The 60,948-nt window shown below is 38.1% G+C and overlaps 1 protein-coding gene and 1 pseudogene across 4 annotated transcripts; one reads left to right on the plus strand and one right to left on the minus strand.

The window, feature by feature from the left end:
* Window positions 1-2,593: 2,593 nt before the first annotated feature.
* KLRG1 (killer cell lectin like receptor G1) lies at window positions 2,594-50,872 on the minus strand. Of its 3 annotated transcripts, none has more exons than XR_014252431.1 (6): window positions 50,770-50,872; window positions 47,280-47,384; window positions 45,198-45,367; window positions 35,785-35,885; window positions 30,489-35,455; window positions 2,594-3,126 (listed from the first exon to the last, which is right to left on the minus strand). XR_014252431.1 is itself a non-coding variant. In XM_082420388.1 (5 exons), exons 1-5 carry the CDS (start codon window positions 50,855-50,857, stop codon window positions 35,344-35,346), a joined length of 576 nt encoding a protein of 191 aa, XP_082276514.1. In that variant the 5' UTR covers window positions 50,858-50,872; the 3' UTR covers window positions 20,111-35,343. The 3 variants fall into 3 exon arrangements, 1 of the variants encoding a protein (XP_082276514.1); XR_014252432.1 differs by lacking the exon at window positions 2,594-3,126 and having other exon boundaries at window positions 20,111-34,408; window positions 35,285-35,455; XM_082420388.1 differs by lacking the exon at window positions 2,594-3,126 and having other exon boundaries at window positions 20,111-35,455.
* On the plus strand, window positions 35,892-41,186 carry LOC309640926 (non-histone chromosomal protein HMG-14 pseudogene; annotated as a pseudogene). Its single transcript has one exon. The product of its transcript is annotated as a non-histone chromosomal protein HMG-14 pseudogene (transcript).
* Window positions 50,873-60,948: the final 10,076 nt, after the last annotated feature.

The following is a 60,948-nucleotide window of genomic DNA, read 5'->3' on the forward strand; positions in this document are numbered from 1 at the left end:
CAGAATGGCCATCATCAGAAAAATCTACAAACAATAAATGCTGGAGAGGGTGCGGAGTAAGGGAACCCTCTTGCACTGTTGGTGGGAATGTAAATTGATACAGCCACTATGGAGAACAGTATGGAGGTTCCTTGAAAAACTAAAAATAGAACTACCATACGACCCAGCAATCCCACTACTGGGCATATACCCTGAGAAAACCATAATTCAAAAATAGCAATGTATCACATTGTTCATTGCAGCTCTATTTACAATAGCCAGAACATGGAAGCAACCTAAGTGTCCATCAACAGATGAATGCATAAAGAAGATGTGGCATATATATACAATGGAATATCATTCAGCCATAAAGAGAAACGAAATTGAATTATTTGTAGTTAGGTGGATGGATTTAGAGTCTGTCCTACAGAGTGAAGTAAGTCAGAAAGAGAAAAACAAATACTGTATGCTAACACATGTATATGGAATCTAAAAAAAATAAAAATGGTTCTGAAGAACCTAGGGGCAGGACAGGAATAAAAACGCAGACGTAGAGAATGGACTTGAGGACACGGGGAGGGGGAAGGGTAAGCTGGGACGAAGTGAGAGAGTGGCATGGACATATATACACCACCAAATGTAAAATAGATAGCTAGTGGGAAGCAGCCGCATAGCACAGGGAGATCAGCTGGTGCTTTGTGACCACCTAGAGGGGTGGGATAGGGAGGGTGGGAAGGAGACACAAGAGGGAGGGGACATGGGGATAAATGTATACGTATAGCTGATTCACTTTGTGATACAGCAGAAACTAACTCACCATTGTAAAGCAATTATACTCCAATAAAGATGTTAAAAATCAATTAATTAATTAATTTTTAAAAAGTACATGTTTGGTAACGAGAGAGAGCAAGACTGTAGTTTTGTGGGAAGAGATGGTGGGTGTCAGAGGCAGAGAAAGAGGAATAGCAAATACCAGGCAATGAGCCTGATTCATATATAAATTTCCCACTTGCTGTGAGAGAATTTGCTTGCTCTAGTGCAAGCTGTATACAGAAATTATGTAAAATTTAGATCCTGAGATATATCAAAGATTGAAATCAGTCTTGGAATTAAGATCCCAGAATTCAAATAATGAGGGAGAAAATTTCATGACACCTTTGTAATAGTAAAAATGAACTTTGGGAAGAACCCAAGGCCCCAAAAGTTGACCCTATCCTGGATTTTCACACACATCTCTTCCAGGACACAGTTGTGGCTCTCCATGCTTTGTCCAGATACGGAGCAGCCATCTTTGCCAGAACTGGGAAGGCAGCACAGGTGACCATCCAGTCTTCAGGGACATATTCCACAAAATTCAAAGTGGACAACACCAACCGCCTGTTACTACAGCAGGTCTCGTTACCAGACATTCCTGGGGAGTACAGCATAAATGTGTCAGGGGAAGCATGTGTGTATATTCAGGTAAGGCTCTTGGGGAAAGCTGGAGAGATTCAACTGTAAACCCTCCTTCTGAAAATGGAAACTATTTATTCTTACTTGGGCTGTGAAAGCAAAAATCAGGAGAAATGAAATTGTGACAGACCGAAGGATCCTGTGGAGTGGAAACTATTTTATTCATAATGTTTCACAGACAGCTCTGAAATACAATGTCTTCTTGGAGAAGAAGGAATCTGCATTCAATCTACATGTACAGACAATACTCCAAACTTGTGACGGACTCAAAGCCCACACAAGCTTCCAAATCTCACTGGAGGTCAGGTAAGAATACCTGTCTCTGTTACCTACTTCTGAAAATATTAGCTGCCTAGTACTCTTGAGTACATAGATTCAAAACGACCTAAAGTTATCCTCTTCACTAACTTTTTGCCTTGTCAATGAAAAAAAAAACAAAAGAATGTCTTCACCAACATGGAAAATGAAGAATTTATAGTGTTATGAGCTCAATTTGTCTGCCTCCAGGATTATTTTATTACCCACAACTATTGTTAAAGAATAAATAATTCCTTTCAATAATACTTTAACATGGGATCTTTCTTCCTTATCTCTAAAGGAAAGGCTTTCTAGTCTTTTAAAATTTCATGTTTCTAGAGAGAAAGAATTCACAATTCAATAACACTCTTCCGAGCTTTACTTGGAATAGAACAAGTGACTGATTATAATGACAAATCTAATGAGTCTCAGATGAAAAGAAAAAATAATATTCTCAATTTGGTTAATCATCAATAGACAAATAACTTAAATGTACTTCATAAAAGCAAGATATGTTAATTAAGCAAAAATAAAAAATACACTCACGTAGCTACAGTGAATATAAATACAGACTGGGTCTCTTACCTAAAGGAATCTTACAGTCTAGTTGTGAAGATAATTTTCAAATAAAAAAATGATAATCATTTATCTAAAATGTATGAGTTGCAAAGATGTAGCATATACCAGAGATTCTAAAATCTGATTATTGTCCTTTGCAAAATTTGTTTAAAAATGCATATTGCCAGGTCCCACCCTCAGAGATTTAATTCAGTATTTCTGGAGCTGTGCTCAGGTATCCACTTTTTTTGGGGGGGGGAGGGGTTGTAATTTATTTTTGTAATTTATTTATTTTTTTTTTTTACACACACACACACACACACACACACACACACACTGTATTTTATTTTTACAAGAGATAAATAGACTGACACCAAGCATTGTACATGGATGACCACAACAAAAGCAACAATGATTGCAATTACCAAACATGAAACACACTCATACTATGTCATAATATTGACATTCAGTCCAGTAATCCTCCACTGTAGCAGCTCCTTTACTTTGCAGTGAAAATCGATTTGTATGTTCTTTGCCTCTGAGTCCTTGTGGGATTTTTTTTTTTTAATTCAGACAGAAAGTCACAAAAATTATACTCATCATCATCAGTTCACTCAGTCCCATGTAATTAATTTTTTTTTCATCTTGATCTTTTGTTAGCACTTTTATGAGTTCATCAGTTTTTCATTAGAGTTCTGAAAATGCTTATTCATTCAGTTCAGCAGTACAGTCAGTTACCAGAAACCTGTACTTGTCAGAGTCTTTTCCATGAATTTCTTGAAGATGAAACCCTTTTATAGGAACATATTTGCAAAAGCACCAGAGTACACCCAGAACTGTCTGTAAATGACAAAAGACTTAAAAATGACCACAGTTAAAGATTTGATGAAAGTTCATAATAATGCAGTTGACAAGAAAATTAGTTATTTCTGAGATATACATTTTTTTTTAATTTTTATTTACTTATTTATTTATTTATGGCTGTGTTGGGTCTTCGTTTCTGTGCGAGGGCTTTCTCCAGTTGCGGCAAGTGGGGGCCACTCTTCATCACGGTGCGCGGGCCTCTCATTATCGCCGCCTCTCTTGTTGTGGAGCACAGGCTCCAGACACGCAGGCTCAGTAATTGTGGCTCACGGGCCTAGTTGCCCCGCGGCATGTGGGATCCTCCCAGACCAGGGCTCGAACCCGTGTCCCCTGCACTGGCAGGCAGATTCTCAACCACTGCGCCACCAGGGAAGCCCCTGAGATATACATTTTAAAGTAATAACTAGGATTATGACTTATAACATTATACCAGAACATATAAGATTTTTAGAAATTTCATGTAATGTCTGAAACGTTTATATTAACATATTTCCATACAAATAACCCAATGAAAGTTTAGTATTAGTTGTTTTGTTTGTTTGCTTTTTTTATACTGCATGTTCTTATTAGGCATCAATTTTATACACATCAGTGTATACATGTCAATCCCAAAAGCCCAATTCAGCACACCACCATCCCCAGCTCACCGCAGTTTTCCCCCCTTGGTGTCGATATGTCCGTTCTCTACATCTGTGTCTCAACTTCTGCCCTGCAAACCAGCTCATCTGTACCATTTTTCTAGGTTCCACATACATGCGTTAATATACGATATTTGTTTTTCTCTTTCTGACTTACTTCACTCTGTATGACAGTCTCTAGATCCATCCACGTCTCAACAAATGACTCAATTTCGTTCCTTTTTATGGCTGAGTAATATTCCATTGTATATAGGTACCACAACTTCTTTATCCATTCATCTGTTGATGGGCATTTAGGTTGCTTCCATGACCTGGCTATTGTAAATAGTGCTGCAATGAAAATTCGGGTGCATGTGTCTTTTTGAATTATGGTTTTCTCTGGGTAAATGCCCAGTAGTGGGATTGCTGGGTCATATGGTAATTCTATTTTTAGTTTTTTAAGGAACCTCCATATTGTTCTCCATAGTGGCTGTATCAATTTACATTCCCACCAACAGTGTAAGAGGGTTCCCTTTTCTCCACACCCTCTCCAGCATTTGTTGTTTGTAGATTTTCTGATGATGCCCATTCTAACTGGTGTGAAGTGATACCTCATTGTAGTTTTGATTTGCATTTCTCTAATAATTAGTGATGTTGAGCAGCTTTTCATGTGCTTCGTGGCCGTCTGTAGGTCTTCTTTGGAGAAATGTCTATTTAGGTCTTCTGCCCATTTTTGGATTGGGGTGTTTGTTTCTTTAATATTGAGCTGCATGAGCTGTTTATATATTTTGGAGATTAATCCCTTGTCCATTGATTCGTTTGCAAATATTTTCTCCCATTCTGAGGGTTGTCTTTTCGTCTTGTTTATGGTTTCCTTTGCTGTGCAAAAGCTTTGAAGTTTCATTAGGTCCCATTTGTTTATTTTTGTTTTTATTTCCATTACTCTAGGAGGTGGATCAAAAAAGATCTTGCCGTGATTTATGTCAAAGAGTGTTCTTCCTATGTTTTCCTCTAAGAGTTTTATAGTGTCCAGTCTTACATTTAGGTCTCGAATCCATTTTGAGTTTATTTTCGTGTACGGTGTTAGGGAGTATTCTAATTTCATTCTTTTACATGTAGCTGTCCAGTTTTCCCAGCACTACTTATTGAAGAGACTGTCTTTTCTCCATTGTATATCTTTGCCTCCTTTGTCATAGATTAGTTGACCATAGGTGCGTGGGTTTATCTCTGGGCTTTCTATCTTGTTCCATTGATCGACGTTTCTGTTTTTGTGCCAGTACCATATTGTCTTGATTACTGTAGCTTTGTAGTATACTCTGAAGTCAGGGAGTCTGATTCCTCCAGCTCCGTTTTTTTCCCTCAAGACTGCTTTGGCTATTCGGGGTCTTTTGTGTCTCCATACAAATTTTAAGATGATTTGTTCTAGCTCCATAAAAAATGCCATTGGTAATTAGATAGGGATTGCATTGAATCTGTAGATTGCTTTGGGTAGTATAGTCATTTTCACAATGTTGATTCTTCCAATCCAAGAACATGGTATATCTCTCCATCTGTTGGTATCATCTTTAATTTCTTTCATCAGTGTCTTATAGTTTTCTGCATACAGGTCTTTTGTCTCCCTAGGTAGGTTTATTCCTAGGTATTTTATTCTTTTTGTTGCAATGGTAAATGGGAGTGTTTCCATAATTTCTCTTTCAGATTTTTCATCATTAGTGTATAGGAATGCAAGAGATTTCTGGGCATTAATTTTGTATCCTGCAACTTTACCATATTCATTAATTAGCTCTAGCAGTTTTCTGGTGGCAGTTTTAGGATTTTCTATGTATGGTATCATGTCATCTGCAAACAGTGACAGTTTTACTTCTTCTTTTCCAATTTGTATTCATTTTATTTCTTTTTCTTCTCTGATTGCCATGGCTAGGACTTCCAGAACTATGTTGAATAACAGTGGTGAGAGTGGACATCCTTGTCTCGTTCCTGATCTTAGAGGAAATGCTTTCAGTTTTTCACCATTGAGAATGATGTTTGCTGTGGGTTTGTCATATATGGCCTTTATTATGTTGAGGTAGGTTCCCTCTATGCCCACTTTCTGGAGAGTTTTTATCATAAATGGGTGTTGAATTTTGTCAAAAGCTTTTTCTGCATCTATTGAGATGATCATACGGTTTTTATTCTTCAATTTGTTAATATGGTGTATCACATTGATTGATTTGAGTATTTTGAAGAATCCTTGCATCCCTGGGATAAATCCCACTTGACCGTGGTGTATGATCCTTTTAATGTGTTGTTGGATTCTGTTTGCTAGTATTTTGTTGAGGATTTTTGCATCTATATTCATCAGTGATATTGGTCTGTAATTTTCTTTTTTTGTAGTGTCTTTGTCTGGTTTTGGTATCAGGGTGATGGTGGCCTCCTAGAATGAGTTTGGGAGTGTTCCTTCCTCTGCAATTTTTTGGAAGAGTTTGAGAAGGATAGGTGTTAGCTCTTCTCTAAATGTTTGATAGAATTCACCTGTGAAGCCATCTGGTCCTGGACTTTTTTTTGTTGGAAGATTTTTAATCACAGTTTCAATTTCATTACTTGTGATTGGTCTGTTCATATTTTCTGTTTCTTCCTGGTTCAGTCTTGGAAGGTTATACCTTTCTAAGAATTTGTCCATTTCTTCCAGGTTGTCCATTTTATTGGCATAAAGTTGCTTGTAGTAGTCTCTTAGGATGCCTTGTATTTCTGCGGTGTCTGTTGTAACTTCTCCTTTTTCATTTCTGATTTTATTGATTTGAGTCCTCTCCCTCTTTTTCTTGATGAGTCTGGCTAATGGCTTATCAATTTTGTTTATCTTCTCAAAGAACCAGCTTTTAGTTTTGTTGATCTTTGCTATTGTTTTCTTTGTTTCTATTTCATTTATTTCTGCTCTGATCTTTATGATTTCTTTCCTTCTGCTAACTTTGGGTTTTGTTTGTTCTTCTTTCTCTAGTTTCTTTAGGTGTAAGGTTAGATTGTTTACTTGAGATTTTTCTTGTTTCTTTAGGTAGGCTTGTATAGCTATAAACTTCCCTCTTAGAACTGCTTTTGCTGCATCCCATACGTTTTGGGTCGTCGTGTTTTCATTGTCATTTGTCTCTAGGTATTTTTTGATTTCCTCTTTGATTTCTTCAGTGATCTCTTGGTTATTTAGTAACGTATTGTTTAGCCTCCATGTGTTTGTCTTTTTTACGTTTTTTTCCCTGTAATTCATTTCTAATCTCATAGCGTTGTGGTCAGAAAAGATGCTTGATATGATTTCAATTTTCTTAAATTTACTGAGGCTTGATTTGTGACCCAAGATGTGATCTATCCTGCAGAATGTTCCGTGCGCACTTGAGAAGAACGTGTAATCTGCTGTTTTTGGATGGAATGTCCTATAAATATCAATTAAATCTATCTGGTCTATTGTGTCATTTAAAGCTTCTGTTTCCTTATTTATTTTCATTTTGGATGATCTGTCCATTGGTGTAAGTGAGGTGTTAAAGTCCCCCACTATTATTGTGTTACTGTCAATTTCCTCTTTTATAGCTGTTAGCAGTTGCCTTATGTATTGAGGTGCTCCTATGTTGGGTGCATATATATTTATAATTGTTATATCTTCTTCTTGGATTGATCCCTTGATCATTATGTAGTGTCCTTCCTTGTCTCTTGTAACATTCTTTATTTTAAAGTCTATTTTATCTGATATGAGTATAGCTACTCCAGCTTTCTTTTGATTTCCATTTGCATGGAATATCTTTTTCCATCCCCTCACTTTCAGTCTGTATGTGTCCCTAGGTCTAAAGTGGGTCTCTTGTAGACAGCATATATATGGGTCTTGTTTTCGTATCCATTCAGCAAGCCTGTGTCTTTTGGTTGGAGCATTTAATCCATTCACGTTTAAGGTAATTATCGATATGTATGTTCCTATGACCATTTTCTCAATTGTTTTGGGTTTGTTTTTGTAGGTCCTTTTCTTCTCTTGTGTTTCCCACTTAGAGAAGTTCCTTTAGCATTTGTTGTAGAGCTGGTTTGGTGGTGCTGAATTCTCTTAGCTTTTGCTTGTCTGTAAAGCTTTTGATTTCTCCATCAAATCTAAATGAGATCCTTGCTGGGTGGAGTAATCTTGGTTGTAGGTTCTTCCCTTTCATCACTTTAAGTATATCATGCCACTCCCTTCTGGCTTGTAGAGTTTCTGCTGAGAAATCAGCTGTTAACCTTATGGGAGTTCCCTTGTATGTTATTTGTCATTTTTCCCTTGCTGCTTTCAATAATTTTTCTTTGTCTTTAATTTTGCCACTTTGATTACTATGTGTCTCGGCGTGTTTCTCCTTGGGTTTATCCTGTATGGGACTCTCTGTGCTTCCTGGACTTGGGTGGCTATTTCCTTTCCCATGGTAGGGAAGTTTTCGACTATAATCTCTTCAAATATTTTCTCTGGTCCTTTCTCTCTCTCTTCTCCTTCTGGGACGCCTATAATGCGAATGTTGTTGCATTTAATGTTGTCCCAGAGGTCTCTTAGGCTGTCTTCATTTCTTTTCATTCTTTTTTCTTTAGTCTGTTCCGCAGCAGTGAATTCCACCATTCTGTCTTCCAGGTCACTTATCCATTCTTCTGCCTCAGTTATTCTGCTATTGATTCCTTCTAGTGTAGTTTTCATTTCAGTTATTGTATTGGTCATCTCTGTTTGTTTGTTCTTTAATTCTTCTAGGTCTTTGTTAATCATTTCTTGCATCTTCTCAATCTTTGCCTCCCTTCTTATTCCGAGGTCCTGGATCATCTTCACTATCATTATTCTGAATTCTTTTTCTGGAAGGTTGCCTATCTCCACTTCATTTAGTTGTTTTTCTGGGGTTTTTTCTTGTTCCTTCGTCTGGTATATAGCCCTCTGCCTTTTCATCTTGTCTATCTATCTGTAACTGTGGTTTTTGGTCCACAGGCTGCAGGATTGTAGTTTTTCTTGCTTCTGCTGTCTGCCCTCTGGTGGATGAGGCTATCTAAGAGGCTTGATAGGAGGCTCTGGTGGTGGGTAGAGCTGACTGTTGCTGTGGTGGTCAGAGCTCCGTAAAATTTTAATCCACTTGACTGTTGATGGGTGGGGCTGGGTTCCCTCCCTGTTGATTGTTTTGCCTGAGGCAACCCAACACTGGAGCCTGCCTGGGCTCTTTGGTGGGGTTAATGGCAGACTCTAGGAGGGCTCACGCCAAGGAGAACTTCCCAGAACCTCTGTTGCCAGTGTCCTTGTCCCCACGGTGAAACACAGCCACCCCTGCCTCTGCAGGAGACTCCCCAACACCAGCAGGTAGGTCTGGTTCAGTCTCCCCCAGGGTCACTACTCCTTCCCCTGGGTCCCGATGCGCACACTACTTTGTGTGTGCCCTCCAAGAGTGGGGTCTCTGTTTCCCCCAGTCCTGTCGAAGTCCTGCGATCAATTCCCACTAGGCTTCAAAGTCTGATTCTCTAGGAATTCCTCCTCCGGTTGCCGGACCCCCAGGTTGCAAAGCCTGACGTGGGGCTCAGAGCCTTCACTCCAGTGGGTGGACTTCTGTGGTATAAGTGTTCGCCAGTCTGTGAGTCACCCACCCAGCAGTTATGGGATTTGATTTTACTCTGATTGTGCCCCTCCTACCGTATCACTGTGGCTTCTCCTCTGTCCTTGGACGTGGGGTATCCTCCTTGGTGAAGTCCAGTGTCTTCCTGTCGATGATTGTCCAGCAGCCAGTTGTGATTCTGGTGCTCTTGCAAGAGGGAGTGAGAGCACGTCCTTCTACTCCGCCATCTTGGTTAATCCTCCGGTATCCACTTTTTTAATGAATTCTGCAGCTGATTCTGCCATACAGTCAGTTTTTAGAACCACTCATATTGACTACAAAGGTTATATATTTCTGGGTATGGAAAGATCACTGAGGACAAGGCAATCATTAGGAAAACTACTCGAAGACGCTAGGGCTTATGTTGGACCTTAAAGGAGGGCAAGATTCAAATATAGAGGGGCCTGTTTCTTCCCTTCCTTGTATCTGTAGATACACAGGGAACCATCCGGTCTCCAACATTGTGATTGTTGATGTAAAGATGATATCTGGTTTCATTCCCCTGAAACCAACAGTGAAAATGGTAAGTAGATCCTAGGTATTTGAATTTTCTGTATCCCCAGCGTAGGACCATACCAACAGCATCCTCATAAGGTCAACTTGTCAAAACAACATTGGTCCTAATTAAAGAAATTGAATTTATTTGGTACCCAGCATACGTTTAGCATTGTGCTAAGTACCAATACAAGAAAAAGAAGAAAGATGTCTGAATTAATTGAGCCTACATTCTAGTTAAGAATATTTAGAAATGGGTAACTGAAATCGTCAAATAACATTTTGGGACAAGATGTAATTAAGTACCAAAATTATCGGTATAGTCTTCAAATACTGTGGGAATTCAGAAAAAATTGAGATCAGTGTTAGTTAGAATAGATAAAGATATCTTCAGCTCCACACCCATGAGTAAGTTTTCCATGCAGAGAGTGGGGCAGCCTAGCAGCTAAGAACACAAGCTCTGGGGCCAGACTTCCTGGGTTCAAATCCTGGTTTGGCTATTTACTGTGTGACGTAGGGCAAGTCACTTCACTTTGCTATGCCTCAGTCCCCTCTTCTGTAAAATGGGCATAACAAGTGCCTGTCCCATAGGGTTGCGGGGAGGACTGAATGAGATAAAGACACAATGAATGCTCAGAGCTGTGTTTGAATTAATGTAAACTATTATTATTTGTTGTAACTTTAGAAAAAAAAAAGATACCTTCATAAATAATCTCAGATGAGTAGTTATCTTACTTAAGGCTACTTCTCCCTTACCTTCAAACTGAAGACAAGGACACCTGTTACTGAGTCATATGAATATTCAATCTTACATCTGATGTATTGGTATTCACAATTTTCTATATATGTTTCCATTCTACTGGATGAGTATCTGCAAACCTCATTTCAAGGAATTTAATCCCAGCTTCCTCTTTGTACATACTTCAGTCCCACAGTCCGCTTGTCTCTTAGTACCTCAAGGGCTTCATTTATTCAGTAACACTGGTGATTTCTTTCATTTCCCTCAGCTTGAACTATCACGCCACATGAGCAGGACAGAAGTGAGCAACAACAATGTCTTGATTTACCTGGAACAGGTAAGGGCCCTGCAGCGTTGCTAGACACATCCAGGTGGATAGTCCTTTTAGACGGGTCTCTTCACCTAGGAGGTGCATGGTATGAGAAGAGCAATCACGAGGAAAGCCTTTTTGAAAAGTACATCCTTTCTGTTCCATTAGATAATATTTTAAATTTTCTTTCCTCATTGCAGGCTTCCCTGGAGTTTGGAGTGTCAGAAGTATGGGGGTTGGGGGGACCAAAGGATATGGATTTGTTTGTACTAAAATAGGAATATGAGTATTTCTGCTTACTTCAGGTAGATGCTCTTTTCCGCAAACACGCCTGATCATCTAGAAGCCTACTTGAACAGTTGCTGATTAAGGGTAGGAAGTGTTCCCAGGAGTTGGCCAATGATTATGTCAACCTCACCTTAACATAAATGTATACAAAAAATTAGATGTAGATAGATAGGCAGATAGACAAGTAGATAGGTAGGTAGTTAGATAGATAGATATGTAGATACATAGATACATAGATAGATATAGACAGATGATATGTTATCAGTCTAGATGTATTCATCACAGTCAGTTTTATCATAATGTAATTGATTTCATTAGCAACACAAGAAACCACTGTGATTTTGTACATGTATGTTTATACTTTGAAAAATGTCTGTTTTCTAAATATTTGGAAACATTACTATGGATAGAGTCAGTCTGCCAGTGAAAAGAATTTTTCTCTCACTATGAGCAGAGCCATGTATGGACATTATGGAGGAATATGAATTGTTTTAATTGTTTAAAAATCTGGTAAATTTTCATTACTCTAAGGAGCTCTCCTCTAGCTCCTCAGGTTCCTACTCTAAAATCTTTATCGCCATCCTCCTAGGTGAGAAGTTAGGGCGCACAGCTGGTTTGAGATTGAACTCTGTCAGCCAACTAAGAACTGTTCCTCAAAGGACGAAGATTGAATGGCACCAAAGGAAAAGAGGTGAGGTCTCCCTGATTCTGGATTATTCTCCCTTTCTTTTTTCAGGTAACCAATCAGACACTGAGCTTTTCCTTCTCAGTTCTACAAGACATCCCTGTAAGAGATCTGCAACCTGCTATTGTGAAAGTCTATGACTACTATGAGACTGGTGAGTAACAGAGGACTAAGAACCGTAAGTAACCTCAATCCATAATAAAGGAATTAGAGTGTGACAGACATTTGTAAGTAAGCCCTGTTTTCAACATATTCTGTTACCTTATTTCTGCTACCTTGGCCTATAAAACTACTACAAAAACTACCTACAACATAAGTCTGCCAATCATGCAAAAATTTCCAAGGGACTAAGAGTTTTACAAAGAAATGTTTACAGATAAAGAGATATATAAATCTCCTTTAAAAGATGCTATAACAATGCAAAGTAATAAATAAGAGCCTGGAGAATTATACAGATAATTAGGGGAGGAAATTAGAGATAGGAAGAGAACAATCCCTTGAGTGGTCAACGAAGACCAAACAAAGAAAATAAAATCTGAGTTGTAAGATAAAACGTAGGTGTTATTCTGATTAGTGGAGAGGAACATGCTGAATGTTGCAGACTAGGAGAAAACGATAAGAAAATATCATGAACGGGGAAAGAAGCAAATATCAAAGCAGAACTGAAAGGACACACACCTACAGTTATCCCCCTTGTACTTTGCTTGAACGACTGCAGTGTGGTCAGCCCTTCATTTCTCTCACAGAGAAGGGGATTATGTCAATGGTACCAAGAGTGGAAATCCCAAGACCACTCTTGTCTACTTCCCCAGCAAACCGACATTTCTGCAATGATGCAGCTCCTGATTCAGTGAAGTGTGCAGTCCTGATATGTCAAAACCTCTCCATGAAACCCTGTCCCACTGAAGCTCCCATTCTCAAGGTTTTCCCCCATATTGTCTTTCAGATCAAGCAGCTTTGGCTGAGTACAGTGCTCCCTGCAACACAGATAAGCAGTCTGAGTTCCATGTGTCAAGCCTTTATTTTGCTCTTAAAGCCAGTCCTCCTAAATACAGAATCATCTACATCTTTTTTTAGTTGATCTCAGATTCCTCATACTGCATAATAACACAGAAATATACACCTTGGGAGAAGAGCACTAACTCTCTGAAAGATTTATTTCTAATTCCTTTATCAGAAGAGTCTGTATTGGGCTTCCCTGGTGGCGCAGTGGTTGGGAATCCGCCTGCCAATGCAGGGGACACGGGTTCGAGCCCTGGTCCGGGAAGATCCCACATGCCGTGGAGCAACTAAGCCTGTGCACCACAACTACTGAGCCTGCACACCACAACTACTGAGCCTGCACTCTAGAGCCCACGAGCCACAACTACCAAAGCCCACGCGCCTAGAGCCCGTGCTCCACAACAAGAGAAGCCACTGCAATGAGAAGCCCGCGCACTGCAGCGAAGAGCAGCCCCCGCTCGCCACAACTAGAGAAAGCCCGCACGCAGCAACGAAGACCCAACGCAGCCAAAAATAAATAAATAAATAAATAAAATTTATTAAAAAAAGAAGAGTCTGTATTGATTGTAGGGTGGATATTTGATGGATCCCAATCTCAACCACAGTCAGTTTGGTTTCCTTTAGTAAGCCCTGTCATTCATATCCAATTAGAATTATATTCACCCTTGTCAAGCCCTAAATCATCCTGTTTACTTTCTTCTCTCCACAGACACAGAGCAAGGAAATGTTTGAGGCCCATATCTATAGACAGGGCTTTGCTGGAATCCTCAAAACCAGGACTCTTTGAAAGGATTGTTTTCTGTCTGCAATACAGATGCTAAACAAGGATGGTAAATAAATATATACTTCCAGAGAGTATCTAGCATTGATTCCTTCTTCATTTAATGTAAATTTACTCCAAGGTCACTTAGTGCCGTGCATTGTACCCTGTATTTCTAATGAACAAATGATGACATTTTAGTTGAGGTGATAACGTGTAGTATAAAAACTGGAATAATTCAAAACAGCCTCAATCCTGCAGAACTTCAGAATATTCAAAATAAATGTAACGGCAATCTGAGAAATCTTTACCTCCAAAGAAGTTTTTTGGTGGTTAGATTAGTGACAAGAAGAGTACAAAGTATACCTGGGTGTATACTTTTTACAAAGTCATAAAGTGTACTTTTCACAAAGACATAGAGTGTACTTTATGCCAGGTAAAATGACTGGCCTGACTAGACAGGAGTTCCATGTTGTAGGATGCTAAAAATTACTTCATTAATAAGTTATGTTAAGGTAGGAGACAGAAAACTATTACGCTAATTTCTCTGAAGTAGGAATTCATTGGCCTGACTTCTAGTCCAAAATCTGCCACTGACCATGTGTCTGACTTTCAATCAACCAGCTAACCTCTAGATATCAATTTCATGTATAAGAGAGAGTCTGATGTTACTGAAAAAGTGACAAGTACGGGAACAAGGTTTCTGAGGAGATAAGAAAATGTAGAAGCATAAAAAGAGGTATACAGGTTGACAATTTTTTTAAACCAATACTGAGTGTCTACCATCTGCTAGGCACTGTTCTAAGCATTTTGTTTGTGTCATGGAATTCCATCCTCACAATCACTCTATGAGGTACATACTATGATTAATGCCATTTTAAATATGAGCAAACAGAGGTTTAGAGAAGTTAGAAAGTTCAGAAAGAAGTTTAGAAAGTTTCCCAAACTCCAAGTGTGAGGAAGACAAGATTTGAAGCTGGAAGCTGGGCTTTCTAGTGATGAGTCCATACCCTTACCCACATCCCTCTATCACTTAGTGTGGATGGAGAAGGTTATTTCTTCTTTTGAGATTTTCAGATGACGGTAGGAGGCTGAATTCAAAAAGAGAGATGTGTGCAAAGGAAGAGAAATGTATATGGGAGCAGGGAAAAGTAAGAAAAATGGGGCAGAGGAAGAAGGAAAATCAGATGTTAGGGTTTCTGGGAGACCTTCAGGTGAGTTCACATATGAGACCTGCTGGCATTGCCATGTCACAATTGTCCCTTTCTTGTGTGAAGCATATGGGATTGTAGACTGTGACCAGTGTGGCCCAAGATTTGAATATATGACTTTCCCAAAAGTCAAACTACACTGAGGGAGGAGAAGGGGTAACACCTACACATTTTTCTTAGAGCCTTTTTATTTAAAGATTATGTTGACTTGTTATCTTTCTTTCTAGAGTATAGAAAAATAGAGCCCTAACCCTTGTACAATGTTGGTGGGAATGTAAATTGGTACAGACACTGTGGAAAACAGCGTGAAGGTTTCTCAAAAAACTAAAAATAGAACTACCCAGCCATTCCACTCCTGGTTATATATCCAAAAGAAACAAAAACACTAATTCAAAAAGATGCATGCACCCCAATGTTCATAGCAGCGTTATCTACAATTGCCAAGATATGAAAGGAACCTAAGTGTCCATCAACAGATGAATGGATAAAGAAGATGTGGTTGGGCTTCCCTGGTGGTGCAGTGGTTGAGAATCCGCCTGCCAATGCAGGGGACACGGGTTCAAGCCCTGGTCTGGGAAGATACCACATGCCGCGGAGCAACTAGGCCCGTGAGCCACAACTACTGAGCCTGCGCGTCTGGAGCCTGTGCTCCGCAACAAGAGAGGCCGCGATAGTGAGACGCCCGCGCACCGCGATGAAGAGTGGCCCCCACTTGCCGCAACTGGAGAAAGCCTTCGCACAGAAACAAAGACCCAACACAGCCAAAAATAAATAAATAAATAAATAAATTTTTTAAAAATGAAGATGTGGTATATATATACAATGGAACACCACACAGCCATAAAAAAGAACAAAATTTTGCCATTTGCAGCAACATGGATGGACTTGGAGGGCATTATGCTAAGTGAAAAAAGTCAGAGAAAGACAAATACTGTATACTACAACAAACTAGGGAATATAACAAAAAAGAAGCAGAGACAGATTTAGAGAATAAACTAGTGGTTACCAGAGAGGAGAGGGAAGGGGGGGAGGGGCAATAAAGGGGTTTGGGGGTGGGAGGCACAAACTATTAGGTAGGTGTAAGATAGGCTCAAGGATGTATTGTACAACCCTGGGGAATATAGCCAATATTTGGTAATAACTATAAATGTAAAGTAACCTTTAAAAATTATTGGGTTGGCCAAAAAGCTCATTCGAGTTTTTCTGTACCATTTTACGGAAAAACCCCAACGAACATTTTGGCCAGCCCAACATATAATTTTTTAAAATTTTTTTAAAAAAGAAAAGAACCCTTCAGTATTCTGAAAGAACTAGTAAACTTATGATGGGATAATATCATGGGATCCAAGATTCCTCCTCTGAATGATCACAACAAAAGGGTCAGAGACCCTCCACCCTCATACTGGATCTGGCCATGCCCACAGGCACTGTTATCCCTCTGTTACATGCCCCAATCACAAGAGAGCTGCATCAGCTTGGAGCCCAGATTTGTGGGGTTTCCCCCCAAAAAAAGGACATAATGGGGAATCCTAGCTTCATGCAATGAGTTAGAAGCACTGCAAATAAATAACCAAAGACCATTAGCATTGCATGTGGAGGGGAAGAAAGGAATGGGGGAAATCCTGTTGACTGGTCTCTGATTCTTGATGCTCTAATATTTTTGCCCAGTTGCCATGAAAAAAATATAAGACCTAGGAGAGAAGGTGGAAGCAGGTTTCAATTTTATTCTGTGTTAAGAGAGTCAGACCAGGTTGAATGTTGAAAAGGCAGTGTTTATGGGAGCGATTAAAAATGAGGCTTGACAGATCAGTTGAGACTGATTTATCAAGGGTGTTCAAAGAAGTCTATGTTTTATCCTATTAGTAATAGGAAGCCAATGGAATCTTTTAAAAACAGGATAGTGGCATGATCATACTTGATTTAAGATGGTAACAAGCAGCAGAAAGGGGCTAGGGTGGTAGGGACAGGTGGTAAGGAGATAATTACAGTAGCCCTTATTTCTCAGGAAAAATGTGTGTGGAAAATGGGCTGGGAATATATTCTACTTCTTAAAACTGATTCTTTCATTTTTAACACTTAGAGAAAGCCAGAATGCTTCGCATTAATATGACAAGTTCTAGACCAAAATGAAAGTGTACAAAGAAATTTTAATATGTGGGCCTACTGTAAATAGGTTCAGCTTCCTATGCAGTTTTTTTCCAAGTCCATTAAAAGCCATAATTGACACTAATGGCAAGTTAGGATCAACAATTAATGTGATTAATTATGCATCTTAGTTTGAACTAAGAGGAGGAACGGGGGACTACTAAGATAAGGTTAGACACAAACTAAAAGGATTTTAAAGGACAAATACTGATACATAAGAGACACATATAGCATATACTAGATTCATGCCTCAGATTCTGAGCATTATAGTGAAAGACCATCTCAGATGTTGTGCCAATTTTTTTTTTTTTAATGTGCTTCCCTTATGCTTGTCGCTGATCTGATACCTTAGCAGTTCTCAGATGCCCTCTTTTCATGTACAGTAATGAAAGATAGCCACAGGGTGGCAGCAAAGGTTAAAAAATATGAGTACTGCTGCTTTATTAACTGTAAAAAAACTTTGTAAAAAAAAGTTAGACAAAGAGAAGAGAGAAGGAGAGGAATAAAATAATCATGGAAACTTATAGTAAGAAGACAACAAAATAAGGTAACTAGCACACAAATTGTCCTTACTGGTCCACAGAATTGCATTCTGGGAATAGTGATTTTGTTTGTGTGTGTATGTGTGTATGGCGGAGGGGAGGGGAGGGAGGTTGGTTGGTTTTCTTAGAATCAGTATATTCTACATGAAATATTACATTTCTTTGTCTTCTGTAAATGAAATGTGACTCTAAACCCCAGCCCCATTAGACTACAGGAAATTTATCTCAAATATTCTGGGGTTCTTCCTACCTGGTGATCTAATACAGGGTCAAGGTATTTCATCCCACCCCACGGCAGTCATCTGTATTTAGTTTACATGACTGTTTTAGATCCACCACCCTGTGGCCTCCCTGTTGTTCAAAGGGATAGGAATATTTGACAAAGAACAAGTGGCTGGGCCTGGGATCCAGCCTTCCAGGTGCTCCATGCAGACCTTCTCTGTAATTCCTCCAAGGAAACTACTGACCTCTCTGCCCAGCCTGAAAGAAGTGTTTTGGTCTGGGGAAATGTTTTAAGCATTTAGTCATTCTAGTTAGAAACCTTAGTCTCTTAATTGGCTTTCTTCCTTCTTAAATTGTTATTCCCCTGTTTATTCTTTTAAAATCAAAAGACAGGAAACCCTGCCCCAAACCTCCCTTGAGGTTCAATTCTTTCAAATTTTCTACATAGACAATCATATAATCTGTGAACAAAGACACTTTTATTTCTTCCTTAGTAATCTGTATAGCTTTTCTTTCCTTTTCTTGTCTTGTTGCATTAGCTAGGACTTTTGGGACAATGTTGAAGAGAAGTGGTTAGAGGGGACGTCTCTCTCTTGTTCCAAATTTTAGGGGAAAGCATCTAGTTTCTCAGCATTAATATAATTAGATGTGGGGTTTTGGAGATTTTATTTTATCAAGTTGGGGAAGTTCCCCTGTATTTGTAGTTTGGTGAGAATTTTTATCATAAATGGGTGTTGGGTTTTGTCAAACGCTTTTTCTGTATGTATTGTTATGAGCATATGATTTTTCTTCTTTAGCCTGTTAATGTGGTGGATTACATTCAACGATTTTCAAATGTTGAACTAGCTTTGCATACCTAGAATAAATTTCACTTTTCATGACACAGAGAATTATCTTCACACATTGTTGGATACAATTTGCTAATATTTTGTTGAGGACTTTTGCATTTTTGTTCATGAGAGAGTCTGTAGTTTTCCTTCCCTGTAATGTCTTCCCTGGTTACGGTGTTAGGAAGTCTTCCCTCTACCTCTATTTTCTGGAAGATATTGTAGAGAATTGGTATTATTTCTTCTTTAAATGTTTGGTAGAATTCACCAGTGAAACCATTTGGGCCTGGTGTTTTCTGTTTCAAAAGATTGTTAATTATTGATTCAATTTATTTAATAGATATAGACCTATTCAAATTATCAATCTTCTGGGAGAACTGGCCCCTTTGGCATTATGGAATGCCCCTCTTTATCCTTGACTGTTTTCCTTGCTCTGAAATGTACTTTATCTGAAACTAATATAGCTGCTTCAGGCTTTTAAAAAATTAATGTTAGCGTGGCATATCTTTATCCAACCTTTACTTTTAATCTATCTGTGTCTTTTCATACTTAAAGTGGGTTTGTTGTAGACAACATATAGTTGGGTCTTGTTTTTTTTTTAATCCTCTGTAGTAGCATCTGTCTTTTAGTTTATGTATTTAGACCATTCACATTTAAGTTGATTTTTCATACAGTTAATCTCTAAAATATTTAAACTGTTTTCTATTTATTGCCCTTGTTATTTATCTTTTATCATCCACTTTTTTGCCTTCTCCGATTTTAAGTGAGCATTTTTTATGATTCCATTTTCCCTCATCTCTTAGCAGATCAATTATTCCTTTCTCTTTTTCTTCTCCTTCTGGTATTCCCATTACCTGTATGTTACACCTTTTTTAACTGTCCCACAGTTCTTAGATATTCTGTTCTATTTTCTTTTTTTTGAAGTACAGTTGATTTACTGTTCTATTTTTTTTAATCTTTTTTTCTTTGACCTTCAGTTTGGGAAATTTTCAATTCTGCTGACAAGTGTTTTGAATATCCTGATACATGCCAGTCTGTTGACCTGTGTGATAATTTCTCTCAAATACAGAGCTAGGATTGAAATTGTTGGGTGAAAGGATATATACAAACTTAATTTCAGAATTCAGCAAGAAAGTATTCTAAAATGACTGCAACCAATCTATACTCCCTCCAATAGTACATAAAGGATTCCCATTTCCATTATAGTCTTGCCAACATTTAACCAACTTTCTAATTTTTGCGCTTTTTTTAAATAAAAATTCTTATTTCTTGATTGCTTTAACTTTTACTTCTCTGATTACTAGAGAGGTGGAGTATCTCTTCATATGAGCCATTAACATTTCTTCTTCTCCAAAGTACTTATTCATGTAATTTGCATATGTTTCTATTTTTGTATTTCATCAATTCTAAATTGCACATTCTTCACACCTTAACATCCCTGAAACTGGGACACATCCGACAGTGGATAACATCTGTTTTATTTATCTATTGCTGTATAACAAACCACCCCAAAATTCAATAAGTTAAAAAACAACAAAAATTTTATTACATTTCACAGTTTCATGGATTGACTGGCCTTATCCAGGTGATTCTTCTGATGGTCTTGCCAGGGGTCTCTCATGAAATTGCAGGCTGATAGCAGATGGGACTGCAATCATCTGAAGGCCCCACTGGGATTCCTGGACAGCTTGGCCTCTCCCCGTCTCCATGTAGCCTCAGAGCGTCTCCTTGTAGCTTCTCCAACAGGGTACCTGGACTTGTTATATGGCATTTCAGTGCTCCCAAGAGTAAGAGTTCCAAGAAACAAAGGCAGAAGCTGAAACATTACTTATGAACTAGCCCAGAAGTCATGTAGAATCACTTCTATCACATTTGATTGATCAAAAGCATCACAAGCCCAGCTTATATTCAAGAGAAAGTGAAACAGACTCCGTGTCTTGAGGGAGAAGAAGCAAGATCACATTACAAAAGAGCATGTAGTTGGAGGTATTGTTGTAGCCACTTTTGGAAACACAATTTGTTAAATCTGCCATTTGACTACAAAATCACATCTCTCCCCCACATACAAAATACACTTAGCCTCTCCCCAGAAAATCTCATCCTATTATGGATGCTCTAGGATCTCACCATCTAAATCAGGTGTGAATGGGGTTTGGGGGTGAAGTTCCTTAGGTAGTACTCCTCAAGTATAGTTCCTGAAGAAATTTGTTTTTTTGTGTTTTTTGACCTCACCACACGACTTGCGGGATCTTAGTTCCCCAACCAGGGATCAAACCTGGGCCCTGGCAGTGAAAGCACCGGAGTCCTAACCACTGGACGGCCAGGGAATTCCCTAGTTCCTGAAGAAATCTGAACTTACAAGACATCTGCCCTACATGAAAACTCAATAAATGATAGTGAGACAAAGAAAGGATAAGTGCAACAAATATTCAATCCAGAATGAAGAGTAGGGAAAATGTGCTCTACTTCTTGATGTGGCAAGGACACAGTGCAAAAGAGCTTGTGGCTCATTATTTTGTACACTTCAAATATGTGTAGTTTATGGTACATCATTTATACCCGAATAAAGGCATTTGTTTGTTTGTTTTTAAAGAGCATGTTTGATGGAAGACATGCAGCCACCTTTGGAAACAGAGTCTGCCACAGTATTTTACACAGTAGCTGTCAGGCGGTTGTCATTCCTTGTTCATGTATGAACTTGGTTGTTTTCCCATTGACCTTCCCATTAAATGACTTTAATCTCTCAATGGTTTAGTTAATGAGTCATTTGAAAAAGGAACTGGAATTCTGATTGTTGTTTGAAACGCTCCCTTGACATCTTCGAGTAAGGTCAAAACAGTGTTAGCATGAAGACCTACTGAATGGTTGTCAGCTTGGCAAACAATCTCAGAGACAATAGTGAGGCCCTCTTTGAGGAACTGCTGCATTACCAGCAGCGCATGATGACACAGAACACAATATTGTATATAAGAACATGGAGTATAAAAGTGATTCAGGGGGGCTTCCCTGGTGGCGCAGTGGTTGAGAATCTGCATGCCAATGCAGGGGACACGGGTTTGAGCCCTTGTCCGGGAAGATACCACATGCCACGGAGCAGCTAAGCCCGTGCGCCACAACTACTGAGCCTGTGCGTCTGGAGCCTGTGCTCTGCAACAAAAGAGGCCGCGATAGTGAGAGGCCCGTGCACCGTGATGAAGAGTGGCCCCCGCTCACCGCAGCTAGAGAAAGCCCTCGCATAGAAACGAAAACCCAACACAGCCAAAAATAAATAAATAAATAAATTATAAAATTCCTAACAGTGAAACAATAATTACCCCCAAAGGAAAGAACATTAAAAAAAAAAAGTGATTCAGAAGAAATGCACTCTAAATGAAAATAAGTTTTAGGAACACTGAATGCCAGATGTAGGTATGGGAGGGAGGCACAACAGAAAAGGTAGCTGACACTCGAAATATGTCATTGCTATGTATTAGCCAAATAGTGAAAGAGCTCCTGATTTCCAGCCAAGTGTTTTCTACAGAACACTAAGGAAAGATTTCCTGATTTGGATAACCCAACACAAAAGGCACTTAAACAAACAGAAAAATGGATAGCATGGCTTTTGTCTTTCAAAATGGGGTAGGGGGTTAAATTACATTTTATTCCTTAAGGACAGAAAAGGCCTGGGGACCTAGCACTGTGTCTGTGGCTCTGTGATGATTCTGTGCCATATACTGGAATTATGTATATGTGACTATGAACTATTCCAAAATCATAACAAGATTAGCACTTAATTCTACCCTACTTCTTTCTCTCCTACTTTTCAGAAAGCTTCATTTTCTATAATCAAATGTCATCTTTTTATTAAAAATATGATATGTTTCTGTTTTATCCTCTTCTGTTCTTTTCTTCACTACTGATACTTTTTACTGATACTTCCACTTTCCTTGCTACTTAATGTAATCATGTTTTTTTGTTCTTATTCACTCACTGTCATTCTAGGACTAGTGTCTCTAACTGGCAGTGACCTCAACACAGTGTACAAGCAATCTTGTTAATCAAATGATCCTAGATTTCTATTTTGAAAATGTACAGTGACAAAGGGAATGATTCGCCACAAATGAACTCTTCGTGTCTGAGTGAAGTCAACGCAAGAATTTTTCTAGAATCAAGGTAATAAGAAAATGTTCCTTCCTCTAGTGATTGGATATAACAGATTCTACCCACGATTGGCCATTTAAAAACAAAACAAACAAACAAACAAAAACCTGAAATGATGGTCTTTAACTCAGTACCCTCTGAAATGGCCTTGAACTGAATGCTTTAGCAACTCTTAGATCACTGCAATCATCGACTTTGACCACAAGAGGGCAATTAAAATCACAAGAGATTATCAAGCATGTTTTTAAAGTGGATGACTTGGGGAAAGAGAAGGAACGAAGGACAAGGTACTGTGATAGGAGAAAATGAATTTTTAATTTTAAAAAAACCCTAAATTTATACACGTGCAGAAACCAAATAAGACCATTCTGTCAATCCTCAATTTCTGTGTATACAAATTGATACCTGAAAACTTTAATCCGGTCTAAAACAAAATGTCGATCTTATAACCAATTCAAAATTTCTGCCTACGTTCCTCTCAGTTCTTAATATTTATTTATTTATCTATTAATTTTGGCTGCGCCGGGTCTTACTTGCGACATGCAGGATCTTCGTTGCGGCATGTTTAGTTGCGGCATGCAGGATTCTTAGTCGCAGCATGCATGTGGGATCTTGTTGCCCCACCAGGGATGGAACCCGGGCCCCCTGCAATGGGAGTGCGGAGTCTTACCCACTGGACCATGAGGGAAGTCCCCCCTCTCAGGTCTGATTCTTGTTTCCACAGACCAGCAGTGGGGAAGTGAGGCGTCCCTCTAGCCTCAGGAGATGGGGATTGGAAGAAAGAGGCAAGGTCTCTCTTACTGGTACCCTGTTATCTGGCCTCACTGTGTGTGGAGGATACCTGCGATGGTCGTTTGATGTGTCATCTCAGCCAGGCAACAGTCCCCAGCCATTCAATCAAACACTAGTCTACATGTTGCTGTGAAGGTATTTTTTAGATGTAAGTAGAGTCTATAACCAGTTGACTGTAAACGAGGGAGATTATCATAATCTGGGTGGGATGGGTTCAATCAGTTGAAAGGCCTTCAGAGCAGAGGTGAAGCTTCCCTGACAAAGAAGAAATTGCACCTGTGGACAGCAGTGCCAGCCCCTGCTGGAGAGCTCTAGTCTGCCCTTCCTGACAGCCTGCCGTTTGAGCTTTGGACTTGCCTAGTTGGCTCCACAGTGGCATGAACCAATTCCATGCAATAAATTTTTTAAAATATATCCCCTACTGGTTCTGCTTCTCTTGTTGAACCCAGACTGATAACGATACCCAGATACTAGTTATCTCTCGTGGGGCACTTCTGTGGGTTTTAGGAGATCCCACCCAGATACATACACCCTTGAGGAATTTCTGCACTGCACCATTTCCTGATACAGGTGATATGCTCTCTGGAAGGCCTCTTAACTTTACCTTAACTCTCAGCTTATGGTGAAACATTCCACAGGGCCTCTTTCTTCTGGGGTCCCCTTGAGAATAAAGCCCTTTGTAGACAACTCAAACCCCATTACCTTCTTCTGCTTCCTCCTATACCCACTGAACAAATGGTGAAATTGCGATGTGCATCCACTGCATCTACCCCTCCTTACCCTGGCATTAGGGGCAATTTCAGCTAGCTTCCCACCACCAGACCTCTCCAAGCAACATTCAGACAGAAGTTTCTCTGCTGTCCACAACAGGGTACTTAGGTCAAGTTCTTCCAAGCACTCTCTTGTTCTCCAGTCAGCCCCGGATCTACAAGTTTCCATAGCTGAGCAACATAGACTGGGGAGTAAGACTGTGTCCACCTCCAGCAAGCAGGGGCCCTCCAGTTCCTCCCCCACTTGGCCTGGGCAGAAGGAGGGGAAACAGACCAGCAATCTCGTCATCCACAAATTCCTTCAAAGAATTTGCCTCTGTAATTAGTCTTGAACTTTTCATTATATGGGCTGTTGGTAATTGTCCCCAGATGAGTTTGGAAAGTCCTATGGGGTGTGTCTAAAGACTCTCTTTGGAACATAGGTTTAGGTTTCAACCAAAATTTTGAGACCCCAGAAAAAAAGTCTCTCTCATCACGGGGGAAGTTTTTGCACTCTCACACAAATTGATTATTCATAGGTGAGCTCCTATCTGGAATTCTGTATCTTTAAAGAATATTCCCAGGCTGCTCTAGTCTCTCAACAACATTTTCCACTAGTGGCTCTGTTCTGAGTCTAGGGATATTTGATGAGTCCCCGAGTCTGTCAGTGAATGCTATACACTACAGACTCTTAAAGTCTCCTGGATGAGCCTTCATAAATGTAATCACTGTGCTCATTTCAGTGTTTCACTAGCAAATGCACCAATTTTCCATCCTTTTTGACACAGCAATGCTAATTCCAGTTAGTTCCTGGTGCTTCTATAATTATGCTCTTCACTAGAGGTCAGCTGTCTTATACTTTCCCTTAACTAATTTAATCTTAGAACAGAGAATGAAGGATTTCAAATGATATAAAGAGAAAAATTACAAACTAGGACAAAATATTTTCAGCCTGTATCACACAGAGATGGCTCATTTATTTAGTATATAAAAAACTTCTTTCTCACTAATTATTTAGGAAAAGATCTATCACCCAATTTCTTTTTTAAAAAGGATAAAGACTATAAACTGTCAGTTCACAGAAAAGGAAATACAAATGGCTCATAAGCATGTGAAAAGATGCTCACTATAATTCTTAATAAGAGAAATACAAATTAAAACCACACTGAGTGGGACTTCCCTGGTGGCGCAGTGGTTAAGAATCTGCCTGCCAATGCAGGGGACACAGGTTTGAGCCCTGGTCCAGGAAGATCCCACATGCCGTGGAGCAACTAAGCCCGTGTGCCACAACTACTGAGCCTGCACTCTTAGCCCACAAGCCACAACAACTGAAGCCCACACGGCTAGAGCCTTGCTCCGCAACAAGAGAAGCCACCGCAATGAGAAATGAGAAACCCGCATGCAGCAACAAAGACCCGATGCAGCCAAAAATAAATTAATTAATTAATTTTTAAAAACACAATGAGAAACCGTTTTTCATCTCTCTAATTATTAGCAAAGATCAAAACATTTCATGAAAAACTGCATTGGTGAAGACGTAGAGGAAAATGAAACTATCATTGCTGGTGGGAGTGTAAATCTGCAGATTTATGTAGAGCAATTTGGCCTGTCTACAAACACTCAAAAAGCACAAAATTACATCTGTAGAAATATAGTCATTGTAGCATTGTTTGTAAAGACAAAAGAGAGGAAATGATCTAAACTTCCATTAATAGGAGACTAGCTAAATAAATTGTTAAATCCATAAAATAGTATTCAGAATAAGGCAGTACTAATGAGTATAAACATAGAAAGAGTCAAGATATATTGTTAATTGGGGATGGGGAGTAAAGTTCAGAACAGTGTGTATACTATACTACAACTTGTGTGTATTTGTGTGTGTGTGTGCACACACTCGTGTACATAAATGCTTATGAATAGGTTATATCTGGTAAAGAACATAAGAAGTCGACAGTATTTTTCTCCAGGGAAAGGAACTGGTGAGCTGGCATTCAGAGGTGGAACAGAGACTCTTTTTTCACGGCTATATATCCCTTGTAACTTTTGAATTTTATACTGTGAGCATGCACATCTTCAAAACATGGTAAATAATAATTTGAAAGAAGTAACACATAAAGAAGAGAATCACAAACTGTGACAAGAGCTTTGAAGAAACTAAACAAGTGGATGTTGCAGAGAGTTAGGAGATTGGCTATTTTGGATAGAACAATCATACAGTATGGCTCAATGTAGGCTCAGAGAAATTAAGCATTTTGCCTAAAGTCACACAGCAATTATTAGAAAAAGGATTTGAGTAAAGGTCGGTCTTATTGACTCCAGCATCAGTGATCTTCCTACTATGTTCCCACTGCTCTCAAGAGGGGATAGGCATTTTCTAAGGAAAAATATATGGCCAAAGAACCAGTGTAACTAACAATTTTCAGGAAAGCATTTGAGCATTCTATACCTGTCACAGCCAGCAGCATTTAGATGCAAATAGTTGGTTACAAGTCATGCAGGGCCTTGCAAGTCACGAACATTACTTAAGCAAAAAATAGGAAGAGCTAAGGGGAAGAAACCCGCTAGCTCTTTACTGGGGATCTACAGAGCACATTCTAGCCAATCTGTGGAGAGACATCACATATATAACAGTTTGGGACATCACTGTAGCTAAGACAAACCAAAACCTAAGAGCAGTCCCAGCATCCATGACAAAATTTGGAATGTGTGCAGTGAGGTCACTGACCCTATGTCCATGTGACCAAGGATGTGGCCCTTTTCAAGACAGGCAGGATCTGGTCTGAGGGGACAAAGAAAGAAAATGCAACTTTTGCGAGTAGATTTAAAAGCGGGGGAGAAAGGAGAAGGTGCATTAAGCAGTAATCCAAAGCAAAATGGAGCAGCACAATTACAGTCTAAGCCTCCATCCCCAGAGCAACAGAACCAAACTAGTCCTCCGCCTGGGATGAGCTCAGAGAAGCCCCAGCAAACAGCCTAACACACTGTCAAGGCCAAGCTACCTCACCAACATAAGAGCTTGACAGTGGGGTTGGAGGGTGCAGACTGGTTTCGTTTTGTCTTGATTACTACTGTTTTCTAGTTGCACAGTTAAAAGATAAAAACATTCTCATTTTAAAAGGTTTGTTCTCCAGAAGAAAAAAGAAAGCAAAAAAGGAGGTTATTTATTTAATCATTTTGATATTGATAGATATTTGAATTGTTTCTAATTTTCCCTACTGTAGAAGTATAATAAAGTTCTTTGTACATAAATCTTTGTGCACTTGTACAAACAATTTTTTAGAATCTACTGTTAGCAGTGTAACACATCTACACACTGACCAGGCCAAAAGCAGGAAGAGTAACGTGGTATGAGATACCATTAGTGTCTAGTCTGAGTCTATGGAAAAGGCTCATGCCTGTCCTGGGTACTTGCCCACGCCCTTGTCCCCATCCTGATCTGGGTCCCACACAGTTTGACCATCCTCTCACTGCCCCTGTCCGTAAACCCTAGCTGGTGTGCTCACTATAACCCTTGGACATCGAAAACAGATTACCCTGTGTTATGATCCTTTATGCAGAATATTCCCATGCTTCTTTGCCTTAACTGCAACCCTGTTTAAACTGTTTTTTTAAAAAATCATGTCCTCTCATGAAGAGTCTGCTAAATTTCCCCCAGAGTTGGAAGGGGAGTGCAAGTGGTGAGAAAAGGAAAGTCTGCATCTTGCTGTTGTTGTGTGATTGTTCCCTTTGCTGATTCCAGACCATTATTTCTTAATCATATAAAAATGGCTCCTTGAATAGATAGTGGCAGATGGTTGCACAACATCGTGAACATAATTAATGCCACTGAATTGTACAGCTACAAATAGTTAAAATGGTAAATTTTATGTTTTAAATATTTTACTACAATTTTTTATGTTTTTAAATATTTTATTTATTTACTTATTTTATTTGGTTGCGTCAGGTCTTAGTTGTGGCACGTGGGATCTTCCATTGCAGTGTGTGGGCTTAGTTGCCCCACGGCATGTGGGATCTTCGTTCCGCAACCAGGAATCAAACCCATGTCCCCTGCACTGGAAGGCGGATTCTTAACCATTGGACCACCAGGGAAGTCCCTACTACAATTTTTAAAATGGCTCCTTTAAGGCACATGCCATCTGCCCACCTCATACTCAACTCCTTCCTGTCACCATCGTTCTCAAACCTGTTCCCTCCCTCACAATGATCCAGGACTTAGGCCCAGAACTCAGTCATCCTCTCAATTCCAAGTTAGACCTCTACTCAGAACAGCAAAAAACGTATTCGTGATTAAAATGTAAAACAAAATAACAATAATAATAATTATGTAAATATATTAGAAAAAATTTTGGAAAAATGTATGTATAATCCCAGGTAGGGGATTCTGGATGGAAAACCAGAATCCACAATGAGGGAAAAACGAGAGGCTTGACTTTATTAAAACTTAAAATGCATCAATAGAAAGAAAAAGATCTCCATAATGTTTAAAAACACAAATAACAGACAGAAGGAAAATAATCGCAAGACATATGACTGACCAAAGGTTATCCCTAGTATACAAAGAGTGCCTACAGATTGATAAGAAAAAGACAAAAAAAAAGAATGATAGCATAAATGGCCAAGGGATATAAACAGGTAATTCAGAGGAAATACAAATAACAGATTAATATAAGAAGATTCTCAAAGACACTAGCAGTTAGGAAAACACAAACTAAAACAGGGATATACCATTCCTACACCACTCCCCCAGCCCACACAGTCACACTAATGATAACTAGCCAAAATTTAAAACATTGAGAATATGCGGAGCTGAGAAGGGTAGAGGACCAGTACTCTCATCCATGGCTAACGGAAGTAAAATTGCTTCAGTCTTTTTGTAATCTGGTAATATCTATAAAAATTTAAACTTGCTATACATTTTGGCCCATGATTCATGTCACCTTTATGAATCTATTGTAGAGAAATAGGATATATGTACAAAAATGTTCACTGTACTATTTATTTCATCTTCTCTGCTGTTACTCCCAAATCTTTTCCCATCCAGTATGTTCATTACTTTGGGCTCCCTATTCTTTAAGTTTCTTGTCTACTTCTGACGACTTCTATTTTCTGACACATTTTTTGTCCCCTGAAACCACCCTGTAAAATCCCCACCCTTCATCATTCCTACCATTTGACTTCTCTGTTATTACAACTAGTCTGACATGGGCTGTTGCCAATAATCATGTAATAATGCAGACTGAAATCCCTGAAAATGTGTGGCCTCTTGCTTCACCTGAGTGCTTGGTGCAGACCGGCAAATGCTGTGTCTCTAAGCGGATGTCTGTCTTTTCCCTTTGTGATTATTCTAAAATGCTGCCTTCCACAGATCCCAGACTTCTCACTACCTCCCTCATTCTTAGCTTTAGGACCTTGTCTTTTATCTCACTGAGAAGATGGAATTCACCAGACAAGAACAGTCTACATTTTCTTCCCCACGCCTCACACAAACCCTGTCAACATCCTCACCCATCCTCCCCACTTCCCTGAGAAAAGGGGGCACCCTTTCCACCCAAGGTCATTTCTTCCAGTTGTGCGTTGGGTCTCATATTAATCTACTGCCTCAAGGATTTGTCTTGCATGTATTTTTAGTCTCTCCCATTCAACTGAAATTTTCACCTCAAGCTGTAAACATGCGCTACTCTCTCCTACTGATATGTAAAACTATATTGGCCTTACATATAACCCTTATATTTAGATAACATCGCCTTCCTTCCTGCCATCACAAAACTTCTTAAAAGAGACTTCTAAACTCATTGTTTCCACTTCTTTACCTTCTACTTATTAGTCAGCTCACTGAAATTTCACATCTTTCACCGGCACACCAATGAAGGATGTGAACAATGACCTCCACACTGTCAATTTCATTGAATAGTCTCCTCTCATTATGTTACCTTACATCTCTAGCATTTTATACTTTGAATGCTCCCTCCACCTTGAAAATCACTCCTTCCTTAGCTTTTATCACATCTCTTTCACACTCTCTCCTGTATGCCAGCACAGGAGTTTTCTCCCCTCCCCTTCATTTCCTTCCCCATCTCAGTACTAATATTGAAATAAAGGCCTTATTATCATCGAAGTTTTGCTATGAGAGAAGACCATTACTAGCAAGAAAAAGATTTGTTTTATAGATGTTCTAATGTGAAGAAGATGAAAGACCTTCTCCTAAGTAAAAACTCATCACCTTTCCAGGATACAGCCGGGAGTGAAAAGTCATCATGGTCTTGAGGATCCTGTGGTTCACTTCACCTTTGCTTGATGAGGGTATAGAGAAATAGGCCCTTTAATTCATACATTGCTGGAGACTTTAAACTGGTGGTCCCGTTTGAAAGTACCCACTGACCCAGCAATTCCCTCTGATATATTCATATATGTACCAAGTAACATATGAACAGGATATTTATCTAAAATCTACAGGAAAAACCATAGGACCTAGAACAGCTAAAAGAATTTTGAAAAAGAAAAACAAAATTGGGGAACTATCTGACCCCATTTCAAGACTTAGTATAAAGCTACATTAGAGTAGACGTAAAACAAATAAATAAATGGCACTGAAGAGAAAATGCAGAAATTGACCTACATGTATGTGATAATTGATTTTCAACAAAGGTATCAAGGGAATTCAATGAAAAAAGGGGTAGTTATATCAATAAATGGTGCTAGAAGAATTAGACATCTTTAAGAATAAAAAAAAAAAATGACCTCAACTCATAACTTATACCATACATAAAGGTAAGATCAAAATAGATCACAGACCTAAATGCAAAACCTAAAACTACACAATTTCTAGAAAAAAACATAAAGGCAATCTGTGACCTTGGACTAGGCAAAGAGTTCTTAGACAACACACAAAAAATACAAATTAGAATACAAACACTGATAAACTAGACTTCATAAAAATTTTAAACTTCTGTTCTTTGAAAAACACTGTTAAGATAATGAAAAGGCAAGCCACAGACTGAGAAAAAAAATATTTGCAAAGTATATATCTGATAAGAACTTGTATTCAGAATATAAGAACTCTGACAACTCAATAACAAGAAAACAAATAAATTGGCAAAATATTTGAAGAAATACTTTACCAAAGAAAAATGTATGGATGATAAATAAGCACATGAAAAATGCTCAACATAATTAATCTTTAAGGTAATGGTAATTAAAACCACAACGAGATACTACTAAGTACCTATTAGACTAGCTAAAATTAAAAAGACTGTAGCACAGTACTGTTCTTGGCCCAGAGAGTCAGACAAACAAAAATAAGTAAATGGACAGACCTATGTTTTCAACAATTATTTTTAAAAAGCTTTGCAAATCTAATCACTAGTCCAGAAAAACATGTATTTCTTCAGTTTCACTGGCACTGCTCCAAATTCATCTAGAAAAGCTACTTAAGTAAAGGACTGAGTGTACCTGAGTGTGTGAAAATTTTGTTCCTTTGCCAGAAGAAAGAGAAAGATACAAAAGGACAGTAGGAAAATCCAGTCATCAGAGAGGAGAGAACCAAAGGGAAAGGCAACTGTTCCTGGCAAGATGAAGTTATTTTCTTTACATCGTTTCTCTTCACCTTTGAGGAGGTTCAAATGACCTGGCCCACAATCTTGGACAGCACGCCCTTGCTTCAAGTCAGTCACCTGGCCTCCTGGGGAGAAAACTCACTTCACTACTGACTCAAATGCCAGTGCAATCGCTGGCAAAATTCTGTATTCCAAATTCAAACAGTAATAGAATTTACAACATTTTGAGCTAGGATCACAAAGCTTAAATTGAGAAACCAGCCTGGTGGACACTTGGGTAATATCCTTTCTGTTTGTATAAGTCTGACTAGCAACTACTGTCAATTTCTGAAAGCATGTTCACCCTGGAAAAATAAATACCTGCCAAAATGCCAGAAAAAAAAAAAGATTGACTATACCAAGTATGGTTGAGAATGTGAAGGAAATGGAAATCTCATAGCCTGTTGGAATAGAAAACGGTACAAGCGTTTTGGAAAAGAGCTTGGCAGTTTCTTAAAAAGTTAAACACATATCTACCAGATGATCCAGCCATTCCACCTCTAAGTATTTTTACTCAAGAGAAAAGAAAACCTATCTCCATACAAAGATTTGTATCTAAATGTTCATAACAGCTTTATTTTTAGTAGCCAAACACTGGAAATATCCATCAACATGTGAATGGATAAATAAATGTGTCACGTCCATATGACAGAATATCAGCAATAAATAGGAGTAACTATTGATACACATGACAACATGGATAAATCTCAAAATAATTATGCTGAGTGAAAGAAGCCAGAAAAAAAAAAAAAAGAGTACATACTTAATGACTCTGTAAAACTCTATGTACTGTAAAACTCTAGAATACAATCTAACCTCTAATGACAGAAAGTAGGTCAGGGGTTCCTGGGGTGGGGGACAGGAAGGAAAGAGAGGGAGGAATTACAAAAAGCATGTGGATTATATAGTGATATATTCACTATCTTGATTGTGGTGACAGTTTTATGGGTATATCCATTATGTCAAAATTTAACAAATTTTACTCTTTAAATAAATTCAGTTTATTGTGTGTCAATTGTACCTCCATAAAACTGTTTTTTTTGGGGGGGTGGGCAGTAACAAAAGAAGCTGTCATAGTAAGCTAGGTGAACAACCACTGTGGCTTGGACCAGTGTTAAAAGTGGAGATGGAGAGAAGTGATGAGATTTAGAATACACTTTGGTGGTAGAGATAAGAAAATGTGTTGAGGCACTAGCGAGTGGAAAAAGAAAGGTATCAGAAAGCTCCGCAGTTTGGAATCTGAACAACTGAATGGATGGTAGGGCCATTTCCTGAGATGGGGAAGACTCGGGAATAGGGACATGTAAGAGAACATTCATCCCCTCATTGTTTGTGACAGTGGGGGAACAAACTAGGTGTCCGTATTAAGGGAATGGGTACATAAAATGGAGACTGTACAGCAGCTAAAAGGATGAATTACGAGTACATAGCGCAACGTGGACATATCTCAAAAACACAATGCTGGTGGAAAAAGTAAAGCAGTGAGATATACAGAAAACACATTTAATTAAATATGAAACAAAGACTAAAACTACATATTTTTTAAGGATACAAATAAGCTCAAGGAATGTATCAAACATCAAAGTATATTCCTGTGGAAGAAAGAGGAATGGAAGCAGGGATACAGGAAAAAGGAGAAGGTGAACAGAACTTGAGAGGGGCGTACATGAACTGATAGGGATGGTTTGATGAACTCTAATCCCTGTACCTATGGTCCAAAAATTATTTATTAAAGTACAATAATATAGCAAAAAAACAAAATGGACAAGAGTCCAGGTTGACTAGGAAACAAGCTATTTCTAATGTAACATCCTTAAGAGAGACAAACAGTGAGGAACTAGCCCCAGCTCTGATGACAGGTGGCAAAAAGCCTTACAAGAGGACTGAACCCTAGACACAGAGGAAAGCTGTCCACATCCCATCTGTTCAGGGGAGGATTTAAGTGAATGCTGTACTCCTGTGCTTCTCTTTGAGTAAGTAAATGCACTATGCACCCAGTAGTTGCCAAGCCAAGGCCCAAATGGAATCAGAATCATGACATCCTTAACCAAGTGGGAGTCACCACCATTATATGCATAACCAAGAGATACCCCTCGGCCCCAGAACCAAAGGTAAGAGATTATAAGGAGATAGAAATTTGTTTCCACTACTTCCTTCTACGAACATTACACAGTTGTCCCTCAGTATCCTCATGGCATGGGCTCCAGGACTAGTGCTGTACACAGTGTCTCTAGTGCCGAATAAAGGGTGTTGTTCCCAAACATACATGTATCTAGTGTTGACCATATCTAGATTAAACTGGTCCTCTGCCTTCTTAGAGCCAGCTATTGAATGCTCACATGAGTAGGGTTAAGGGAGGATTCGGATACACGGTGTTTTTTGCTCACTTTCCCCTAATTAACTCGTGGGCTAATAGAAACAACTAGAATAAGAATTTTTTAATTCTTATTTTTTTATTTATCCATTCAGGTATTGAATATTCACTGATACAAGCAAACACTATTTTAGGTGTTTGGGATACAAGGGTGGATAAGATACAGCCCGTGTCCTAAAAATACAAAAGGGAAAGACAAGTAAACATCACAATCCAGTGTCATCAACAGTACAGAATTATGATTTCCTTCATCACTCCCTCCTATATCTTTAAACAACACCTTGCCTCCTTATCTATGCCCAACCTTACTAAGGAGAAATAATAAAGTTTTTCTCATTTTTGAGGAATTTGTGCCAAAAATAATTGGGGGATCAACCTCATAAACTGCTTCTGTAAATTTTCCTCTGTAAAAATGCCTTACCAGATTGACCACTATTGTGAAATTAATGTGCAAATCGCATTCAAAACATGGAAAAGACAGTCACACATTGGTTTATTCAACCACACCTATGTGTTCTCAGAAAAACTAAATTCCGTCAAGGCCAGCTCTTTGAGGAAGTGTGAAGAGCTGAGAATCAAAGCACCACCCTGCTCTCATTCACCTTCCACAGCTTATTTTCTCACCATTAGCATCATTCTTTAGAATAAAGCTTTATCTGCAAAGGACCACTGTTAGGATAAAAATATATTATCAGCGAGGAGTAGCATGTCAACCCACTGGCACACATAAAAACCCTCTAGAACATTGGCAATAGTACATATCTGCACAGATTTCATCAGCCGAGCTCAGAATATAACGTAGAAAAAGTACATTTTTGACAGAGATGATGGCGTTGAAGGAGGCAACCTTAGTCACTAGAGTGAGAAATACTAAAGGCACATCTATTTCACAAATTTGCCTACATCCAGTCTTTAAATTGTTAAGATAATATCTAAATACTCTCAGAAAGTCCAGCAAGAAACCATCAATCCCAGGGAGGCAGCATTAATCTCACATCTAATGCATATCCTAGAAGGGTAGCACTCACTAAATATGTACCCATGACTAACCTGACATCCAGAGGCCAGCTCCCTCTTTTTAGGGAGCCACATGACAGACTGACCATTCATCAATGTCTGACCTTCTTACAGACCCACGGTAAAGCAACTTCACAGCTAGAGGCTTGGAGACCACTTTTGCTGATGGTACCACACTTCTGTACCAAGCTGTTTGAAAATATTCTGTAAGAAACCAGAAAAATCAATCACTTAAGGTGACATGCAGAGTAAACGAGTTCTAAGGCATGAAGGGATAAAAAGTGAGCAAATTCTTTCTCCTATTCAGACCTCACTTCTCTCAGCTCCCAAAACAGCAGAATAAAAATTGCTCATTATCCTCTCTTAAAAATGTCATCCTTTTTTTTTTTTTGCCCTTATCCACTGTTTATTTCCTTCCTTGCTTCCTATTTCCTTTCCTCACCCTTTCCTCTCCTCTCCATCTGCTATCCTTGATCTATTTCCCCAGACATAATTTCTCTTCCCCTTTTCTTTTTTGTTTTTTCTTCTCTTACCTTGAGGCGTTTAAGGCTGATCCATCTTCCCACCTCCAGCCAGAATTGTTTCTCAGACCAACCCAGTAAAAGTCCTGACTGAGGAAATTTCGGAGCGGGAACTAAGGGAGGGGTTGAAGAAGATGAAGAAAGGTGAGAAAAATGCAGAAAGTCATAGAAGAGATTTAGTGTCATGGTCAAGCCGTTATTCCTTACACCCTCTCTCACACCATTATTATGGACTGAATGTTTGTGTTCCCCCTAAATTCGTATGTTGAAGCTCTGACACCACAATGTGGTATTTGGAAGTAGAGCCTTTGGGAAGTAATTCGGATCAGGTGAGGTCACGAGGGTGGGGACCACACTAATGATGGGATTAGTGTCCTTATAAGAAGACACCAGAGCTCAATCTCTCTCCACCACATGAGGACACAACGAGAGGGCAGCTGTCTGCAAGCCAGGACACAAGGCTCTGGTGGCTTCTAGATGAAGCATTTGAAAAATCAGTTCTTGTTTATCAACACTTCCTTCCCCAATAATCTATCTCCTGTGATAGCTTTGTTCTCTCCGGATAGAGTATCCTGAAAACAATTATGTCTTACATTTGTATGGTACTTTAAGGTTTACAAAATCCCTCTGCATTCATTCCTAATTTCATTTGAAATGCTGGATTTACAGTATGGCATTTAGGAAGACGAAACAAAAAAACAATTTACCTGAGTCTACCACTTGCTCTGTTTCTGCCATTGGAAAATGAACAAATTGCTTAATCTGGCTGAGCCTTAGTTTCCTTATGAGGATTTAGCTTAGATATTTTCTAGGATTTTTTCCAGCTATAAAATTATTGACAACCTGGAAGGTAGGCAAATATTATCATCCTCATCTTGCAGAAGAGAAAACGGGTTCACATGGGTGAAGGGGTTTACCCAAGGTTCCTTACTAAATAAGCATCCAAGTTTTCTCTCCTAGTGCTAAGCTTTTGCATTATATCAGGCTCATCCTTTCCAGTAATAAATAAGATTACACTGTGCCCCTGATTAATGCTCTCCATTGGTTTCCCTTTTCACATAGAATGAAATCTAAAATCCCTATTATGTATTACAAGGTCTTACATGATCTAGCCCCTGCCAACCACTTATTTACTTACTAGTTTCCAGAGACATGAGCCTTCTTTTTGTTCTTTTAACACACCAAGGTCATTTTTACTTTAGGGTCTTTACATATCTTTCCTTCTGCCCGGAATACCTTTCTCCTAGATTTTCACATGGCTACCATTCAGGTCTAGGTCTCAGCTCAGCTGTTATCTCCTCGAGAAGTCTTGCGTAATTGGCCAATCTATAGCAGCACCTACATTCACTAACATAACCCACCATTCCACTCTCTTCAAAGCACATGTCACTATATTTGTTTGTTTGTTGTCTGTCTTTCCTCTTACTAAAATATAACACCATAATAGCAAGAACTCTTGCTTACCACTGTATCTTCAGCACCTAGAAAAATACATGAAGTTATGTTCAATAATATTTATAGAATTAAAGAATATAGAGTCAATTCTTATGCTGCAAGAGATTAAAACCTTTTGAACACAAACTCTGCATCCTTTACTCCCATCAAGTACTTAATTGTGTATGTTGGGGTAGGGAGGTAGGCTGAAGAGTAAAGGCTGGGTAGGATCGATGAAATGACATCCTAATTTTCAGAACAGCTCAAAACTTTTCATGCATTTCTTAAACAACTTGCTTAAAATGATAATTTAAATTAGGAAAAAATGAGGTTTTCCTCACTCTTCCACTGGAATTATAAGAAAAACTGTCCATTTCTTTCTTCTCCTCATTTCAAGGGGAAGAATGACAGCTAATAAAACACAGAAATGAATAAAGACTTGCTCAAAAACCTCAATTAGAGTCTGAAGAGCTGGGCTTAGATAATACTCACTTACAAACTCCAACCCTACACTTAACTACTACTCTCAAGACCCATACAATTCTACATCACATAATCATGCCAGTTTGCTACTTCTCACTGGTGAGGCTGGACAGTGCAAATTTTTACAATATCACTTTCACTTGAAAATCATCCCACTTGAAAGAAGTCTTTAAAACCAGAGTGCAGGGCTTCCCTGGTGGCACAGTGGTTGAGAATCTGCCTGCCAACGCAGGCGACACGGGTTCGAACCCTGGTCTGAGAAGATCCCACATGCCGCGGAGCAACTAGGCCCGTGAGCCACAACTACTGAGCCTGCGCGTCTGGAGCCTGTGCTCCGCAACAAGAGAGGCCGCGATAGTGAGAGGCCCGCGCACCGCGATGAAGAGTGGCCCCCGCTTGCCACAACTAGAGAAAGCCCTCGCACAGGAACGAAGACCCAACACAGCCAAAATTAATTAATTAATTAAAAAAACAAAAACAAAAAAACAACCAGCTTTGCCTTATTAATAAAAAAAAAAAAAGAGTGCAGTTATATCTATCTTCTAGTACTCATGGATAGTGTGTGTGTGTGTGTGTGTGTGTGTGTGTGTATGACTGTAGAAGCAGCATAAAAGCATAAACAAAGGTGTTTGTTGCAAGGGTGTTCCCTCAGAACCCTTGTACTCCAGAGAGACTGTGAACTAGAGCAATGAGGTGTTATGTCACTTTAGAATTAGTAATGTTGGTTATATTTTAGAGAGAAAAATGTAAAGCCTAAAAGCAAGATGAAGACAGAACCCAAACGAATGAAATCAGATACATTTTTTTCTTTCCATTTTATTTTTAAGGTCAATATTTATGACTTACACACACACACACACACACACACACACACACACACACGCTTTTGCAGGCAATATTTTTAAATTGTAATTAAAATATTACTAAGGTATAGAACATGCTCCTTAAACTTCCAAAATTAACATGGTTTATAGGATATATCTAAGATATTTCAATCCATATGGAGATACACTAATAAAATATCAAAGCTACTAAACTGGACATGTCTTTGATTGGCTAACTTAATTTCAGGGACTATATACTGAAGAACTAACCGCACGAAGAGTAATTCATATAAATATGCTTGTAGCTGCATAAAAATTGGAAATAAGCAAAACTTTGTCTAGGAATATGAAAACAGTTAAGCAATAATAGACTAATACAGAATTTTTAAAGGTAAATATCTAAAATAATTTAATGTTTGGGAAAAAAAGGAATGAAATAATGCTATGTGATAAAAGCAAAACATAAATACGTGGTATCCAAAAAGCCTAGAAACCTAGGGTAAATATGTACTTTTAAATAGCATATTTTCAAATAATATCATTTACATTTTTTTTCTTCAATCTCCAGACACCTTTTCAGGTGAAGTATTTAAAACAATACATGTAGTTATTAATTAGGGGGGGAAAAAAGTACAGTACAGAGCATCCATAAAGTCTAAAATCGATTCGATCTGTTGCTTTAAATTTAGAGGTATTTCACTTGAAAACGTGTCAGAAGGTTGAATAAAAACACATTGAGCATAGTACTTGAAAATGTAACTAACATACTGTTTAAAAATAAGTTTATCCTATGTTTCCAGACCTTTCAGATATATCCTACAGTATGTAAACATTGATTACTATCATATAAAAACATGCAGATACATTAATAGATTTAAGGAAAACGTGACAGGCTACAAATTACTAGAATTTAATACTGGTAAGAATTTTCCCTATAATTTTGTGTATGCTCACAATACTAAAAGTTCGTAAGCCTTGCTCTGTAAACCGGAACACTCCCTTTAAAAAGAGAGTGAAACGCTGCGCTCCCGGCAGCTCGGGCGGCAGGAGGACCCGCAGCCCAGCTTCGCTAGGGCTCTCGGGGCGCTGCTGCCCACAGACACCCAGCACGCGCCCTCCCCCGCGATGCCCAGGAAAAAGGTCGGCTCCGCCGAGGGAGCAGCGAAGCAGGAGCCCAAGAGATCGGCAAGGTTGTCAGCTAATCTGCTCCTGCAGAAGTGGAAACCACAGTGGAAGCCAAAAAAGGCGGCAAGAAAGGGTAAATCTTCAGACAGAAAAAGTGCAAACAAAAGGAGAAAGAGGAGCAAAAGGAAAACAGGTCGAATATTTACCTGCAGAAAACCGAGAAACTAAAAACGAGGAGAGCCCAGCCTCTGATGAAGCAGGAGAGAAAGAAGCCAAGTCTGATTAATATCATACACCCGGCCTTATCAGTGGTCCCTGTCTCCCTTCCTGTACAATCCAGAGGAATATTTTTATCAAGTATTTCGTAAATGCAAATTTTTTAGTAGCTCTAGACCCATTTTTAAGAAGGAGGGAATCCCACCTCATCCCATTTTTTAAGTGCTAAATGTTTTAATTTAAGAGGTGAAATCATTTGCTGGTTGTTTATTTTTGGGCGGTCTCACCAGAAAATAGTGGGATATTGCATACAGGGGCTTTGATTGTCTTGGGTGTCAGCTTAACATTCCATAGATGGGGGTAGTTTTGACACCCTCTAATACAAAGCATACTAAATGGCAATTTGGAGTCAGTCGTGCATTTAATATGTCTTGAACACTTTGAATTACTTTCATTCTCCTGTTGGTTTTGGTAGAATTGTTTCCTAAAGAAAACCACTCCTTGATCCGGGCTCTCCCTGTCAGAATTTTGTGTACTCTGTAACATCTTTAGTGGAGGTAGCCCAGTTTTCCTAGTAACTTTGTTAATGTTCCGTGGACAACTGAAAATTCATACATAGTGTATATGATATTAAACTGTGAATCAGTGGGACTTATGATGTAACAGTGCATCAACACTTGAAGGCACTGGTACTTGATATCCTGTTAAGAAAAGCTTGCCTCCAGATTTTAAACTGGAGAGTCACTGGGATAACTGTTCAGAAAAGAATCACAATTACATGATTTTTTAGATTTTTGGTACGTATGTTAAGAATTGTGTGCAAATTTAAATTTCTGTATACTAATCCTCAAAACAAAAAATACAATTTCAATTATGAAAGGAAAAAAAGATAGTGAAACACTGTCCATCAACAGGTGAATGTGTAAACAAAATGTGGTCCTATCCATATAATGGAATATTATTCAGCCATAAAAAGGAATGAAATTCTGATACCTGCTACAGCACAGATGAACCCTGAAAACATGCTAAATAAAATAAGCCATTTATAAAAGGACATAATAGCCAAATTCAGAGAGACAAAGAAGAGTGGTCACCAGGGGCTGGGGGGAGGGGGGCTAGGGAGTTACTGTTCAGTGGGTACAGAGTTTCTGTTTGGGATGATGAAAAAAATTCTGGAGATGAATAGTGGTCACAGCTGCACAACAATGTGAATATACTTAATGCCATTTAATTGTATACTTGGAAATTGTTAAAACAGTAAGTTTTATGTTATTCATGTTTTACCACAATTTTTTTAAGCTAAAAATAAAAGGTAGTGAGAAATATCCTAAGGTACCTACAGATGTATGCTTTGGGGTGAAGTTCATAATGGCTGTTTGATCCGTTTATGAAGGGAGGATGACAAAAGGCACACACGTTACCAGACTACAAAGACCTTCAGTAAAACAGTTCTTCTACCATCTACCATGTGTTTCCAGCCATTTAGTCCAATCTTCTGACATATCATTTCAGATTTCCTCATAAGGGAACTACTCAATTCAACAAATAATAATTTACTTTTGATACGTATTTTACTGAAATTTCACATCCTGTGAGACAGAAGAGAAAAACAAAAGTTATTTTGACTCTGGGCTTTATTTTGAGTGTCAAGGAGAATTAGTTAAAGTGGAAAAGAAGAAAAACTAAAATTAAGTGATTTCTACTATGTTAAAAAAAAATTTCACATAGATTTTCTCATTTAATATTTGTAACAATTCTGGAAATCTTTTTCTCCACTTGGTACATGAGGAAACTGAGAGTCAAAGAGGTTAAGAAAATTGCTGAAGCTCACATAGCTAGTAAGTAATTTAGTAAAAACAAACTCATGACTGTCTGAAAGAAACTAAGCTCCTTCCATCACCTGAATCGACTTTAAATTATGGGGAAAAGTAACCATCTTACCATAGTGTTTGTACTGCAGTATCCACAGAAGGAAACCTTGGAAATAATTAGATGTAAACCCTAAATACAAGAAAAGACAATATCGAAATTTCAGGGAGTAGATAGGGACAATCCGAAAGTCATGAACTCTAACAGGGACGATGGTTCAAGTTGAATGAGAGATTGTTAAACCATAAAGTCTAATGATATAATCTCAAATTATGATAATGAGGAAGAAAGATGTTATGGGGTGAGGAGCATCAGGATAGATGTAAAGCAACCAAAGTATTTCCGCGGGGAACTCTCTAGTCAACATATATTTTAAAATAACACACCTCCAACTATAAGAAAGAAAAGCTAACATCCAAAATAAATTTAGCTATGTGGGGGGAAAAATGACAACAAAAATCAAGAATGTGAACATATCTAAAGATCTAAAGATAAATTCAAAGAGCAAGAAGAGCAACAACGGGCAGAGGTGCCGTAACATAAACAGAACACTGAGGAAATAACAAAGCACTCAATTTCAATTTTGTTTTTATTTTCTCAAAAATAAAATAGATCTTGAATTCCAAGACAGAAAAAAGAGATAATAAGATAAGAACACCTCACTATTTTAAAAATATTTAAATCCCAAGGGCCATATAGTACACATTCCAGATTCAAATCAAATAATTTTCTAAACGGCTATAGAAAAGAATAGGCACTGGAAGACAAATAATTGGAAAAGTTATCTCATTTTTCAGCATGCATGAGGTGGATTCTGGAAGCTGTCAAACACAGTATTTCTGTAAGACTTTAAAAGGTGGGTTGATGCAGAGTTTAAAATCTGGCTCTGAAAAAAGTTTGGCTCTGCCAGATTTGTAGCCTTGGACTTGCTCATTAACTCTTCTGAATTTTATTCACTCAGTAATGAAATGGAGAGGTTGAATTCTACTTCATAGGATATGCTGTGAAGATTAAGAATAATAGAATACCATCACATAGCAAGTGCTCAACACATGGTAGCTTCTATTTTTATTATTTTTACTACAAACTTTGCTATAACTGATCTAAGATAGAGGTGGACTATAGTTATGTATCTTATTTATTTATTATTTTATTTATTTTGGCTGCACCGGGTCTTAGTTGCAGCATGCGGGATCTTTAGTTGCGGCATGCGGACTTCTTAGTTGCGGCACGTGGGCTCCTTAGTTGTGACATGTGAACTCTTACTTGCAGCATGCATGTGGGATCTAGTTCCCTGACCAGGGATCAAACCTGGGCCCCCTGCATTGGAAGCGTGGAGTCTTAACCACCGCGCCACCAGGGAAGTCCCAAAAGAACTATTTAACAGCATAAGAGGGACACTTCTGATAGCCTTGTAGCCTTTAGCATATAGCAGCCTAATTCCCTAGCAGTATTCTCCACCAGTGGACTGTCAGTTAGAAAACTTCAGTTTTAATAGACCCATATGCTTTTTGGGTAGCTGTTTAGACCTAAGTATGATACTAGGAATAGCAAGCATATCTTAAAATAGTATATAAATCTTGCCATGAGAACAAAAGAATAACAACACTAGTACAAGAGAGTCAGCAAATCAGATATAAGTCAAGTTGGTTCTACAGAATCTGACAAAAACTGTGGGCGAGAAAAAGAATTAGGCCGGAGAACCAAGCAAAATTCCACAGGAAAGTCAGAAGCAAGACTTATCTGTAGTTGCTATCAAATATCTCAGGGATATTCTACTGAGAGGGTAGGATATCCTCTCCAGTACTGACTTGAACCAAGGGGTCTTAAGAGAAAATAAACCAGTTTTGGAAACGCAGCTAAACTCTGTTCAGCTTACTCAACAGTAGAGCAGAATTTAGAGTAAGTAAAGAAAGAATGGAAAGACAAAATCCTTTAATACTCATCCATTCCTCCAGGGGGCCTCAGAGAAACAGAAATATCCCCATCTCCCAGATACCCAGTGCCTCATCTCTCATTACCACACTGGGCAATTGCAGTAGCTGCTACACCACAATCTCTGAGGCAGTGTCTTGCATTATGACTCACTACTCTGTTTATCAGTATTTGCCCAATAGTATTTCAAGCTCTTTGCTCACTTCTGCTATTGAGTTCAGTCAGCCCAAGAACTTAGATGCGGCTATATCAGAATGAGAATAGGAGTTGCTGCAAAGAGATCCAGAAAGCAAGGTTATTATTACTAGATGCCATAAAACCACAATTTCATATGTCTAATGAATAGACCCCAGTGCACTCTGCCACCTAGTTTACAAAAGGCATAAAGGAAAAGTAAGTTACAGAGGTGGACTGATTTGAAGTTAGAGTCTATGCAGAATTTCAAAGGAATGAGTATTCTTTTGACAGACAACAAGAATCTAGATGCTTTAATCTTCTCTTAAAATAGGAAGTTACAGAATTTACAGACTATATGTTCTCTCCAACTGCTTTAGAGTAATTAATTACCTCTCAGAATTTCCCCAAGGGATGTTAATATAGTTGAATTCTTAACAAACTCTTCTCTGTGATTCTACTCCAAAAAGAAGATGTAAAGCAATATCAAAACACAAAAACCATCATGAAATTAGCACAAAAACCTAACTAGGATTCCTTATTTTCCTTGTACACATTATTTAAGTTGACAAGTTAGAATGTGATTGATTTTTGTACCAGGTTACCTCAGGATGTCAACTCCTTATGTTCCTTTGAGATGCTCTAGAATTAATACAGAGCTCTCCTCCTGACCGCTGGCTGGACAGGAAGGATCTAAGAGTCCGGTAGGAAGTGGAGCCCACCAGCTCAGCTCGGCAAGGAGTTTAAAGTCACACACACACACACACACACACACACACACACACACACTTTCCTTCCTTCTTTCTCATCCTTCTGGAACTGCTTCTTCCCCATGCCCTCCCCACAACCCCAACTGTTTCCTAGCCTACAACTTACTGGATTCCAATGTATGAAGGGAGAACGTTATAAAGAAGGAATTTAAGTCCTTGCCATGCCTCCTTGTCCCCATGCTATCTCTCTTCCCCTCCCTCCCAAGTTCCACCAGCACTCGCTTAGGAATCTGCTGCCTCTTTATTATTAGACCCATATGTTTCTGGATCTAATGCTTTCTTTTAACTAGACCTGTATTTCTGATCTAATTCCTTTCTGTAATACTCACCATCCTTTCACCTCCAATACCCACACATATACGCATACACGCCTATGCAAGCGTCTAGGTCTATAACTGAGGGTTGTTGGGTGAGGCAGGGAAAGGGGAAGGAGAGGGAAGAAGGCAGGGGCAGAAGAGGGGGAAAGAAGGGAAAGACAGAAAAAAGGAGAGGGAAAGGAAATAATATTCCTTTTGCTCCCAAAAGAGGATACATGATACATTTGAACAGCACTCACCAACGAAACAGCCTACATTTGCTAAATGCTTGCATTTACCATTTTCTGGTTGTCTTTAAACATAAGGAGATGTGCATCTCTGGCTAAGCAGAATTCCAGGCTAGAATTCCAGTTCTTTTCTTCCACTGAGAAGTAATAACAATGGTCACCATACCTCACCCAGAGGTCTGGGCAGCTAGGACAGCTGGCACAAGTGGAGGACTTGGAACCTGGAAAGAAAAAGCACCTGGGTCACATCTTTATGTATCACTCAGTCTTGGCAGTGAAATCGGAGGTAAAATGTCTTCCCTCCCCACTGCCTTTCAGACTAAGGGTTAGAGAAATGTACAATGCATGGCCTCAAATTAAATACCTCACAATGTCCAACTCTCTGTAACTACTACTATACATTCCACTAAGCAAGGATGTGAAGGAACAGGGAAGGAAATGGGTGCAATCTGGCTGAGGACTGGGAGGAGAGTCCCTTACTTGTGCTAGAGATCATTATGCACATGTGATATATACACAACAGATAAAATAACTGTATTTCCATGAATGTATCAGTGTACTATTTATATAGACTCAGTGCATACATTGTGTAACTGCATAATGTACATTGCTTAAATCAGGCGGAATCTTTTAGAATATCCAACCTCAATCTGACACTCCATAATAGTGCAAAGAAAAGGACAGAAACTAGAAAAGCAAACTTAACTAGAATGAAAGGTTGTTTGAGTTTTTTTTTTTTATCACAAATGGGCTAAAATTCACTATAAAATGGATAAAAGACTTATACTTCAGCAAAAATAATTTATTCTACATATTAAAAAAAAAGATTTCCTGACAGAGAAGGATGTCAGATGCTAAAGTGAAAAGTGATACAATTCTCCTCACTGAGAGCTTTTAAATACAGAACACTCTCATTCCTGTAAAATGGTTGGGTTATAGTTCTGTGAAAATGAAAGGGAACTGAATAAGCTTTTGAGGTAATTTCAACCAAAATTCCATAATTCTATTGATTTTCTACTTCCACGAAACACATTTGTATAAACTCACCATAAGCACAATTCCACAACAGGCAAGTGTGAGCCATTCTGTCAAGTGAGCACATGTGTAGGTACATAATTGCAGAGTAGATTATATATCTATTCTAGATTTGGGAGTTAAAAAGTGGGGAAAGTAGTCCTTTTTAATGTAAAGATTAGATAACCTTTTTGTAGGAAGGCCTGGCATGGGGGCAACATAGTATTCTGGAGATCGAGCTATAAAGTTGATGCCTTATAGATCTGTGCTTTTTCCATACAACTGTGACCTTACCCAGACTGAAGGAGAAATTCCCAACTTCCCTAGGAGTCTCCTTCTGTCAAAAGTAGGACCTGGGTCTGAGATAGAGGTCCTAGGACTGAACCCTTAGAATCCTAATTAATAAAGTCTGTCAAACCTGTCACTAACAATCATCCCCAGATAACAAAACCTAAGTTAGGACTTTGGATTGTGAAACAAAAACAGAAGCCTCTCTGGATCATCATATTTAAGGACTTAGAAGAACTAAATCTAGAAAAGTTCATTTTAGAAAATGTGAAAGCTCAGTAAATGGAAAAAAAATTAGAATAGGTTTAATTAAATTATGATACATCTATTATATGAAAAGTTAAATACAATATTATAATTACAATTTGATTTTCATACTAAATATGGTAGTAGGTAGGAAAATGTTTATGATACAATATCAAATTAAAAAGCAATACACAATCAGTTTGTTATAAAGCAGAAACTAACACACCATTGTAAAGCAATTATACTACAATAAAGATGTTAAAAAAAAAAAAGCAATACACAAAATTATAAGCACATGTGATACATACACAACAGATAAAATACTATGATCAGAACCATACCCAGCCTTATTGAAAAAAAAAAAAAAGTGGAGTGAGGGAGATTTTAGAGGACTTGACTGAAATTCTGTTAAAAAAATAAATACTTACACAAACGCGTGTACTCAAAGACTAGAAGACTATGCCTGAGAGATGCTGTGTATGTTGGTTGGTGATTTATTTTGTTGGGACTGTTCTTCATTTTTCAAATTTTCTCTTATGTTATGTTGCTTTTATAACACAAATTTTGGTTTAAGTTAGCACTTACCCCGGCACAGAATCCACTGGAAAAGCAGCAAAGTCACTAGAATGGCACACAGAAGCCCCAACGCTACTGCCACGTAGTAAGAGAGAGGGGATCTTGAAGAAGAAGCTGTAAGAATAGAATTCAAAGAAAAATCCTGAGTCAGAATAAAAGTTAAAGGAAAAAAGGTCAGGGAAGGATATCTGGAATCTTGAAGTAATTCAGCCTGGTTGGAACTGAGATCCAGGCCTTAATGATTCCTTTCCAGGATCTGTCAGGGACATGCTCTGAAGTCTAGGGTAGCCACGATTATCTTTATTAAGGAACATACTTTACTTACCAAGTTAAAGATACTTTTTCCTTTGAAACTGTAGCTTGCACAGTCTCATGCTTTAGTGGTGAGAATATAAATTGGAACAACCTCTTTGGAGGGCACTTTAGCAGTGTCCCAAAATTACAAAGGCATTTACCTTTTGACTCAGCAATGTCTCTTTGAGAAATTTTTCCTGCAGACATTCACACATGTACAAAATGTCATATTTTTCAGGTTACTCATGGCAACAATATTAGTAGGAGGAAAAGATTGAATTCAGCTTAAATGTCTACCGATAAAAGATGTGTTAAATACATTCTGACATAACCATAAAGTGAATATGCAGCTTTTAACAAAAGAATAAAGACAAGATTTTTTTCACAGATATGGAGTGATTTTCAAGGTATATAGTTAAGGGAAACAGTTAAGAAAACAGTCTTCTGTGAAACAGTGTATGCTAATACGCATTTCTGAAAATAGACACATGGATCTGATAACGTTGTTGGCCTTGGGGAGGGGAAATAGGTCAATGGGGACAGAGATAGGAGGAAGACCTTTTACTTTATTTTCTTCTGTACTTTTTGAATTTTGAACTATATGATGTATTACCTATTCAGAATTGAAATAAATACAATTTAAATGAAAATAAAATAACATATCTCAAAAGTGCTTTGGAAACTGCTATAATTGGAAGAGCGATGAGTTTAGGTTGATAACTTTAAGGGTGGGACACTACCTCATATTAACTGTGTGTCATACAATGCATAGCTAAGAATGGTATTTTTATTTTCATTTGGAAAATAGAACATTTTTTACCCCAATTTTTTATTTTAAAATTGTGGCGGTCTCACAGTCTGATAGTGTAAGAATTAAGGGTGAAGAGCAAAAATCTATAAAGTAAGATATTTAAGTTCTAGTTTTGACTCCTTTATTTGGTAACCTTTATTTGGAAATTGGAAAATAATTCTGCCTATTTGGGCCTCAGTTTCATATTTAAATTTTAGGTAAATTATACTGTAGATGTGTGTATCTATGAAGCATTTTGAACTTCTTAAAAGAAATTCACAGTGAAAGATACCTTAAAATGAGAGAGTTCTGCATGATAAATATCTGGACTGATACATCCAAAAACACTTGATTTTTAGTGACATAAAAAAATACATTTGTACTATAGAAGAATATTTAATGAAATAAATGTTGATTTTAGATGTTACACTAAATGTAAAGTATCAAAACTAGTTGTATATGTGTAACCACAATCCAATTCAAAAAATTAAGTGAAATTTAAAATTTTTAATGTATTTTTTAAAATATGCATATTACAAGCTTCTTAGGGACTTCCCTGGTGGCACAGTGGTTAAGAATCCACTTGCCAGTGCAGGGGACACAGGTTCGATCCCTGGTCTGGGAAGATCCCACATGCCACGGAGCAACTAAGCCTGTGCACCACAGCTACTGAGCCTGCGCTCTTGAGCCCGCGTGCCACAACTACTGAAGCCTGCGCGCCTAGGGCCTGTGCTCCGCAACAAGAGAAGCCACCGCAATGAGAAGCCCGCGCACCGCAACAAAGAGTAGCCCCCGCTCGCCGCAACTAGAGAAAGCCCGCATGCAGCAACGAAGATCCAACGCAGCCAAAAATAAATAAATTTATTTTTTTTTTAAAAAGGCTTCTTAGTGGAGTACTTTACTATAGTAAAGTCAGCACAAAAAAGCAAAACTATATCAATATAGTAATAGTGATGATCACCACATTGTAAAATTATTAGTGATTTTTATTTTCTTATATATGTTCTTATAGCTTCTCTACTTCCTATAATGAGCATGTAATATTTTTCTAAAGAGATTTTTAATATTGTTTTAATGCTCCTAATCTATTTTCCCATTCCTAAGTAGAGCGCTCCACAAAGCTGGCGTTGGAATGAACATACTGGCAATAAATAAGAATGTGCAATGTGCATGGTATATAAATTAAAAACCACCTGCCTAGAAATCAAAATAATTACAATCAAGTTCCAACTTATCACCAGTTGTGTGATCTTGCACTTATACTTTAAAATGTGGGGACTTCCCTGGTGGTCCAGTGGCTAAGACTCCGCACTCCCAATGCAGGGGGCCCGGGTTCGATCCCTGGTCAGGGAACTAGATCCCACATGTCACAACTAAAAAAGATCCTGCAGGCCACAACGAAGATCCCACGTGCTGCAACTAAGACCCGGCACAGCCAAATAAATAAATAAATAAATAAAATATACATTCTTTTTGACTTAACATCTCTATTCTTTAGAAATTAGCACAGATATAACTCCAAAGAAGGAAAAACATATACAAGTAAAAATGTCAAATGTTGTATAATTTATAGTAATAGAAATAATTCTAAATGTCTAAGTATACTAGAATGATTTAGCAAATTACAGCAGTGCTTTCAAAGGACAATACTAAAAATTGTAATAATAATACTATGAAGCAAAAAGAGAGAAAGCTTATGAAGCTACACTAAAGAACATGCATTATGGGAGTTTACTGCCTAAGATATAAAATCAAATATTAATTTTGGTACTTACACAGTTATCTGCCTGTCTCAGAAAGTATTTTCTCAGGGCTCTATGTAAAAATGGTTTGTTTCATCTTCAAATTCCCAAAAAGTCACAGGGTCTACTAATCTGTAGTGTTCTTAATACCTTCTTCCTACCCCTATCACCATTTTGGTGCAACACTGTGGTGGAGGGGAAACCTAGTTATATGAATTAGCTGCTCTTCTGACAAAATCTTACTATTACCCAGTAGCAAAATTATTAGTGCCTTCTCATTTCATTGTCAGAAAAACAGAGATGCCTAGAACTCACACAGCTGGTCCAAGGTTGCTCCAAACATTACCAAAGAGATTAAGTTCTCCCAACAAAATTCTTCTTTATTTAGTTCAGAAGCAGTAAAGAGTAAGACAATTGCCCCAGCTTGTGTTTCATAGATGAGATCATAGAAGTGAATGGTTAGAAAACAATTTACCTGAAACCTAAGATCAGATACTCAACCATATACCAAATTTTCATAGTCCAACTCTGGACATCAGACTGAACCAAAGGTATTTCCTCAAATTACCCTCTGTTTTTCTGCATCCTCTACTCCAAACATATTCTCCATCCCATTCATTCCTTAGCCTGTGGTGACTATGGACAGTTTTCCATACTAAATTGGTTAACTCACCTTTTTGCTGCAGTCTGTAGTCATTCTGGGCTTGGGATGCAGTAGAAAGCTCTAAAACGGAATAAATAGCATTGTCAGTCATCTTCATCTGATACCTTTCACATTCAGTTGAGAGAGTAAAATTATACAAGTGTTAGGAGACGTGTAAGTGAGGAAACAGCCCAATCTCTAAACTGCTAGCAGGAAACTTGAAGCTTTTTTCAAAAAAATGGTTCAGCATGACAAAAACAGAAGTAACTTTTCAGGAAATGGGTAAATTCTGGGGCTGCCTATAGAAATTAATATTCTGAACTGTGATTTTTTTATTGTTTTATTTATTTAACCTCCTCTCTAGGTGCTCATTAAGTACATATTAAATTGATTCCCCATCTCACCTAATTCTACTGAGCAAGGAAACGTTGCACTTAAATTCAGCAATTTCAATTATGGAAACTGAAATAAAAATGATAGTGTTTCCTAGCTATGAATTTATCTCAGATTTTATATTTGCTTTGTTTCCTTTTGAGAATATAGATGCATGACAAATGGGACTGATTTCATTGTTTCTTGGAGCTTCTGGGTAGTGATATGTGATAGAGAAATGGACTGTGGGTTTGCATGTGCCTGGAATCATGGGAGAAATGGGCTATTGCCCAGACATATGTTTTGTGAATGTGCTATACACCTGTGTTCCCCAAAACATTCTCCCAGTTGTGCTCTAATCTTTACCCTTCACAGAGTAAGAAATTCCATTAAATTTTTTCTCCTTGTTCTCTTATTTTTATATGCAGAGCCAACCATAAAGAGGAATAAATTAAATAAATACATACTACAGTGTCAGTAATTTATTTCTAATAGGTGAAATCTTAATAAAAAGTTAAAGAAAATATTTAGATAATGAATTGAAATTCCAAGAATAGATAAGGTCACCAAGATAGAATGTATAAAGACAGAAGAGAGGAAAGAGAAGAGAAACAGGGAGAGCATACTAATTAAAAACTAATATAGTTTTATTTCCAGCCATGACAGAGTGATACGGGACTTGACCTTCAGCCAAAACACTATATATGACAAAACAGGTGAGGCAACTGTTTTCAGGGACGGAACAGGAAGCACTGTGACCTTTGAGAGAACATAACGCACAAAGGTGAGTGCTATGGTCACCCTAGGGCCACTTGCCGGCCCAAAGCAGGAAAATGAATCCTAAACAGAGCAGGAGTCTCACGAAGCTGAGGAGGCAGAGATCCAAGTTTTGAGCTGCTTACATGCTTGGAATTTGCAGATCAGGGTGACCGACAAAAGAGAGCGTCACAGAGAGAGGTGTCCAGAAGATGTGGTGGGAGCTCATCCTAAGTCCCTGGCTAACAGCTAGGTGCACAGGCAGAGGACAAGACTCTGTGGTCCCTGCAGAGATGGCCTCCTGCATGGCCGACAGCTGAATAGTGAGACCAGTGGTGGTTCAGTGCTGACCAGTGTGAACAAAGAAACAACACAGCCTGACAGAACCAAAAAGATACACCAATAATTTAGCTGCCTATGAGAATAAATGTTGATGCCCTTAAAAGGAAGACAACATAAACAAAATGTGGTCTATATATATATATGTCAGGGAGGGGGAAATTTCCCCAACTACCCTTCCAGAGTTCTTGTGGCTGGACACAAGACAGATTAACAGAAGAAAAAGAAACAAATTTTAATTCATGTACATGGAGGGTTCATAGAAATGGGACCTAAGAAATGGCCAAAGCAGGCAGCTTTTATACTTTTCAGACAAAGAAACAATAAATTTGTGAGGAACTGACAGGACAAAGAAACTCAGGTTTTGGGTGACCAATCAGTGAAGAATCTAGACAGTTTGGGACTGGGGTAGTAAATTAAAGAAGTAACAAAGTTTGTTTTTACAAGCTTCTCGTCCCCAAATTCCCTGTCTTTGGCGATAAGGGTGGACTTCTACCTCTAGATGCAGGGAGTGAACTTTTCACACTTATTTCCTGCTTTCAGGGACACAGAGAGAAAGGTCACAGTGTCCCTCTTGCATTGGCCGTTTCTTAAGTAACTTTAATTCAGAATAATCAATGTGCCACTGCAGCACATTTGGGGGTGGCCTACCCTGGGCCCCAACAAATACAATGAAATAATATTCAGTCTTTAAAAGGAAGGAAATACTATCACATCCTACAACATGGATAAACCTTGAAGACATTATGCTAAATAAAATACACTGATCACAAAAAGACAAATACTCTGTGATTCCACTTATATGAAGTATCTAAAGTAGTCAAATTCATACAACCAGAAAATAGATTGGTGGTTGCCAGGAACCGGGGAGAGGGAGAAATGGGGAGTTGTTTAATGGTTACAGAGTTTCAGTTTTGCAAGATGAAAAACTTCTGGAGATCCACTACACAACAACGTGAATATACTTGCATTTGTCTGCTTAGGCTGCCATGGCAAAATGCCATAGACTAGGTGGCTTAAACAACAGAAATTTATTTTCTCACAGTTCTGGACACTGTAAGTCCACGATTAAGGGGCCTGCAGAGTTGGTGTCTGGTGAAACCCCGCCTTGGGTCGCAGCACCCGCCTTCTCACTATGGTCTCACATGGCCTTTGCTCTGTGCAGGCATGCAAAAGAGAGAGAGCTAGCGAGCTCTCTGCTATCTCTTCTGATAAGGACACTAATCTGATCACATCAGGACCCCATCATTATGACCTCATTTAACCTTAATTACTTCCTTATAGGCCCTTCTCAAGTAGAGCCACACTGGAGGTTAGGCTTTCAACATATGAATTTGGCGGTGAGAGGGGACACGAATATTCAGTGCATAACAATACTTGAACACTACTGAACTACACACTTTAAATTAGCTAAGATGGTTTTTGAAAAAGAAAAAAGAAAAAAGGAAGGCAACATAGGAACCAGGGGTCCTTGAAGAAATGACTAAGGCCAGGACAGAAAACACACAAGATGAGCCTGGAGCATCTTTTAGTCTTTTAGTGCTAGAATAAAAGGGAGTACTGAAAAACAAAACAAAACAAAACAAAAAAATATGAAGGCATGTCAGAAGGACTCAAGAATCAACCCGGAAGAGCTCCTGATGTCCAAAATGAAACAATTAGAGCAACAAAATAAATTGGATTATATTGTAAGTATTGGATGTATTGGTTATAATGCAGGAATAAAAAAAAAAAGAATCTATGAATCCACACTGACTTATTTTTATTTATTCATTCTTGACAAATAAAAATTGTAATATATATTTAAGATACACAATGTGAAAGTTTTGATATAAGTATACATTATGAAATGATTACCACAATCAAATTAATTAACAAATCCATCACCTCCAATAGTTACCATTTGTGTGTGTGTGTGTGTGTGTGTGTGTATATGACGGTAACACTTGAAATCTACTCTCTTAGAAAATTTCAAGTATACTTACATTATTATTAGGTATAGTCACCATGTTGTACATTACATCTCCAGAATTTATTCATCTTACAACTGAAAGTTTATACCCTTTGATCAATATCTCCCATTTTCCTCCACCTACCAATTCCTGGTAACCTTTCTACTCTGTTACTGTAAGTTCAACTTTTTTTTAGATTCCAAATAGTGAGATCATGTGAAATTTGTCTTTCTGTGGGTGGATTCACTTAGATAATGTCCTCTGGATTCATTTCTATTATTGCAAATGGCAGAATTCCCTTCTTTTTTAAGGCTGAATAACTTTCTATTATATATATATATATATATATATATATATATATATATATATATATATATATATATATATATATATCTCACATTTTTTAATCCATTCATCTATCAACAGACACTAAGGCTATTTCCATATCATAGTCATTATGAATAATGCTGCAATGAACATAGCAATGCAGATATCTCTGAAATAGTGATTTTATTTCCTTTGGATATATACACAGAAGTAGGATTAGTGCATCATATGGTGGTTTGATTTTTAATTTTTTGAGAAGCCTCAATACTGTTTTCCACAGTGAGTGTACCAATTTACATTTCCATTCATTCTGGTGTTTCCTTTGCTCTGCAGGAACTATTTAATTTGATGTAGTCCCACTCGTTTACTTTTGCATTGTTGCCTGTGCTTTTCGTGTACCTTCCAAAAGATCATTGCCAAGACCAATGTCAAGGAGGTTTTCCCCTATGTTTTCTACTAGGAGTTTTACGGTTTCAGGTCTTACTTTTAATTTTTTAATCCAATTTGAGTTGTTCTGTCATTCTTTTGCATGTGGAAATGTTTTCCCAATATCATTTATTTAAGAGACTATCCTTTCCCCATTGCATAGTCTCGGTTCCTTTGTCAGAAATTAGTATATACTTGGGGAAGGGATGATGCAGGCAAAATGAAACTATTCTTCCTACCATTTTTGTGTGGTTATTCTCAAGTTTTTGGCTCCACTGTGTTGTTGATGCTTCTTAAGTGAACTCCTGTGGTCTCCCAGAGCTATTTTTGTTAGTAGATAGCTGTCTAATTGTTGTTCTTTGTGGGATCAGAGGCTGGAGTCTCCTACTCTGCCATCATTGATGTCACTCCTCTGAATCTGTACTGATTTATAAATAAATGACTGAATAAATAAATGGGGGAGAAGTTAAAATTTTCCTTACACAGATTCCAGATAATATATGCAGATACTCCTGCCTCATGATGTGCAATTTAATCCTCCTCCCCTTGAGTGTTGGCAAGACTTAGCAACTCACTTCCAAAGAATAATGTATTGATGGGGAAAACAGTAATTTTACAGTGGAGAAACCTGGCAAACACAACCTCCCCCATGAACAGGGCTAAATGTGTGAACAACCAGTGATAAGTCTTGTTGATATCATGCACCCCCAACATGATGCAATGAGAAAGGCACCTAAATCACTAAAGTATATTTCACCAAAACCCATAACCTCAGTCTAAACATGAAAAATAATCAGATAACTCCAAATTGAGACCTGTAAATATCTGACCAGTACTCTTCAAATTCATCAAGGTCATAAAAAGTAAGAAAATACTGAGGAACTACTACAGACCAAGAAGACTAAGAAAATTTGAAAACTAAACGCAAGGTGGTATCCTGGGTTACATCCTGGAACAGGAAAAAGAAAATTACTCTTATTATTCCATTAACTGGTAATTATTCCATTACCAGTTTATGGAAAACTGGTGAAATTCAAGAAAACCTGGAGTAGTTAATAATAATGTAGCAGTGTTTGTTTCTTGGCTTTGACAAATGTACCATGATTATATAAGATGTTGACATTAGGGACTTCCCTGGTGGTGCAGTGGTTATGAATCCGCCTGCCAATGCAGGGGACACGGGTTCGAGCCCTGGTCCGGGAAGATCCCACATGCCGTGGAGCAGCTAAGCCCGTGTGCCACAACTACTGAGCCTGTGCTCTAGAGCCCGTGAGCCACAACTACTGAGCCCACGTGCCACAACTACTGAAGGCTACACGCCTAGAGCCTGTGCTCTGCAACAAGAGAAGCCACTGCAATGAGAAGCCCACGCACTGCAACAAAGAGTAGGCCCCTCTCGCCGCAACTAGAGAAAGCCCGTGCACAGCAACTAAGACCCACCGCATCCAAAAAAATAAATAAATTTTACAAAATAAATAAGATGTTGACATTAGGGGGAGTGGGGTGAAGGGTAAAAAGGAATGCCTTGTACTATCTTTGAACTTTGAAGAGTCTCAGCAGAGAAGTAGAAACTATAAAAAAGAACAAAGTGAATATTCTAAAACAGAAAAAAAATCCATAATTTTTAATTTAAAAAAAATTTTTGAAGAATGTGACTAACAGCAAATTGGAAAGAACAGAAGAAAAAGTCAGTGAATGTGAAGATATATTGCTAGGAATTATCTAATATGAAGAAGAGAAGAAAAAGTGAACAGAGCTTCAGTGACCTGTAGGATAATATCAAGTAGTATAATATAAGTGTTATATTTATGAAGTCCCAGAAATACAGGAGAAATATAATACAGCAGCAAAAGAATATGAAGAATTAATGGTCAAATAATTCCCAAATTTAGTGTAAAACTTGCAGCTATGAGATAATGAACCCCAATCAGGATAAATATAAAAAATACCACACCTAAAGAACATCATGACAAAACTGCTGAAAACCAAAGATAAAGAGAAAATACTGCAAGCAGCCAGAGAAAAATAACACATTAACAGAAGGGAACAATGACATGAATGATAGCTGAACTCTCATCAGAAACCTAAAAGGAGAAAGACAATGGAATGCCATTTTTAGAGAGGTAAAAGAATAACACTGTTGGTATAGCCACCATAGGAAACAGTATGGAGGTTCCTCAAAAAATTAAAAATACAACTACCGGGCTTCCCTGGTGGCACAGTGGTTAAGAGTCTGCCTGTCAGTGCAGGGGACACGGGTTCGAGCCCTAGTCCGGGAAGAGCCCACATGCCACAGAGCAACTAAGCCCGTGCGTCACAACTACTGAGCCTGCGCTCTAGAACCCGGGAGCTGCAACTACTGAAGCCTGTGCACCTAGAGCCCATGCGCCACAACAAGAGAAGCCACCGCAGTGAGAAGCCCGCGCACCACAACGAAGAGTAGCCCCTGCTCGCAGCAACTAGAGAAAGCCCATGCACAGCAACAAAGACCCAACGCAGCCAAAAATTAATTAATTAATTAATTTTTAAAAATAGAAAAGACTTTAAAATAAATAAATAAATAAAAATACAACTACCATACTATCCAGCAATTCCACTTCTGGGCATGTATCTGAAGGAAATAAAGTCACAATCTCAAAGAGGTATCTGTGCCTCCATGTTTACTGCAGCATTATTTACAATAGCCAAGACATGGAAATAACCTAAGTGTCCATTGATTAATGAATGGATACAGTAAATGTAAGACAGATATATATATATATATTTCAGCCATAAAAGAGAAGCAAATCCTGACATTTGTGACAACATTGGTAGACCCTGAACTCATAGAAACAGAAAGTAGAACGGTGGTTGCCAGGGGCCAGGGCATGGAGGAAATGGAAAGACGTTTGTCAAACGGTACAAACTTCCAGTTATAAGATGAATAAATTCTAGAGATTTAACGTACAGCATAGTGGCTATACCTAACAATACTGTATTGTATACTTGAAATTTGCTGAGAGTAAATCTTAAATGTTATCACTACAAAAAAAAAGGTAAGTATGTGAGCTGATGGCTGTGGTAACTAACCTTACTGTGGTAATCACTTCACAATATATACATGTATCAAATCATCAGGTTGTACACCTTAAATTTACACAGTCTTATATGCCAACTGTATCTCAATAAAGCTGGAGTAGGGGTCGGGAGGAGAATAATACTCCCAATCCAGAATTCTATATCCAGTAAAAACATCCAGCAAAATGAAAAGGAAAAAAAAAAAATTTTCATAGTAAAGAAAACAGATAATTTGCCATGAGCACTCCGGCACTACTAGAAATGCTAAAGAAACTTCTTCATACTGAAAATGTCACAAGATGAAAATTTAAATCTACAAGACTGAAGACAAGAAGAAATGGTAAATATTTACATACATATAAAAGATTGCGGTTTTTTTCCTCCCCTTAATTTCTTTAAAAGAAAGAAAAAAAGCAAAATAGATAAGATAAATTGTACACAAATAGCAAAGGGAAAGACCTAAAGCCAACCATATCAATAATTTAATTCATCATAAATAGACTAAACAGAGAATTCCCTGGCAGTCCAGTGGTTAGAACTCAGCGCTCTCATTGCCAGGGCGCCAGGTTTGATCCCTGGTCAGGGAACTAGGATCATGCAAGCCGCAGGGCCCAGCCAAAAAAAAATAATAATAAAAGTAAATAAATAAATAAACAAAGTGCATAGTGGGACTTCCCTGGTGGTCCAATGGTTAAGACTCCACGCTCCCAATGCAGGGGACCCACGTTCAATCCCTAGTCAGGGAACTAGATCCCATGTGACACAACTAAAGATCCCTCATGCTACAACTAAAAGATTCCACATGCCAAAACTAAAAGATTCCACATGCTGCAACAAAGATCCCACATGCTGCAACAAAGATCCTGCACACGGCAAGGAAGATCCCACGTGCCACAACTATGACCCAGTGCAACCAAATAAATAAGTAAATAAATAAATATTAAAACAAACAAACTGCATAGTGAACTACTCTTTTAAATAAATGAATAAATAGACTAAATACATCAAATAAACGACAATGAGACTGCAACACTAAATGAAAAAGCAAGAACCAACTATACGCTCTATATAACACACACAGTTTAAATATAATGACACAAAGAGGTTTAAGGAATATATTGGAAAAGATATACCATGCAACAGTAAACAAGAAACCTGGAGTGATATATTAGTTTCTTATTGTTGCTGTAATAAATTACCACAAATACTGCGGCTTAAAATGATGTATATTTATTCTCTCACAGTTCTGTGTGTCAGAAGTGTAAAATGAATCCATTTCCTTGATTTTTCCTGCTTCTAGAGGCTGCCCAAATTCCTTAGCTTATGGCCCCTTTTTCCGTCTTCAAAGGGCATCACCCCAATCTCTGTTTCCACTGCCTCATCTTTTTCTGACTTTAACACTACTACCTCCCTCTTATAAGTATTACTGTGATTACATTGGACCCATCTGGATAATCCAACATAATCTCTCTTGCAAGATTCTTAATTTAATATCTACAAAGTTTCTTTTGCCATATAGGGTAACATATTCACAGATTCTAGGGATTAAGACATGGACATGTTTTGGGGGATGGGAGAGGGGGACATTATTCAGCCTACCACAATTGGTTATATTACAAGACAAAACTGACAAGTATGAAGAAGTACATTTCATAATTATATGAATCACAGCATTAAGCATACACAACTATAAATGAGCATGCACCTAATAATACTGAATAAAACTTCCAAACATATGAAGCAAAACTGACTGAATTAAAGGGAGAAATAAACAAATCCATAATCACATTTGGAGATATAAACATCCCTTTCTCAGTAACTGATAAAATAATTAGACAAAAAAAATCAGTTAAAAATATAAAAGATCTAAACAATATTATCAACCACCTTGACCTAATTGAAATTTACCCAACAAAATGATATCAAACAACTACAAAATACCCATGACTTTCAAGTGTAAATGGAATGTCCATCAAGTAAATTATATATTGAGTAATAATGTTTTAATAAATTTCAATATATTGAAATACTACAGATATGTTCTATGACCACAGTGGAATCAATTACAAAAAGTCTAGAAAATTCTTAAATATTTAGAAATTAAAACATTCCTAAGTATTTGGAAATTATAATCATCAGGGAAATACATATCAAAACTACAATGACATATCACCTCACATTTGTTACAATGGCTAATATCAAAAAGACAAGAAATGAGACGTGTTGGAGAGAATGTGGAGAAAAGGAACTCTTGTGCACTGTCGGTGGGAACAAAAATTGGAGCAACCACTATGGAAAACAGTATGGAGGCACCTCAAAAATTAAAAATTGAACTACCATGTGATCCAGCAATTCCACTTCTAGATATTTATCCAAAAAAGACAAAATCACTATCTTGAAAAAAATATCTGTACGCCCCTGTTTATTGCAGCTTTATTCATAATAGCCAACACATGGAAACAACCTAAGTGCCCACTGATAGATGAATGGATAAAGAAAATATGATTTTATATATATAATGGAATATCATTCAGCCATTAAAAAAGGAAACCCTGCCATTTGTGACAACATGGATGAAACTTGAGAGCATTATGTTAAGGGAAACAAGTCAGACAAAGAAAGACAAATACTGTATGATCTCACTTACATGTGGTAGCTAAAGAAAAAAGAAACCCGAACTCATAGATATAGAGAACAGGTTGGGGATTGCCAGAGGTGGGGAGTAGAGATGGGGGAAATGAGTGAAGGTAGTCAAAAGGTACAATCTACCAGTTACAAGGAAGTCCTGCAGATGTAATATACAGCATGGTGACTATAGTTAACAATATTGTATTATATACTTACAAGTTGTTAAGAAAGTAAATTGTAAAAGTTCTCAATACAAGAAAAACAAATTGTAACTGTGTGGTAATGAATGTTAAGTAAACTTATTATGGTAATCATTTCAAATTGTATACATGTATCAAATCATACACTGTGC

Source organism: Balaenoptera physalus (genome assembly GCF_965194825.1).
Source record: "Balaenoptera physalus genome assembly, chromosome: 13".
In the NCBI taxonomy this organism is placed as follows: domain Eukaryota; kingdom Metazoa; phylum Chordata; class Mammalia; order Artiodactyla; family Balaenopteridae; genus Balaenoptera; species Balaenoptera physalus.

Excerpts from the sequence above, each read along its gene's own strand:
- KLRG1 (XM_082420388.1), bottom strand. The coding sequence starts at position 50,857 with ATGAAGATGACTGACAATGCTATTTATTCCGTTTTAGAGCTTTCTACT. Across the intron at positions 47,385-50,769 it reads CTACAGACTGCAGCAAAAAG|CTTCTTCTTCAAGATCCCCT; the intron begins GTGAGTTAACCA and ends CTATTCTTACAG. Across the intron at positions 45,368-47,279 it reads CCAGTGGATTCTGTGCCGGG|GTTCCAAGTCCTCCACTTGT; the intron begins GTAAGTGCTAAC and ends TTTTCTTTCCAG.